Genomic DNA, 72,089 nt, shown 5'->3' with positions numbered 1-72,089 from the left:
TTTCCTTAAAACTTCATTAAAAACATGTTTTTATACATAATTAATCTTTAGAAATACAATAGGAACAAAAGCCTCAAATTAATTGATCATAAGAACCCTAAAATCCCAATTTAAATAAATTGAAACCTAGGTTTTAAAATTTTAAATCTGAAAATTATAACAACAATTATAATTTGAAATTATTAGTTTAAAACATCAAAAACATAATTTTGACACTATAAATATAATCTTTATACTACCAAAAACAAAACCTAAAACAATTTAATAATAAACATGACAATAGAACAAAATAAAAGGAGGAGGAAGGTGACGGTGGGCACGGTGGTTTGCCGGCGAGTAGGGGCGGCGGCAGCGCCGAAATCCGGCGGCAGGGGTGGCAGTTCGAGCAGGGCAGTAGGCGGTAGGGAGGGCTGCCAGCCTTCCTCACGTGAGGAGGAAGAGAAAGGAAAAGAAAGAGAAAAAAAAGAAAGAAAAAAAAGAAGAAAAAGGAAAAAGAAAAATAAGTGGAAAATAAAGATTTTTTTTTTTTTTTGAAAGAAATGGAAAATAAAGAAAGAAAATAAAGAGAAGAGAGTTTACTAACCTTTTAGTGTGGGGAAAAATTTGGGGATTTATGGGGTATTGATAGGAGAGAGAGGGTGGTGTAGGGTAAGTAGTAAGATTGGGCCAATTAAGTAAGTAAAGTGAGGTTGGCTTTGATAGTTTGAAATATGAATTATAGAATGAAGGTACATATAATAATTTATACTGAAATAATTTTCGACCCGAATTATAAATTGAAACTTTTGAAATTAAATTCCTGAAAAATACAAATAAATATTATAAATAAAATATAATTTCATTTATAGTATATTTAAAAATACGGGGGATTACAATTTACCCCTCTTAAAAGAAGTTTCGTCTCGAAACTTAGTACAAAATCCCTTAAAGTGCAAAATATTTGCATAAAATCATTTCTAAATTATGTTCTTGGAATTCCAATTGTGTCATAATATTGACACTAATATCTTATCACCATCCAATTACGTAATTTACTAGATACATAAACAATAAAATTCTTATGAAAAGCATGAAAACACCGTAAAATAGCATAAAATAGGGCAAAAAGCGTGAAATTATACGCATTCTACCCCCAATAAAGAACAAGAGTTACGCCCTCGTAACTCACCTCATTAAATAACTCAGGATATCTCTTTCTCATATAATCCTCGGCCTCCCAAGGGGCTCATGTTTTTCCTCACTATTTGAGTATACTAAAATATCATTAATAAAAACAACCACAAACTTATCTAAATACTCATGGAATTTTCGATTCATCAAGTCCATAAAGATTGCAGGTGCATTGGTCAACCCAAAAGGCATAACTGTACACTCATAGTGCCCATATCTAGTCTTAAAAGTAGTCTTAGGTATATCCTTATCAGCTACTTTTAATTGATGATACCCCAAACGTAAATCAATCTTGGAAAACACACTAGCTCCCTTCAATTAATCAAACAAATCATCGATCATGGGTAGTGGGTACTTATTCTTTACAATAACATTATTCAACTCCCTATAATCAATGCACAACCTCATGCTCCCATCTTTCTTCTTCACAAAATACATCCAAAAACTCAATCACAATTGGCGCATCTTCCACTTTCACCTTTTTGCTCATTTCCAAGTTTTGCACACCAAAAAAAAAAAAAAAAACCAAAAGATACCCCTTACCTACAAGTTTTGACAACTTCATTGCATAAATAATCCCAATACCATTTGTTTTCCCAAAACGTCTGTAAGACACAGTATCCCCCAAAGTACTTTTTAAATAAACCTTCTGTATCTCACAATCAATCTTAGCTTTATAAGTGGCTAACCAATCTACTCCCAAAATGACATCAAGGTCACCCAACTCAAATTCTATAAGATCAGATGGAAAATCAGTCTCTCCAATCCTTAAAGGTTATCCTTTATGTATCTTGGTGCACCTCACAACCTCACCAGTAGGCAAACTAATAAGCAAGTCAATCGAATTTGGTTCAACTAGTCCTAATTGTTTCACTGCAACAGAACTAGAAATAAAAGAATAGGTGGCTCTAGAATCAAACAAAGCGTTAGCAGAAATAATATTAACAGAAAAATTACCAGTGATAATGTCAGAAGACCTTGCAACTTCTGTTTTACTCATTACAAACAAATGACCTAGAGTGACATTCTTTCCTTGATTCTCGGAGTTGTTGTTGCCAACAATTCCGTTCTTTCCATTCCCATTGTGACCATTCGAATTCCCTCCTTGATTGCTTGTTGAAGTCAACTTGTTCCCATTCCCTTGTTGCTTTAATTTGGAGAAACACTCAAACTCCCTATGACCCTTCTTGTTACATAATCTACACACAACCAAGTTCCCATCACAATCCTTTCCAGGATGATCCTTGCCACATCTCTTGCAGTTGTAATGTCTCTCAGCTTGGCCATTAGGTCTAGATGATCCTCCACTATTCTGAACATTCCTATTCTGGAAATTCTCGTTCCTTGGCTTCTTAAAGTTACCTTGGTCACTCGAATTTCCAAAATCCTTACGCTTTTCTCCAACACTTCTACTCTCAGGTGCACTCCTGACATCCAGACCGTACAAGTGCACTGCTTTCCCATAAACCTTATCAAGAGTCTTAAAGGTCTTTCCAGATAAGTCTTTCTGTAACTTCTTTGTTAAACCTTTCTCAAATCTTTGAGCCTTCAACTCCTCAGTAGGAACTACTTTAGGAGAAAACCTCGACGAGTTCATAAACTTGTTATAGTACTCAGTATTCGACATATTGTTCATTTGCAGATTGATGAACTCTTGAGCCTTTTGTTTCCTTTAGAATGATGGATAGAACTTCTCCCTAAGTTTGGTTTTGAAAGTCACCCAACCAAAATTAGCCTCAGCATGAAGCACGTTTCCATTATCCCTCCACCAAATATCTGCCTATTCCTTCAAATACATGGCAGCTTGATCCACTCTCATATTTTTAGGGCAATTCAAAGCAGAAAAGATCTTATCAAACTTTTTAACCCAACTCTTCAGAAAAGTTGGGTCTGCACCTCCCTCAAAGTATGGTGGCTTGACTTGGGAAAGCTTCTTAAACATCTCACCCGCAGGATCAGAATTATCATTGCGGTTTTGGTTCAAATTCTCAGCTAGTAGCCTAATAGTAGCAGCTAAAGCATCATTGTTAGCCATCCTCCTTCTCTGCCTAGAAATGTAACACATCAAATATATATATTAAGGTAGAAAGGTGGACACGGCCATACAATCGCCCCTAATAAGTCACTTTTAAAGGAAATGATTATTTAATTTTAATCATTCCTACGCACACAAAAATTAAATAAAGTAATTCCCTTGATTCAATTCCACCAAAAATTCATGCATCAAGTGCATAGCATCATTAAATAAACACATATTAATAGTCACATAATTACATGCTTCACATAAACAAATCATTTAAATATTTCACATTACACAAAGAATCTCATTCCATTCCATATTACATGCTTTAATCCTTAAACATGATACTAAATGGTCACTGGTCACTCAAGTTTGCAACATTACATAAAACATACACAAATTAAATAATTTGCATGATCACTTCAAAATATGAATAAAAGCATAAAGTAATTAATTACAATACATACAGAAATAAATAATCTATTTTATACGCCCTTCCTAATGCTACCCAAATCTCACTAATAAATAACATAAGCACAAGAGTTAGGAATAAAATAAATAATCAAATTCATTTTATTTCAAAATAACTAAATAATGTGAAAATACATAAAACAAATACACTTTTTATTTTATATAAATTCCGAGATAAATATAATAGAATAGAATAATTTTTAAAACCTAAGTTAACTTTAAATAAGGTAGTTAAATAAAACTCATTAGATTTTAAACGTTAGGCGCCTAATTTAAAATTAACTTTAGTGGTAATTAAATCAAACCTAAGCTATAATACCACTTTGTAACACCCCAATAATTTTCCCTTTTCCAAATCACTTACTTTAAGTAAAATAGTGGAGAATCATTGGCATGCTACCGCCACGTGTTAAAACGTTAAGGCTTTATCAAAGTATCGCAGTGGAAAATCAAACTTAAGTATTTAAAATAACATAGTTTAGAAAAAACGAATAAGTCAAAGCTTACGAATTGGAACCATATAAGGCCCTTATTTTAAACCAAACCAATAATCAAAATAAAAAACATAAATGAATGGCAAAGAATAAATAAGTTTAACACAAGAATCAATACTCTCAATCACACCAATCCCTTAACAACGCGTATGTCAAATCCCGAACTTCACATCATCAAGCTAACCTGTGCAATACCTCTTCCTAATAATACAAGTATAATAATTGGATCATCACAGGGTCATTGAAAGGCGAATGCCATGACCAAAAGAAAACACGCATAAAAGCAAGCAATCAGCAAAGCTGAGTACATACAAGCTACAACGCACAAAACCTAGCATGCTTACCTAATTAAAGTAAATAAACATACAACACGAATTCATTAATCAAGACTCTACATTTTAACAATTCAATTGACTCAACTTACATACTAATCAATTCCAAACACTTGAATCTTTATATTTAATTTAATTAGTTTAATTTAATTAATTTAATTTGGAGTAAGCAACAGATGAGGTTGTCCAACCCACCAAATAATTCTCCCTTTTACAAACAACTTACTTTAAATAAAATAGTGGAGAATCATTGGCATGCTACCGCCACGTGTTAAAACGTTAAGGCTTTATCAAAGTATCGCAGCGGAAAATCAAACTTAAGTATTTAAAATAACATAGTTTAGAAAAAACGAATAAGTCAAAGCTTACAAATTGGAACCATATAAGGCTCTTATTTTAAACCAAACCAATAGTCAAAATCCAAAACATAAATGAATGGCAAAGCATAAATAAGTTCAACACAAGAATCGAATACTCTCAATCGCACCAATCCCTTGACAATGAGTATGTCAAATCTCGAACTTCACATCATCAAGCTAACTTGTGCAATACTACTCCCCAATAATACTAGTGTAATAATTGGATCATCACAGGGTCATTGAAAGGTGAAGGCCATGACCAAAAGAAAACACACATAAAAGCACGCAATCAGCAAAGCTGAATACATACAAGCTACAACGCACAAAACCTAGCATGCTCAACTAATTAAAGTAAATAAACGTACAACACGAATTCATTAATCAAGACTCTACACTTTAACAATTCAATTGACTCAACTTACATACTAATCAATTCCAAACACTTGACTCTTTATATTTAATTTAATTAGTTTAATTTGGAGTGAGAAATATACGAGGCTGTCCAACCCACCAAATCATTTCGTCCCAATTGACCATTTAAAATAAAAGTTTAGCGCGATGCAAGAATGGGCGCGACTCCATTCTCACATAGTTAGTCTAGGATCCCATCTAACTTTTATTATAAAATAAAAATGTAAATACCAAAGAAAAGAGGACATGTTGATCAAACAAGCATTGAAAAGCCACGGGCTAACATTGTGTACCCCAACCCATAATTGTCAATACTCTAGAAGTGCACGCTTTCCAGAGTTTTATTGCTCATCCATATTTCACTTTACGTGATTACAATTTTAATTAATAGCCGACTCATTCAAGAAGACCATACATAACCATCATACATCAATTCACTTTTAATCTTATTTAGGACAATGGTGATCTATCACATAACAAATTGACCTTCAATTCCATTAAACTTCAAAATTATCCAAAATTGTTGAACATAGTCAACTCACCTAGCCATTTCGGCTTAATCCACCATTACTCAACATAATAACAAGTCATGATTGAGTAATAAATATATAAATAATAACCTTGTGGAATAATTAATAAATTCATTCCACTTAAACCATTCAATTCCAATCCTTTAATAATCCAAATGTGGTTAACAAACCAATCCAATAAAAATATGCTTGTATCAACATTCCATACAAACAATTAATCTAAGACAATTCAACTTGCTTGCATCCATAAATCCTAACAAACTTAATCAATTCATCAAAGCATGTCTCATGAACGTAAGCACATAAATTAATTAAATGTTTAACCAAACAATTTTCATCTAAGAGTTCCCTAAATATGAAACTAAGTTCATTCCTTTTGGTACCTGAACATGATACTACTTACAACGAAGTAGACATGCATGTACGTACCTCGTGTAAACAATCCTTTGTGCCACTTTTAATCACTTAAAAGTCTCCTAGGGAATAATCACCTCCTAGAAAATAATCAATAATTACAAATTAATACTTAAACAAATTTCCAACAATATAACTTTGATTAAAATTCCTTAAAACTTAATTAAAAACATGTTTTTATACTTAATTAATCATTAGAAATGCAATAGGAACAAAAGCCCCAAATTAATTGATCATAAGAACCCTAAAATTTCAATTTAAATAAATTGAAACCCTAGGTTTTAAAATTATAAAATCTGAAAATTATAACAACAATTATAATCTTAAATTATTAGTTTAAAACATCAAAAACATAATTTTGATACTATAAATATAATCTTTATACCACCAAAAATAAAACCCAAAACAATTTAATAATAAACATGACAATATAACAAAATAAAAGGAGGAGGAAGATGAGGGTGGCCACGGTGATTCGCCGGCGAGCAGGGGCGGCGGCAGGGGTGGCAATTCGAGCAGGGCAGCAGGTGGCAGGGAGGGCTGCCAGCCTTCTTCACGTAAGGAGGAGGAAAAGAAAAGAAAAGAAAAGAAAGGGGGAAAAAAAAAGAAAGAAAGAAAGGAAAAAAAGAAGAAAAAGGAAAAAGAAAAGAAAAATAAAGGGAAAATAAAGAAATAAAATAAAGAGAAGAGAGTTTACTAACCTTTTAGTGTGGGGAAAAATTTGGGAATTAATGGGGTATTTATAGGAGAGAGAGGGTGGTATAGGGTAAGTAGTAAGATTGGGCCTCATAAAATTAATGGGCCAATTAAGTAAGTAAAGTGAGGTTGATTTTGATAGTTTGGATATGAATTATAGATTAAAGGTACATATAATAATTTGTACCAAAATAATTTTCGACCCGAAATAAAAATTGAAACTTTTGAAATTAAATTCCGGAAAAATACAAATAAATATTATAAATAAAATATAATTTCATTTATAATATATTTAAAAATACGGGGGATTACAGGGACCATGTTCCCCTTGCTCCCCAAGCAAAGCCCCAAAATTGGGCTCCCTCACTCTCAGCCTACCGTACCGCGCCGCCTGCCTTGGGCGCTAAGGATGCCTCACTGGCGCCTGTCCCCTATGTTGGGCCTGCTAGCTGGTCGTTTGTGTTAACTGCCTGCGCTAGCATGCCACGCATCATTGCGGGTGAAGACACCAAATTTTGATCTTATTGTTGTGATTTATTATTATTATTATTATTATTATTATTATTATTATTATTATTATTATTATTATTATTATTATTATTATTATTATTACTATTATTATTATTATCATTATAATATTATTCTTTATTATTTTTATCATTATAATTGTTATTTTTTCAACGATTATCATTATTTTTCCTTTTTTTTTAATTATGTGGTAAAAACACAAGTATATGCTAAATTATTTTAAACTTAATAACAATTTTTTAAACAATTTAAAATAGAAAAAACAAGTAATAATAATGATTTTAAATTTTTTATTTCCAAAATACATGTTACAATTTGTACTTCTGAACTACTAAATTGCAAAACTTTGAAGTACAGCTAACATCACATGTATATTTACCCAACTCCATGTAAGGAGGGTTTTCCTATTGTAGGGGATCTTTCTCCTTAAATGCCCATGACCCTTTAAAAGCCTAGGACTTTACACTTGTTAGGGTATATTAGGATTTGAATTCCTGACTGTTTGGGGGACCTTGAATTAGAATTGATCCTATCATCACGTTTTTTGTTAGAAACAAGTAGGAGTCGCCAATGCGTTTTAGGAAAACTCATAAACCTCGTTCATGTCTTTCTCCCAAGTAGAGTTTAAGGGATAATTAGCACGAATTGTAAGTTTACCCATGCCCAAATTGATCTACATAAACAGGAAATGAGTTCGGGAGCGAGGATACTAAGATAACGTTCCCTTTAGAGGGGAATCGCTATTCTATCCCTAGTACGACCTCTACTAGCTCTTCCTTTTCACATTTTCATCACCAAACAATATATGCAACGTGGTACCTAATTCTAAGTTAGTTGATTTTATTTACACGCGTTAATCACGGAGGAATTACATTGCAAAAGTCATTATTCTTATTTAATCAATATTTGTGAATCAACAAAATAAACAAGATTCTCCTTGGCGGCTTAAGGGATCAATCAACAATTAATTATTCAATTCTAAATTTATTTAACGCAAGATACTATGTGAAATTAATTAATTAGAAGTTCGTTTAAAGTGATCAAACAACACTAATTAATTAATTAAAGTTATTTTAAACAAGAAAAATAAGGTGATTGATCTAAGTGCTCGGGAATTTACCACTTCTCTTTGCTAGATCTTCGTTTAGAACACTTATGGACTCCTTCTTGTTTGTGAACCTCCACCGTAGTAACAAGTATTAAAGGGGGTGAGTGTTTAGGACAAGAAGGTTTGGTAGTTCACAAGTTCCACTACTAAAATTCGGCTAAATTGCGACCGTTTTTCTACGATCGTCTTAAAAACGGTCGCAAAATATGAAATTTGCGACCGTTTGACAAGGTAATAAACGCGTCGTCAATTGTCTATCCCTAGATCAAATACAATTTATACAACCTAAACAAACCTAATATGAGTATAAGGCAAGCATAGGGGTCGAACCACAGAGAACGGATAAACACCACCAAATGTTATCGACAATTAAGCTAGTCCGGAATAGGAGATAAATAAACTAAAGTCTAAAGATGCTAAAAAAAGAAATAAAACATTAAGGGAAATGGTTTAGGTATAGCATTCACTTGAACATAAACAAAGGCATAGAAATTGAATTAATTATGAACTAAACATGCTTGAATATCGATAAGGTTCCAATCTAGCCGCCTTCCAGGGTCAATTGGCTTCTCCTACCATAGCCTCTATGTTTCCACATTTGAACCATATACTAGGAGGTAATATTAAATAACAATCGATAGTAATGAACCTTAACTAAGTCAACTTCCGTTTCTTGTTAGCAAAGATTCACCTTTAATCAACTAACAATGTGCACTTGCAAGAAGATTAAAGAATATCAAGCATATAAAGAATTTAATCACAAATAAATCAATTCTAAACCCTAGAACATGCTCAAGATCCAACTACACCACAACCATCCCCTTAATGGGGAAATTACTCACTAATCATGCTAATAACAAGATTAATTAACAAATAATCAAGAATAAACATGATTAATAAGCAATACCAACAACTAAAACAATAATAAAAATAAAGCAAATAAAAATAGAGGAGAGAGAGTTAGAGATTCTCATTGATGGAATGTGAAAATCTACAAGCAAGATGATCAATCTTCCTCTTCAATATCCATGCTCAACAATGGTGAAACCCTCACTTTCTCTCTCTAAAATATCCTAATCCTAACCTAAACCTAGAGAGAGAAGCTCTCCTAAAACTAATTAGAGAGTAGAATAGATGGGTATTGAATAATCATAATTACCCAAAAAATGGGTATTTATACTAAGCTTAATAAAGTAAAAGAGAAATAGAAAAATAAGGAAAATAAATAAATAAAAAAGAAAATAAAAAGAAAACAAAACCCACTAAACAAATCCTCTAAACCGACCCTTCTCTTTCATCTTTCATTTTGCTGCTTTGTGAACTTCATCACCACCGTATCACACCATCATCAACGGACATCATCATTACAAATCGAAATCAACGGTAATCACCAAGCTCCAATTGTTTGCTCTCATTAATTATCACGTGTGAAGCTCGTGAAGTGGTTCGGTCGAACCACGGGTTGGTGCTGCCAAACTACGGGGTTGGTTCGGTCGAACCATGGGTGTGTTCGACCACACCTCTTCAATTTACAGAAATTTGAAAGTCTCTGACTCGTACTTCGACCGAACCCTCAACGGTTTGCTCGAACCCGATCAATTTGTGATTTGCTCTGACTTTTGGGTGAAAATAGCGGAATCGGGTGAGTAATTGTGGTGGACTGGTGGCAGCAGGGGGTTCTGGTTGTTGGGTGTGTGTGAGTGGAAGTGGCTGCGGTGAATTGGAGTTGCGCTGAGAGCTGGAGTGAAATTGGTGGGTGATGGTGGACGGTGGTGCAGGGGTTGTTGTTGTGGGTTGCGCGGTATTGTGAGGGTGAGTGAGCAGGGGAAAGGCTGGGTTGTTGTTGCGGCTGCGCGTGAAGGTGGTGGTGGTGGTGGTCAGGTGTGTGTGAGTGGAAGTAAAAGGAGCAGGGGATGTTGATTGGTTTTGGTGGGCTGACGTGTGTGCCGATTTGGGTGGCTAAAGGTGGAGATGTGCGTGTGATTGTTACGGCTGCTGTGTGGTGGTGTTGGTTGCGGGGGTGAAATTGGTGGTGTTTGGTGGTAGATTGGAGGCTGGTGGTGGCTGAAATTAAGGGGTTGTTCTGGTGTTGTTGTGCGGTGGTGAAAGGGGAAAGGTGGCATTTGACTCAAATTGAAACCCAAACTCACTTGACACGAAACCCGAACACCTACACACAAAACCAAGAAAGGATTGGGACAAATAAAAAAGAATAAAATAAAATGAAAATAAATAAAGGACGAAATAAAACAAAACCAAGACAAATAAAATAAAATAAATAAAATAGAAATAAATAAAATGAAATAGAAAATAAGAGACATAAAACTAAACTAATAAAAATAAAACAAAAATTATACAAACAAATAAAGTAAAATAAAATACAAAAATAAACTAAAATAATAAAATAAAGAAAATAAACTAAAATGCTCCAAAATTACCAAAATAAACTAGAAACTTTATTAAAGAGAAAACAAGAGAATAAAAGGAAAATAAGGGAAAATAAACACGAAAATAGCTCTAAAACTACTCCCTAAGAGTGACATAAATGTCACTCATCACCGTTTTTTATGCAGTCGCAATATTACGACTGCTTTGATAATGGTCGCAAATTTGCGACCGTTTTTAACCTTTTAGACGGTCGCTAAGATGTTTGAACAATTAACAATAATTCTAAATCAAAATAAATCGTTTGCGACCGTCAAAGACGGTCGTAAATGTCATAATCTGCGACCATCAAAGAGATGGTCGTAAATGTCATAATCTGCGACCGTCAGAGAAACGGTCGTAAATGTCATAATCTGCGACCGTCAGAGAAACGGTCGTAAATGTCATTAATTGCGACCGACTATATACCAGTCGCAGATTTGCGACCGCCTTTAGCCGTCGCAAATTTTAAAAATTGCGTCCGACCATAGACTGGTCGCAGATTTGCGACCGCCTTTAGCCGTTGCAGTAGAGTAATTTTTTTTTTTTTTTTGGAAAATTGGGTATAAAATATACGGACCCTAACCCTAATAACTACACGCCGCATTTCCTCTCTCTTTATCTCTCTCTTCTCTTTCCTTTCTCACGCCTCTCCATCTCCTTCTCTTTCCTTTCTCTTTCTCTTTCTTTTCTCCTTCTTCTTCTCTTTGCTTTCTCATTCTTCTGATTTTCTCCATTTTTTCTCTCATATTCTTCTGCATTCTTGCTTTTTCTTAAGATTTTCATCATCAAACAAATTGTGGCGTGTGGATTTTCGTCATCAAACAAATTGTGGTTTTCATGGTCAAATTCGACCATAAAAATTCGAGATCTGGAGTTTTTATGGTCAAATTTGACAGTATAAACCTAAAGAGGAAGAATTATTGGATAAGGTATGCTGTTTTGTTTGAAAATTTTGTTTATTTTGGTTTATTTTTGATTTTCATGGATTTATTTTGTTATCTTATTGAAATTCCTTGTTTATTTGGTTAAGTTTGATTTTTTTCGATTTTTGTTTGAGTTTTAAGTTTGATTTTTAGTTTCGAATTTCTTTGTTTTTATGAAAATTTTAATTTCTTTGTTATTGGGTTTGATTTCATGAAGATCCGAATTTCTTTGTTTTTGGGTTTGATTTTTATTAGTTTCGAATTTTTATGTCTATATTCATATGAATTGTATGTTTTTTTTTTCGATTTTTGTTTGAATTTTTGTTTGGGTTTCGTTTATTTTCTGTTTGTTTTTAAGTTTTTGTTGATTTTGCTCGAATTTTCGTGAATTTTGTCTTATTTTTTTCGAATTATCATGATATTTGTTCATATTTTGTTGATATTTATTTGTTAACTTAGAATTTTGATTTGGTTTTTGTTAATTTTAGTTTGATTTTGATTAATTTGTTGGTTAATTTTTGGATCTATTTTTTTGGGTTAAGGGTGGTTTGGGTGGGCGACATGGTGGGCTAGGGTTGTTTAGGGTGGGTGCAGCTTTTATTTTTATTTTTTTTATTCTCCTAAAAACTTTTTGCGATTGCCTAAAGCCGTCGCAAATGGCAATTTTTGCGACCGCTGAAATACCTGTCGCAACTAGTTTTATTTTCGACCGTTTTGGTACCGGTCATTGAAAATATAAGAAATGGTCGTAATACAATTGCGACCGTCAACTGGTCGTAATTTTGTTTTTTTGCGACTAAGGGAATAACGACCACCGCTTTATTTTTGTTATTTTTACGACCGTTTGTGGCGGTCGCAAAAACCTTAATTTTTATTAGTGTTCACAAAGTTTTTGCCAGAGTTTTAGGTTAATTTATGTCTATTTAAGCCTCATATTAAGCCTCTATTTATAGGGAATGAGTAGGTTTAGGGTTTTGAACATTTTTCCGCAGCAGGGGTCGTGCGCATCTGAATGGGTTGCGCAAATTGGTTGCACTACTATGGGCAGCGCAACTGATACTCTTGCGCGCAGTATTATGGTAAGATTGGATTTTATATTTTTATGAATTTCTGAATCTTCCGAAAGTGCATCACTAGTAGTTGCGCTGGGTGATGCGCGCAACCTTGTGAGTTGTGCGCGCTATGCCAACGTGACTCATTGAGATGCGCGCGGATTTCTCTACTGCAATATTGATTTTTAACCTAGGCGCCTTTAAATCCGTCATTTTTAGGTTTTAAGCTCGGGCTTAAGCCAAATCATGATCGGGCTTAGTTGATCGGACCTTAATGCATTTGTTTTTGTGTTAGGCTAGTCAATTCTATGTTCTTGTGATTCAATCAGTTATCCATAAGTGTTCTTCACGTTGATCCAACACAAAGATGGTTTTATTTATCGTCATTGCACTTCCTTTTGGGACAGGAGGCCAAAAGTAGATGTCTACATTTAGCCCCCACTTAGATTAAGTTTAGAATAGACGAGGATCAAAGCAGTAAAAAAAAATAAGTCCGAGACTTATTCTGCAAAGTTCTCAAAGAATAGAGAATCTTTCAGAAATGTTTAAGGATGTCGGAACGATCCTTGATTCGCTAAGTGTTCGAGACAAATAGCTATTAAGGTTAGAAAAAAGTATTTTGAAAGCCTTAAAGTGCTAAAGATTCTATATTGATCCTTTGCAATTGTAGAACGCTTTTACAAATAAAGGTGTTCTGGGTGATGTCAAGTCATGAGAAGAAATTGGTTTAAAAAGAAGTAAAGGGGATGATGTCCTCTTATTCATGTCATCGTTGGTCTAAAGTCCCTCAATATGTCATTGAAACTTTAGCCTGTTTTTAACAAGTTATAAAGAAGATAAAAGGTGTGTTTTAGCATTCGTAGCCTAACATGCAAATAAAGTGCTTGACACTTGCTTGTCAAAACGCAGTACTCAATGTCCACAAGATAGAAATACATGTCTTAGGACTGGAGCCATATATCCAAGTCCAATGAGAGAGAAGAAAATTGGCAACTCTCTCAGAAATTTTGTCCACAAGATGAAAACACGTGTCTCAGGACTGGGGGCACGTGCCTAAATGGATGCAACATCATACGTCGCTCTTTATACATGGGGTGGACAGACACCTTAACTGTCCGGCATGTCAGTAAGTGCACTAACTACCATATTTGAAAGTCTCTGACTCGTACTTCGACCGAACCCTCAACGGTTTGCTCGAACCCGATCAATTTGTGATTTGCTCTGACTTTTGGGTGAAAATAGCGGAATCGGGTGAGTAATTGTGGTGGACTGGTGGCAGCAGGGGGTTCTGGTTGTTGGGTGTGTGTGAGTGGAAGTGGCTGCGGTGAATTGGAGTTGCGCTGAGAGCTGGAGTGAAATTGGTGGGTGATGGTGGACGGTGGTGCAGGGGTTGTTGTTGTGGGTTGCGCGGTATTGTGAGGGTGAGTGAGCAGGGGAAAGGCTGGGTTGTTGTTGCGGCTGCGCGTGAAGGTGGTGGTGGTGGTGGTCAGGTGTGTGTGAGTGGAAGTAAAAGGAGCAGGGGATGTTGATTGGTTTTGGTGGGCTGACGTGTGTGCCGATTTGGGTGGCTAAAGGTGGAGATGTGCGTGTGATTGTTACGGCTGCTGTGTGGTGGTGTTGGTTGCGGGGGTGAAATTGGTGGTGTTTGGTGGTAGATTGGAGGCTGGTGGTGGCTGAAATTAAGGGGTTGTTCTGGTGTTGTTGTGCGGTGGTGAAAGGGGAAAGGTGGCATTTGACTCAAATTGAAACCCAAACTCACTTGACACGAAACCCGAACACCTACACACAAAACCAAGAAAGGATTGGGACAAATAAAAAAGAATAAAATAAAATGAAAATAAATAAAGGACGAAATAAAACAAAACCAAGACAAATAAAATAAAATAAATAAAATAGAAATAAATAAAATGAAATAGAAAATAAGAGACATAAAACTAAACTAATAAAAATAAAACAAAAATTATACAAACAAATAAAGTAAAATAAAATACAAAAATAAACTAAAATAATAAAATAAAGAAAATAAACTAAAATGCTCCAAAATTACCAAAATAAACTAGAAACTTTATTAAAGAGAAAACAAGAGAATAAAAGGAAAATAAGGGAAAATAAACACGAAAATAGCTCTAAAACTACTCCCTAAGAGTGACATAAATGTCACTCATCACCGTTTTTTATGCAGTCGCAATATTACGACTGCTTTGATAATGGTCGCAAATTTGCGACCGTTTTTAACCTTTTAGACGGTCGCTAAGATGTTTGAACAATTAACAATAATTCTAAATCAAAATAAATCGTTTGCGACCGTCAAAGACGGTCGTAAATGTCATAATCTGCGACCATCAAAGAGATGGTCGTAAATGTCATAATCTGCGACCGTCAGAGAAACGGTCGTAAATGTCATAATCTGCGACCGTCAGAGAAACGGTCGTAAATGTCATTAATTGCGACCGACTATATACCAGTCGCAGATTTGCGACCGCCTTTAGCCGTCGCAAATTTTAAAAATTGCGTCCGACCATAGACTGGTCGCAGATTTGCGACCGCCTTTAGCCGTTGCAGTAGAGTAATTTTTTTTTTTTTTGGAAAATTGGGTATAAAATATACGGACCCTAACCCTAATAACTACACGCCGCATTTCCTCTCTCTTTATCTCTCTCTTCTCTTTCCTTTCTCACGCCTCTCCATCTCCTTCTCTTTCCTTTCTCTTTCTCTTTCTTTTCTCCTTCTTCTTCTCTTTGCTTTCTCATTCTTCTGATTTTCTCCATTTTTTCTCTCATATTCTTCTGCATTCTTGCTTTTTCTTAAGATTTTCATCATCAAACAAATTGTGGCGTGTGGATTTTCGTCATCAAACAAATTGTGGTTTTCATGGTCAAATTCGACCATAAAAATTCGAGATCTGGAGTTTTTATGGTCAAATTTGACAGTATAAACCTAAAGAGGAAGAATTATTGGATAAGGTATGCTGTTTTGTTTGAAAATTTTGTTTATTTTGGTTTATTTTTGATTTTCATGGATTTATTTTGTTATCTTATTGAAATTCCTTGTTTATTTGGTTAAGTTTGATTTTTTTCGATTTTTGTTTGAGTTTTAAGTTTGATTTTTAGTTTCGAATTTCTTTGTTTTTATGAAAATTTTAATTTCTTTGTTATTGGGTTTGATTTCATGAAGATCCGAATTTCTTTGTTTTTGGGTTTGATTTTTATTAGTTTCGAATTTTTATGTCTATATTCATATGAATTGTATGTTTTTTTTTTCGATTTTTGTTTGAATTTTTGTTTGGGTTTCGTTTATTTTCTGTTTGTTTTTAAGTTTTTGTTGATTTTGCTCGAATTTTCGTGAATTTTGTCTTATTTTTTTCGAATTATCATGATATTTGTTCATATTTTGTTGATATTTATTTGTTAACTTAGAATTTTGATTTGGTTTTTGTTAATTTTAGTTTGATTTTGATTAATTTGTTGGTTAATTTTTGGATCTATTTTTTTGGGTTAAGGGTGGTTTGGGTGGGCGACATGGTGGGCTAGGGTTGTTTAGGGTGGGTGCAGCTTTTATTTTTATTTTTTTTATTCTCCTAAAAACTTTTTGCGATTGCCTAAAGCCGTCGCAAATGGCAATTTTTGCGACCGCTGAAATACCTGTCGCAACTAGTTTTATTTTCGACCGTTTTGGTACCGGTCATTGAAAATATAAGAAATGGTCGTAATACAATTGCGACCGTCAACTGGTCGTAATTTTGTTTTTTTGCGACTAAGGGAATAACGACCACCGCTTTATTTTTGTTATTTTTACGACCGTTTGTGGCGGTCGCAAAAACCTTAATTTTTATTAGTGTTCACAAAGTTTTTGCCAGAGTTTTAGGTTAATTTATGTCTATTTAAGCCTCATATTAAGCCTCTATTTATAGGGAATGAGTAGGTTTAGGGTTTTGAACATTTTTCCGCAGCAGGGGTCGTGCGCATCTGAATGGGTTGCGCAAATTGGTTGCACTACTATGGGCAGCGCAACTGATACTCTTGCGCGCAGTATTATGGTAAGATTGGATTTTATATTTTTATGAATTTCTGAATCTTCCGAAAGTGCATCACTAGTAGTTGCGCTGGGTGATGCGCGCAACCTTGTGAGTTGTGCGCGCTATGCCAACGTGACTCATTGAGATGCGCGCGGATTTCTCTACTGCAATATTGATTTTTAACCTAGGCGCCTTTAAATCCGTCATTTTTAGGTTTTAAGCTCGGGCTTAAGCCAAATCATGATCGGGCTTAGTTGATCGGACCTTAATGCATTTGTTTTTGTGTTAGGCTAGTCAATTCTATGTTCTTGTGATTCAATCAGTTATCCATAAGTGTTCTTCACGTTGATCCAACACAAAGATGGTTTTATTTATCGTCATTGCACTTCCTTTTGGGACAGGAGGCCAAAAGTAGATGTCTACATTTAGCCCCCACTTAGATTAAGTTTAGAATAGACGAGGATCAAAGCAGTAAAAAAAAATAAGTCCGAGACTTATTCTGCAAAGTTCTCAAAGAATAGAGAATCTTTCAGAAATGTTTAAGGATGTCGGAACGATCCTTGATTCGCTAAGTGTTCGAGACAAATAGCTATTAAGGTTAGAAAAAAGTATTTTGAAAGCCTTAAAGTGCTAAAGATTCTATATTGATCCTTTGCAATTGTAGAACGCTTTTACAAATAAAGGTGTTCTGGGTGATGTCAAGTCATGAGAAGAAATTGGTTTAAAAAGAAGTAAAGGGGATGATGTCCTCTTATTCATGTCATCGTTGGTCTAAAGTCCCTCAATATGTCATTGAAACTTTAGCCTGTTTTTAACAAGTTATAAAGAAGATAAAAGGTGTGTTTTAGCATTCGTAGCCTAACATGCAAATAAAGTGCTTGACACTTGCTTGTCAAAACGCAGTACTCAATGTCCACAAGATAGAAATACATGTCTTAGGACTGGAGCCATATATCCAAGTCCAATGAGAGAGAAGAAAATTGGCAACTCTCTCAGAAATTTTGTCCACAAGATGAAAACACGTGTCTCAGGACTGGGGGCACGTGCCTAAATGGATGCAACATCATACGTCGCTCTTTATACATGGGGTGGACAGACACCTTAACTGTCCGGCATGTCAGTAAGTGCACTAACTACCATATTTGCTTTCTTTATACAAGGGGTGGACGGACACCCTAACTGTCCGGTAAGCCAGTAAGCTCACTTACTACCGTATTTGCTTCCAATCGAGAAGTGTCTGTTCTCGAATGGTTCGGCGCGCCAGATGAATCATTTATCTAACGCCTAAAGTAAAGATGTTCTACCTTTTAGTTACGAGAGGTAGATCACGTTAAGTAGGGAAAAGGTGAAATTTTGCGCAACACTTACGCCATACAATTTTAAGCTGTACGCTACGCCTTCCTTTTTGCTGTGGACGCCAAAAAGAAAGAAAAGAACGTGGCATTTGTAAAGTCAGTACAATAAAATGACAATCCTGTCTATGGGAGCTTTTACGTAAAGCATGGTAAAGAATCGATTGTAATAGGGATTCCTTCAACAATAGCCTTCACTTGTTGATGAAGGGATGAAGGGAAGACCATTAGGTCATGAGGCCAAGGGCGTCCCAATAATAAGTTAAAGGATGCTTTAATGTCTACCACTTGAAAAGTAGTAGCATGTTTTATGACTCTCGCCGTTACATTCATGGTGATGGTTCTAAGAGCTTGGAGGCAAGTGTTGTCATAGGCTCTTATTCCCTGTGTAGATGGAGACAAGTCTTCATCCCTTATTCCCAACATCCTCGCAGTTTGAAGTGGACAAACATTAATTGCTGATCCATTATCTACAAGAGTCATTGGGACATTCATCCTCTTGTATATTACTGTGAGATTTAAGGCTTTGTTGTGTGTTGTGTTTGCCACCCTTTAGAGGTACATCCTTTTCAGAAAAGGTGATCAAATTGATTGGATTAGGAAGATCACTCGTGAGAAAGTTAGCCAACCCCTCAGGAGTGGTTTCAGAATCTATTCGTATTTTATCTAAAGCATTCATCACTGCCACCCTATGTTGATGGGATGTAGCTAAAAGTTTCTATACATTCATCTCAAATTTAGTCTTCTTTAGTTGTTTGACAACATCGTTGTCTTCTATGATGGGTATGGGAACTTGCTGAGTAGCAGGAATAGGTTGTTGCACGGTAATGGGAGTGTAGACACCAAAAAATGTCTCCCCAAAAACAAAACCCAATGATGAACAACCTTTCACCGCCATTATTGATCGGGTTGAGTATTTAATCTTTGGAGTGATTAATCCATATTTCCATTCAATACATTTCATAAATCAATCCATTTCCTAGCTCATTTCCCTAAACAGTAACTTGTTTTCCTCTTTTCGTGTCCACATCACAAAACCGAGAGAAACTGATTTTGTGGCCTAATAGTTTTGATCCAATTATTAATTGGTTAGATAGGCCTTGAAATAAGCTTTCCAACCATATATCATAAGCCCAATTCCGATTTCAAACGAAGAAGATATGAGCAAAATACTAAACTCGGCCCAAAACCGACACCCTTCTACTAAAATGGCCATATAATAAAATATAAAAATTATTTTGAACTGACTATAATTGGGTTAAAAATTAGACTTGATAATCTTTCCAATGATATATTATATGCCTTATTTCAATTTGCGGATCAAAAGTTATCATGATTTAAAAAACGCATAAAAAAACTAGAATTACCGCACATAATGTAAAAGCACCATGTCACGACAAAATCTGACGTGGCACGGTGCCTGGTGCCGTGACACGGTAATTTACAATGTGTCACGGTGATATTATCATGTTTTTTCCGTGTGAAAATTGACAGGGTAAAGTCGTATCCCCTAATAAAAAATAATTCCTAAGTCCTCTAACTAAAGTAGATAGGGAAGTAGGGTCGAACTCCACAGGGAAACAAGTCTTTTTACTCCTAATTATTTATTATAATCTAAACTATCTAAGTAACCAATATTTTTCGGAATAAATTCTATACTACAAAGAATAAGTTTAGGGAGAAGAGAAACAATAATAAGGAAGCCTAGGGTCACAGGTTCACCAATAATTAATATTCCGGGATAAAATGAAGTAATTGATAACTAGCGTTGCACGAATAACATGATTAACAGGCTCTCGCAATTTATTAATCAACATAGATCTAACAGGCTCTCGCAATTTACTAGATCTAAGTTCCTATTGAAAATAGCCTTTAATATTAAATTAACATCTGCTCGATTCATCAATTCAATATTGCTAAACATTCACAATCAAATTACATCTGCTCGATTCATAATCTAATTGCAAAGAATTAAAACAATTCAATAAGAAATTATCATGCAATACCAATAATCAATAATAACAAATTATCCCTTCATATTAATTATGGATCCCCATAAACCCTAGAATGAAACTACTCACACATAATCATAGCTAAACTAATCAAATAAATAAAACAAAGCATAATCAAAGAAGTAAGTAAAATAGCTGAAATTAAAAGAGAAGAAATTGTTACCAAAAGGAAACTGGATTAATGGAAGTAATTAAGAACAAAAGTTGAGAGAAAATTTAAGAGAGAGAAAATATTCTAAGTAGAGAGAGAAAGTCTAAGAAAGAAGGTAATAAAAAATTACGTACAAAATTCGTACTTAAACGTTCCCTAAAACGAAAATTAAAACTAACTAATCAGGTCTTGAGAAAACACGTGCCCGATCGGGCGGGGGCCCGCCTTTTTCCTTGCGCTCCCTCTCAGCAGCGTCGCCCGATCGTGCTAGACGCTCGCACGATCGGGCGCGCTATAGGCCACGCACCAGCACCAAGCATGCCGCGCCCGATCGTGCTAATCCTTGCCCGATCGGGCCCTTGCTTCACTTTGAGGCTCGGACTTCGATCGGGCTTGATTTCTCGGCCCAATCCGGATTTCCTCTTCGGGTCTTGAATACTCGGTCCAAATACCTCGGAATCACGATTACCGAGCCCTTAATCACCGGTTCGATGACTCTAACCGGCCTTGGGCTTCAAAGATGGTCGTGCTCTTCTAATTCCCGTAGTCGCTCCATGAAAAACCCGAGAAAATGCTCCAAAGGCGCAATTTCCTACAAAACTCAACAAAGACTACGAAAACACTAGAAAACACAAATTAGTAATAAAAGTGGCTCGAAAGAGCCAAAAACACTACTAATTATGACCAAGGGACGGGGGTAAATTACTATATAAAATGGACATATCAAAAATCCACCATGGCACGGTACCTGTTGCTGTGACACGGTATTTCTCACCGTGTCACGGTGCCTTTTCAGTGTATTTTCCGCGTTTTCTCACACACTTTTTACCGTGACACCATGTACTGTACCGTGCCGCGGTGGATACTGCCGTGTCATGGTACATGTGCCGTGTCAACAAATTTTCTCGTATTTTCTCCGCGTAAATCCTTCACGTGTTTTATCTTTCGTAGCCTATTTTCTGTCCCGCGTCACTCCAATTTTTTCCCGCGTCACACTAATTTCCCCCGTGTCACAACAATCTTTGCCGTGTTGCGGCATGTTTTGCCGTGTCGCTACATTATTTTTTAGGGTTTTTTTTTATCTTTTTAGGGTTCCGTGTGTTCCCTCTGCTCATTTTCCCTATAAATACCCCCCTCCTTTCTACAGTTCGGGGCATCAAATCATTCTCTCTTCCTCTTTTTTACACCAAAAATCATTCTCTTCTCTCTATCTCTTATATTCTAAGCCTTAAACCTATATTTCTAATTACATCATTCTTCCCTTAAGCACTCCAAGGAGTCTATACGACACTCGAGATTCCGTCCTTGAACCAAGGTGTGAAAGGTACAAATAACTGAGGCTTTGGACCAAATCAACTCTACATTTATTTAATTTAATTTTCATTTGATTTATATTTTTTTTATTGAAATTACTAACAATTTATTCACGATGTAGCAATTTTAAGGAACACGCGGAATGTGAGTAATTAATTAATTTAATTACTCTTATTTTATTTTAATATTGCTAGTATCATGATTAGGTTATTTTATATTTGATTTGACTAACGTTATTATTGTTGAATTGCTTCTAATATTAATGTTTATTTTATTATATTTATTGATCACCATACTGCATGTTTAAAGGGAATATGTAACTGAAAATCACGCCTAATAAGATAATTTGGACGACTGGTTTAGGTTCCTTTTTAATCTTGTTATTAAATTGAAGTGATCACAATGTTTTAGAATTATAGGTTGCATTAATATTCAACCAATTTAGCTTAATTTGGAGCAAATTTAATCTTTGTTTGCATGCCTTTGAGATTGCATGAATCACTTTTCACATTAAGAATCGAGTAGAGGCCAATACGGGCGAATGTGACTCCATGACTCACTTCATACCATCATCCCCGATCCTCCTTTCGTGGTTCCGAACCATATGGAGTTAGTAATCTCATGGATTATGAATGAGGTGTAACCTTCACGGGCCAATCGTTGTTGCCTAAAGTTGTCCCTTTCTCGTGGTTGCTTTATAATGATCCGTGAACGATTTACAAGTTCTTTAAAAACTTGTTGGCGGCTCCCTACTTTCCTTGTCCCTAATCGTGTAATGTCAATTCCCACTTCCTATGAGTGCCAAGCATATTCACACATGCTTTAACGTAGGCGCACTTCGAACGACGCCTATAGGGAGGTTGCATTCTCTCGGATCTTGTGAGAACGTCTATGGGTGAATCTTTTCCATTCTAAATGTCGTCCACTAGATATATTGTGGAGAGTGGGGTTTCCTCCATATCCTTGAGGTAGACGTCCTCATCATCACTATCCCAAACTCTATTGATGGTAGCATCTTTCTCTTGTGGAATTTGGACTAATTTTTTTATTATCAATCAGTTTCTGAATTAAATCCTTGAATTTAATACAATGTTCTATAGTGTGTCCCCCTGATTGATGATATGGACATTAGAATTTATCTATCCTTTTTAGTGATTCAAATGGTCTCGGTTCGAGAGGTTTGATCTTGCCACTCTTGGAGAGTATTTTGAACATATTTGCATATGTGGTCCCAATTAGAGTATAGGATTTAGTGCTAGAAAATGGCTTCCTCTTAGTAGTATCCATAGGTGTCACCTCTTTATTGACATGTTTATTTTATTTTAACTTCGTGCTTCAAGAACTCTTCTACACATGTCTATTGTTTTCCCCATTGTATATATGAAGAGCAAAACGTCTTCTTTAGTGGCCGGTTGTTGAATTGGGGCCCAATTACTCATGGAATCGAAAAAGATTTCCTCTTCTTCTTTAATGGCATTAATTTCTTCGACTGGTTTGATTAAAGATGAGGGGTCAACACAATTTTTCTCATCAGAAATAGCCAAGGAGTTAGAAAGTGGTGCATTGTTGATACTTGGCTTCTTGCTTGCAAGAGGCACTGGGAGTTTATTGCTATCAATTAAGTCTTGGATAACTTCCTTTAGATTTTAGCAATTCTCAGTAAGATGCCCCCTACCTTGATGGTATTTGCAGTGAGCATTGGGATTCCAATTAGCCGTTCTCCTTTCGACTGGTGGATCGCCGTATGGTCCAATAGGAGTTATAAGACCTTTTTTATGAAAACAGTCAAATGTGGTGTCATAACTCATACCAATAGGAGTAAAGTTTCTCCTAAATGGTTTTTTTTGTCCTTGATTATTCATGGCGAGGACTTCATTCAGATTAATGGTGCTAACATTTTTTGAGTGGGTGGTTTTGGAAGAAGAAGGATTGTTGTTCTTCTTTCCTTTTCAGCCACTGTTGGAGTTAGTGTTAGCAGTTTTTTGCTTTGCAAGGTCATCTTCAATATTAATTCCAATGTCATAAACGGCCTTGATAGTATTCAAGTTGCTTTGGTACTTGAGATGTTTCGAATACTTTTGCTGGAGATTTTTTATGAACAATCTCACAGACTCTTTTTCAGTAGCACCTCAATCATCTTAGCAGAGGTTTCCTTCCACTTATTAAAGAAAGAAGTAAAACCTTCATTCTTTTTGTTTAAGTATCTCAAGTTCCCTATGATTGGTTTCAACTTGAATATTACATTTATACCTATCAATGAAACGTTTACAATAGCATCCCAAGTAGAGGTTTTCTCTTTGTTAAGGGAAAAGAACCATTGTTGACAAACGGTTTCAAGAGATAGAGAAAATAATGAATGAAAGACTTTCCTATCTATCCCCTTGATATTCATTATGGTCTCGAAAGCCATTAGGTGGAAATAAGGATTGTCGGTTAATTTCTCTTGAACCTAGGGATGTCATTGGCGTTGAACTTCTGCGGAAGAAGCTCCTTGTCCACTGGACCCCTTGTAAGCTAATGCCCTGGAATCTATAGTCATTAGAGAGTTTGCTCAAGTTTTCTTGCATGGGCTCCATTTGTTGTTGCTTCACAGGGTTATTAATTTGAAGAGCCATAGTCTTCATCAATTCAGTTAAGTTGGCCACATCCTTCCTAAGTTTGTTGACTTCTTCTTGAGACGCCATTATCTTCTTAGCTTTTCTTTTCCGACTAATTGGTTTGTCAAAAAGTAATACTTGACCAAAGATGTTGTCCTTGATTAATCGTCCTTCCTTTCTTGACCAAGCGCTGTAAAGTAAATCATTTACTTATTTTAATGACTTGACTCAAATTGACTTCAACTTTATTGGTTTTTAAAAAAACAAAAAAGCAAAAATAAGGTGTGTTTTTTGGATCAAATAAGGGTTCAAACGAGTTTCAAACAAGTATGGTTTAATTGGAGGATTAATATTTTACTTACCCCCCTAAAAAATGATGGAAAACACGCGCATACAAGACTCTCTAGACATGGTCAAAGTGTGACATACATACTGGGTGTGTGCTTTAATAGTGAGTGTGAGTGACATGCTTTGACTCTTGTGTGAGACCATGGGACTATGTGCCTAGACTTAATTAAAAACATGACTACTGTCATTAATAAACTGATTAAACTGATTAAGCAAACTGATTAATTAGACTCGTCGTGAGGACTTGAGAAAAAACATGGACTGTCGCCAAACGCTAATGACCAGCACCAGACGACAACATTGTCGCCTGGCGCTATCACTAGCGCGTGGCGCTACAGTCCAAACCTCTGCGCCATTGCTGGAACATTGGTCTGGGACTATTTCCAGTATTTTACTCTAAAGGGACAAGCCTAAAGTTGTACTAAGTCAAGTTCGATCAATTTAATTATTTAGACTTTAATCATTTAAATTAATTAATTAATTAATTAATCAAAGTCCTTTATTCATTAATTAGTTTATTTAGACTCATTCACTAGTCAAACAAAAGGTAAGTGGAAACACATATAGGTTATGCACTAACAAATAATGCACAAGTAGTCAAATAGTCACAATATGATGCAATGAGTTTGCAACCTAACCATGGATCTAGTTCTCTAAAGTTCAGGATATGGGCTAGTCAAGGAGGGTCCATGGTTATGAGTCTGGATGCACCGCGCGGAAGCCTTACCTTTGGAAGGGTTGGCGCGAGTAGATGGGACCCCGCGAGCTAAACTCACTTCCATGGTTTGGTGAATTCAACAAACTCGGATGGACCTTTCATTGCCAGGATCGTTCGATTGGGTAGATGGAGCGTGAATTCCAAGAGGGTTATGGACATATGTAGAACACATATGGGTTGCAGAAAAAAAGGAAAAACTCAATCAGAAAGTAAAACCGAGTAAACAGTACTAGAAATTAGTCGAAACAAGAAGGTAGATTTCTGGCTCGGTATTGGAAGAGTCTAGCGCGAGACAACAACGCCTGTCGCCAAACGATGGCATTGTCGCCATACGAAAATTATTATCACCAGGCGACAGTGTCATCGCTTGGTGATGGCGCTGTTTTCTCAGCGCTAATTTCTACATGCCTCGGTAACTTTATGTTCTTGAATTTTCCAGTTTTTCGCATCATTATTTCGACTTTAGTTGTGAAAGATATTTCCCTAATTTCCTACGTGTAAAAATCCTATGTTTTTGACGCATTACAGATGGTCTTTCCAATGTAGACCTTTTTATGCTTATGCCAATAATGTTAATCAAAATTACGCACATGAAATACTTAGAACTTTTCGAGTCTCATCCACTCATTCTAAATTATTGCAAAAATAAATTTCAGGAATTAAAATAGAAATCCTCCCCAGTGGAGTCACCAAAAAACTGTAGGGAATATTTCAAGCATCCCACACTTGAGCCCTATTGTGATTATACACTTAAGCATAGTGGTGTCAAAGGGAAGGAAGCTAAAGCAAAAGAGTCACCAACAAGTTTTAGGAACTTGTAAACCGTTCACAAGGTGAAGGTTACACCCCTTCACGATCCATGAGGTTGCTAACTCCATAGTGGTCTGGAACCATGACTGGATATTCGGGGATGAAGGTACAAATCCAACCTAAAAGAGATTGAACCTACCCTAATAATAGGCCTCTACTTTATTCTTCTTGTATTCATGTGCGCTTTCTGACTAACATGCAATAATAGATTAACCCTAAACCTATTTAATCTATGTTGGTTGAATATTAATGCACAAACAAATCTATTATTGGCGATCACTTGAATTATAATCATATTAGCCCAAACTAGATTATTAATTTTCTTATTAAGTGTGATTACAAGTACAAATTCCCTTTAAACATGCAAGAGAGGCGTGATCAAGCAATAACAATAATAAATATCAAGCATTATAATAACAATCATCATAATAATCATGTTAACAATATTCTCAATAAAGCAAAATGATATTAGCAAGATCCTAGCCATGATTCTAACAAGATTAATAACAAATCCTATCATGTCACTAAACATTAAAGATTAAAGCTTTATCGCTAACATAATACTAACATGATATTAGAAATAAATAGGAAGCATCCTAAACATGATACTAGAAACATACATGACATTAGAAATATTAGTTATTACCCTAAACATGATATTAGGAAGCAATAAAAGCATCCTAACATGATACCATGAATTAAAATAATCAAGGCATGCTTTCTATATCAAAATAATAATTAAATTACTTACTTAAATGCCTCGTATCTCTTTCTAATAACAAAATACACGAGTTAGTAACTTCAAGGAAAATAATAATTAAACAATTAAATTAAATAATTGAAATAGAGATTTGGACCAAACCCTCAGAAATTATAAACCTTTCACGTCTAGGTCGAAGGCAACTTCGAACTTGGCTAGGTGTGTCTAGAACTAATGAATGTGGAATTTAAGAGGGTTTAGAAAAACAATAGAGAGAGAGAATAGAGAGAGAAGGTTGTGAATATTGATTGTGAATGAATGAAAACGGGGAGATACGACCCCTATTTATAGAAAAAAATATCGTCAAACATAATTTTAATCTCTCAACACACCCTTATACCTAGCATAGGAGTAAGTCGAGGGTCGAACCACTAGGAATGGGAGGTGAATGCTAATGCTAAGTTATCCTATTTCGAAGTGATGAAGTAAGGTGTGTCTATTCTAAACAATCAAACAATTGAAATGAAATCAAATTTATCAAGCACTAGGGTATGTATCCACATAAACTCGCAATGAATTCAACTAATTGGGATTGGAGATAACAAAGTCGAGTGTTGCGAGGGAAAATCTATTAAGCAATCAAGAGAGTATGGTAGGCTAATCTCCTAGAGGTCAAACTAGCGCCAACTACGAGAGACTCTAGCTAGGAAACTTGCAAACCTACTCAATCAACAAATGTAAGCCCCAAATCAATTTTCCCTATCAATGTGAACTTACAATGCAATATAGTGCGAGTAACTAGGTTGATCACTCCTAAATTAAACACACACATGCACATAATCAATCAACCAATTTAATCACAACATCAACTCCATCAATTTCCCCCAAATAGCATATATCCATTACTCATATATGCTTCACCATCCCCTTAGCAAGAAAACTACTTAGTATTCATGGAAATCAATATCATAACTAAGCTAACCAATAAATTCATCATCATCATCATATTAATCAAGATAAAACCAATTCAAAAATCAATCAATTTAAACAACTAACAAAGAAATTGAGACCAAAACTAAGATTGCATTAAAATAAAGAAATCCTTACAAACTTGCTTTAATTCAATGGAGAAAACACTTGGAATCATCAATCTTCAATCATCAATCAAGAACTCCTCTCTCCACAAACTAGAGTTTCTCTCTAAAAAAAATCTAACCTAATTCTAAACTAATTTCTAAAAATTGAACTCTCCTCTAAGAATAGAGGGAAAATCTAAATATAGAAAAACTAACAAAGAGACTCGTACAGGCGCCCTGACTATAAGGGGGGATCGCGGCCGCGCAAATCTGGGTACGGAAAAGAGACCCAGACAGGCGCGCCCGCGCTTGGGAACAGGGTAGCCCTCTTCACCATCATGTTGATGTTCCTCGTGCGTTCCACTCAATGATCTTGATAAACACGGGACCTTGTAATTTCAAAACTCCATGTTTGTGGGTTTAACACTAGAAATTGTGCACCCACGGCTTGAGGTCTTTGGGAACTTGCACTTCTCCATGCTTGAGCTTCAAATGGAGAACATTGGGCATCCTAATCAATGCCAAACTTGGAAATGGGCCTCATGAATCTTTGGATGACGACCTTAACCTGAAAAATGAAAGAAAACAAGCAAATAAAAGGAAAAATAACAAAATAAACCAAGAAATGCATAAAAAAGGAAAATCAACTAAGTAAAAAGTAAATTGAAGAAATAAAGAGCAAAACTAAAGAGAAAGGAACGGAAAGAGCTACCAAAGCAATCTAAAATTATCCTAAAAGAGAACAAATGAGTGCCATAAATGACACTCATCAATGTATTAAAGAAACTTTACAGTGGTAATGCCAAGTATAAAAAACAACACATTGGGGAATTAACACCAAAATTTCTCGAGAAAATTGTTGACCCCACTCCAAATATCAGTATTAAGGGTCCTATTTATCCACTTACTGTTAGGATGGTTAAATCAGAATTTGCATGCTACTCTGAAGGATTTCAGATTTTTATTTAAACAAGAAGATTAGTGAGCTTAATATAATTGTATGTGTTTGAAGGTTTCGTTTTGATCCTTTCATAATAAGGTACACTGACGTTCATCTTGAGTCAAAGTATGAAGTAGGTGAAAATGCCTGTAAGGAGGGTCTTCCCATCGTAGGGGACCTTTCTCCTTAAATGCCCCTAGCCCTTTAAAAGCCTAGGACTTTAAACTTATTAGGGTGTATTAGGATTTGAATTCCTTAATATTAAGAGGACATTGAATTAGAATTGATTCTTTCATTACGTTTTTTTATAAGAAACAAGTAGGAGTCGCCAATGAGTTTTAAAAAAACTCATAAACCTCGTTCATGCCTTTCTCCCAAGTAGAGTTCAAGGGATATTTAGCACGAATTGTAAGTTTACCCATGCCCAATTTGGTCTACATGAACCAAAAATGAGTTCGGGAGCGAGGGTACCAAGATAACGTTCCCTATAGGGGGGAATCGATATCCTAGCCCTAGTATGGCCTCTATTAGCTCTTCAATTTTCACAATTTCATCCCCAAACAATATATGCAACATGATACCTAAAAACTAAGTTAGTTGATTTTATTTATACGCATCAATCATGTAGGAATTACATTGCGAAAGTCGTTATTCTTTATTAATTAATATTCATGTAAAGAACATAATAAACAAGATTCGCCTTGGCTTAAGTGGTCAATCAACAATTAATTATTCAATTATTTTCTTTATTTAACACAATATACTATGTGGAATTGATTAATTAAAGGTTCGTTTAAAGTGATCAAACAACACTAATTAATTAATTAAAGTTATTTTAAACAAGAAAATAATGGTTATTGATCTAAGTGCTCGGGATTGTACCACTTCTCTTTGCTAGATCTGCGTTTAGAACACCTATGGATTCCTTCCTGTTCGATAACCTCCACTGTAGTAATAAGTATTAAAGGGGTGAGTGTTTAGGATAAGAGGGTTTGGTAGCATACAAGTTCACAAAGTTTCCGACAGAGTTTTAGGTTAATTTTTGTCTGTTTGAGCCTCGCATTAAGCCTCTATTTGTAAAGAATGGGCGCGCTTAGGATTTTAAGCATTCGGCCGCAGCAGGTGTCGCGTGCATCATAATGGGTTACGTGCGACAGCCCAGCGCAAGTGATTAAGATGCGCTGCTATGGGCAACACAGATGATGATCTTGTGCGCGCTATTATTGTTTTTATATTTTTATGAAATTCTGAATCTTCCCAAAGCGCATCACTAGCAGTTACGCTACGTGTTGCGCGCATCTGCTTAAGTCGCGCGGATTCTTCTGCGGAAGCATTGATTTTTAACCTAGGCGCCTCTAAATTAGTCATAATTATGATCTGGCTTAGTTAATTGGACCTTATGTTTTTTGGGTTAGGCTAGTCATTTTTGTGTTCTTGTGATTTAATCACTTATCCATAAGTATTCTTCACGTTGATCCAACACGAAAATGGTTTTATTTATCGTCATAGCACTTCCTGTAGGGACGCGAGGCCAAAAGTAGATGACTATAGTTAGCCCCCAATTTAATCGAGTCTAGAAAGACGAGGATCAAAGTATTCAAGCTAATAAATATGAGACTAATTTTGCGAAGTTCCCTAAGAATAGAGAATCTTTCAGAAATATTAAGATGTTGAAACAATCCTTGATTCGCTATGTTTTTGAGACAAGTAGCTATTAAGGCTAGAAAATGCACTTTACAGTCTAAACATGCTAAAGAACCTAAATTGATCCTTTGCAAAGGTAGAACGCTTTTACAAGCAAAGGCGGTTCTAGGTGATGTCAAGTCATGAAAAGAAATCGGTAAAAAAGGATTAAAGGGGATGATATCCTCTCAATTATGGCATCATTGGTCTAAAGTCCCTTAATATGTCATTGAAACTTTAGCCTGATTTTAACAAGTTAAAAAAGATGATAAATGGGGAGGTGTTTCGGCATTCATAGCCTAACACATGAATAAAGTCGTTGACACTCGCTTGTCAAAACGCAGTATTCAGTGTTCACAAGATAAAAATACATGTCTTAGGACTAGAGGCATATATCAAAATCCAGTAAGAGAGAAGAAAATCGGCAACTCTCTCAGCAGTTTTGTCCATAAGATGAAAACACGTGTCTTAGGACTAAGGGCACGTGCCTAAATACATGCGATATTGCACGTCACTCTTTATACATGGAGTGGACGAACACTCTAACTATCCGGCAAACCAGTAAGCTCACTAACTATCGTATTTGCTTCAAATCAAGAAATGTCTATTCTCAATTGGTTCGGCGCTCCAGTTAACTCGTTTTAGCTAACGCATAAAGATTAAAAGCAAGTAAAGAAATTCTACCGTTTTAGGTATGCGAGGTATGTTAGGGTTTGGTGAGTCCGACTCACCGCGGAAAAAACCCGAGCCAAGGATCACGCTCGCAATAATTAATATCACTAATGCATAAAATAATCGCAAAGGGTAAAATAGGAAATATACCTTTGTCGCGTGCTTCGCCCAACCGATTGGGCTCTTACTTGAAAGCTAGCCCCAAAAACACGAAGGCCTCCAACGGAGATCCACCCGCAAAACGACTACCGACTTTAAGGTCTGTTGCCTCGGGGTTAGCAAGGCCCGACCAAAGTTCGAGTATTATATGAGTTCAAGGGTTTTTGCAATGGCATTGCCCTATTAAACTCCTATTCAAGTGTCATTCCCAAAATCCCAACTTAGGTATTTATAGAGAATGATGAGAGTATGAATTCTCTCCCATCAATGTGGGACTATGAGAATTCCACATTTTATTTTAAAGCTAAAATAAAATAAATAAGCAAACTACTAATAAATCAACAAGTATCATCAATACATGTGAAAGGAAGTGAAAACCACTTGGAGAGGGTTGGACCAAACTTGCTCCCCACTCTCTTCCTCTCCTTGTGCCACATGTCGCTCACACTTAAAGTTCCTTACATGCTTCTGATGGTGTCATAAATAGCACCCATTTGATGAGCATTTAAATCTGTTTTACCTTCTTTTCATAGCTTTCTTTCTCAATAAATGTTTAGTTTTATGCCTTTTCTCTCTATTTTACCTTTCCTCTCTTGTTTTATGACTTTTGTGCATTTTGATGGTTTTCTAGTATTTTCTCCTTTATTTGTTCTATTTTCGTTATTTTAGTTGCTTTTCATTTATTTTAGATTATATATATTTAGTTTTCATTTTATTTTAGTTTTCATTTTATTTTATTTTCATTTCATTTTCTTTCCTTTATTTTCTTTTCATTTTATATAGTTTTCTTTCTTTTATTCTTTTCATTTTCATTTTATTTCTCTTAGTTTTGTTTTTTAATTTTGAGTTTATTTTATTTCATTTTATCTTTGGTTTCATTTCTATTTTGTAGGTGGATTTTCCAAGTTTAACTTCTTGCGCTTGCATAGCCGCGCTCTCAAGCCGGGTAGTGTTGAACCAACAATCATGGTGTTTAGAGACCGCCTACTTTTGTGTTCATCATGAGCATGCTGTGAGGATGATGCTCGTGCCCACCAACCTCACCACTCACCTAATCTCCCTTGCTTTCCCTGTTCCCCTATTCCACCACGCAACAGCAGTAACAATTCCAACAACAACCGCAATTATCACCCAAAAATCAGCCACCAACGCCAGCTCACTGCCAACTCACACCAAGCAGCAGCGCAACAACCCGAGCAGCCCACTCGCAACACCCCTCCAACACCACCAGCCGCAATCAGTTGCTGCCTCACTGCAGCCACCCTTCGCACCACCCAACAGCTACAATAACAATAACTTCACGCAACTTCAGCCCGCCATAACTGCAGCTGCTCCCCCCTACTCCAGCCGTAATTAACACCACCAGCAAACTGCACCTTCCCCTGTTTTCCTTGCGGCCGCATCTCCTCCAAACCAGCCTCCAATTTCCCTCAACCACCACCGCACAAACCAGCCACCTTCACCACCTTATCCGGCAATAATTGCGCCACCAAACAAGCAACCAATTTCAACCACCAAAGCAGCTCCCCTGTTCCGGCAACCGCACTCAGAGTCACGCAAACAAGCTCGATTCGAACCTCACTTAACGCGGTCGTGCTCGCATTCACCGCGGCGCGTAACCTTACATCAAGGCCGCACACAGTTGGGTATGAATTAGGGCCGTTGATTTCGATGATCGAACGGTTGTGATGGTTTATGATTTGGGTGATGGCTGTGCTAAGCATGGGATTAATTCCCACTTGTTGGAGCAGCAAAATTCGAAGTCCACTGACTTCGTTATTTTTGGGGATTATTTCTTTTCTTTTTATTCCTTTTTACTTTTCTTTTCTTATTTACTTTTATTTTTATTTCATTTTCTTTTCTTTTTATTCCTTTTTACTTTTCTTTTCTTATTTACTTTTATTTTTATTTCATTTTCTTTTCTTTTATTTTTCTTTTACTCTTTTATTTTTTGGGTTAGAGAGAAAAAACAATTAGAATTAGATTAAAATCCAATTTTATATCATATTCTTAGCTTAGTTGAGAGCTTATCTCTCTAGTTTTAGGGTTAGTTTAGGAGTAGATTTTAGAGAGAGAAAGTGAGGAATTTCAATGGTGATTGAGAGATTGAAGATTCAATGGTGACAATTGTGTTGAAGATCTTCTCTACTATCAATGAGCATTCTTAACTCTATCTCATTTTATTGCTTTGTTGATTTCATATTTGTTGGTTTGATTTTGATGTTTGATTGTTGATTAGTGTAATTGTTCTTCATAGATTGTTGATTGTTGATTTCTTTAGTTGTTTGTTGATTAGATGATGATGTTAGTGTAGTTGTTTTCTAAGAATTGGGTGAAACTTGTATGATTGATTAATTGTGCTTAATTTGGGGATTGTGTTGATTAGTTGTTGAGATTAAAGTGATTAATGGAAGTTTGCATGTTTGTAATTCGATTAGGCCTTGAGAATTATGCTAGATTGCATTGTAGTTTCTAATGATACGGACCATTGATTTAGGAATTGCAATTGTTGATTGAGTTTGATTAGTGATGCTCCTAGTTAGAGTCTCTCGTATTTGGGGCTAGTTTGACCTCTAGGAGATAGCTTGTTGACTCTTTTGATGAGCTTTCCATTTGTCTTCACAACCATTGATTTGCATATTGTTTCCGAGTTGCTACAATTGTCATGATTATTTGTTGATCCCCGTTCCTAGTGCTTTATTTGTTTTGTTTCTTTGTTTGTTAGTTGTTATTTCTCTCTCTTTATCTTTGTCTTTGACCTAGCTTAGGCACATAATTGAGAGCACTTGAACATTACCGTTCCTTTGGGTTCGATCCTTGACTTGCCTCTATACTAGTATATAGGTTTTTTAAGTGTTTATAAATTTAGTTTGACCGAGGGAGGATTAGTTTCAACGACTTAGTTCCACCTCTCGTCAGCTTCCCCATTTCTCTCGGCCATCCCGTTCACGCACATGTGTGCGGGCTGCTGCTGCCGAGGGCTGCTGCTATCGCCCCATGCACCTAGTGCGGGCTGCTAGCTGCAGCGCGCCAGCACGCCACACACTAAGTGTAGGCTGATAGCAGCAGCTTGCTAGCAAGCCTCGCACTTGGTGCGGGCTGCTAGCTTCGGTAACCCCTTTGCATTCGGGGTTCCAATGCTAGGGGTATTTTGGTCATTGTTGATTTATTACGTTATTGCCGTCTCATCTTTTATTATTTTTTACTCGACTTTCGACGCTCGGTTTCTGTCAAATTAGGCACCAATTCTCTGTCTTCTCATTCAACGTAACAAATATTTATACAAGTGTATGCCTTTGGGAATAATTTTCCTCACAAGATAATATTAACAAGATCACAATATATATCTACTTTCCTATAATATATTAAGATATATTCTATCTTAACTATACTTATCATATATTAAGATATATTCTATCTTAACATCCCCCCTCAAGTTGGAGCATGGAGATCTCGAATGCCCAACTTGCCAAGTAGAAACTCGAACTGAGCTTTTCCCAATGCCTTCGTAAATATGTCTGCCAATTGTACCTTAGTAGGTACATACGAAGGAGAAATCATTCCATCTTTGATCGCATCTCTCACAATATGCATATCAACTTCAATATGTTTTGTTCTCTCATGGAATACGGGATTTTGAGCAATGTACAAAGCTGACTGACTATCACAAAATAAATCCATACCCCGCGAATGTTGCACACCCAAATCCCGTAAAATTTGTTTCAACCATTTTAATTCACAAGTCACAGCAGCCATTGCCCTATACTCTGCTTCCGAAGATGATTTTGACACCGTTGGTTGCTTTTTAGTTTTCCAAGACACTGGGGAAAACCCAAGTAACACAAACCACCCTGTCAATGACCTTCTAGTCAAAGGACAACTCGCCCAATTAGAGTCACACCACCCTTCCAGCTTCAATGCACTATCAGAACGAAGAAGTATCCCTTGACTCGGATTCTTCTTCAAATATCGAACTACACGAAGGGCAGCCTCCCAGTGTTCTTCTCTCGGACTCTGCATAAACTGAGACAAAATATGAACAGAGTACACAAGATCTGGCCGAGTCACCGATAAATAAATTAGGCGACCAACTAGCCTCCTATACTTCTCGACATCTTCTAACAACTTCCCTTCCGCGAGGGCCAACTTGTGATTTTGTTCCATCGGAAAGTCAGCAGGTTTAGCACCCAATAATCCAGTTTCTGAAATAATGTCAAGGGAATATTTCCGCTGACAAACATAAAATCCCTGTTTGCTTCGGGCTACCTCAAGACCTAGGAAGTACTTCAACACTCCCAAATCTTTCATTTAAAAACAATTCCCTAAATATGCCTTGAATTTTGACAAAGCATTTGTATCATTTCCTGCAACAATCAAATCATAAACATAGATCAATACGTTCAACTGTAAGTTATCTTTGTGCAAAGTGAACAAAGAATAATCTCCATAGGATTGTTTAAATCCATATGTCTTCAAAGCTGCAGTCAATTTAGCAAACCAACAACGAGGAGCCTGATTCAGACCATACAACGATTTCTTCATTCTGCACACATAATCAGAATTATTTTTATTGAAACCAGGAGGAATTTTCATGTATATTTCTTCATCTAGATCTCCATGTTAGAATGCATTGTGTACATCCATCTGATGTACCTCCCAATTTTTCACAGCTGCAACTGCCAGAAAATTTCTAACCGTCGCCATCTTTGCTACGGGAGCAAAAGTTTCATTATAATCTATACCTTCAACTTGATGATTGCCCAGAATCACCAATCTCGCCTTCAAACGCTGCAGATTTCCATGTTCATCTCTCTTCTCTGTATACACCCACTTGCTCCCTAGAGCTTTCTTCCCGGGAGGAAGCTTTTCAAGGACCCACGTGCCTTGCTCTTCTAGAGCTTTAATCTCAGCAGCCATGGCATCTCTCCACCCTGCATGCTTCATAGCCTCTTTTAAATTTTTAGGCTCATGTCCTGCTGTAATAGCTGCAATGTACTTTTTATGTTTTTCAGAAAATCGTGAGCAATCAACAAAATATGTGAGGGGATAAGGAGTACCTGAGGAAGGTGATGTAGATGTAGCCGTGTTAGATGGACTGTTTTTTCGTATTGTGTGAGTAACATAATCACGCAATTTTATCGATGGTATTTTCGGTCTCTTTCCTTTTCCCAACTCCTCACCCTCACTGCCTTTTTCACGTCCCCTAGCTTCACCATGGGTTTGCTATGGCTGCTGTCCACACGTAGCCTCCGTACCCGCACCGAGTTGGTGCGCCTCACCCAGCTGCTGCTGGCTGCCCAGACCAGCCCCCTGCTGTTCCTGCTCTTCTGCGTGGTGCTGGACTGCAGGAGCAGGGGTGGCAGCAGACCCCTCCGCAGGTGGGCTGCGGTCTCCCCCATCGAGCCGCGGCCTAGCTGTGGAGTTCTCTGTGTGTTGCTCCTCTCTACCAATCACACCTCTCTCCCTATACACCCACTCATCATCATTGCCATAACCATCCACCAAATGAGTTTCCTGAGTCGTACACTCACCCATAGGAGTAATAAAAGGGAAAATATTCTCAAAAAACCTCACATCTCTAGAAACAAAAATTTCGTCGGTTTCTAAATCAAACACCCTCCAACATTTCTTTCCAAATGGATACCCCAAAAACACACATTTTCGACTACGACTCGCAAACTTATCACCCTTACTCTTTTGATTATGCGCATAACACAAACAACCAAAAACACGGAGATAATCATATGATGGTGGTTTATTAAACAAAACCTCAAACGGGGTTTTATTTCCAAGCAAAGGTGTTGGAGTTCTATTAATCAAATGACAAGCCGATAAAACACACTCTCCCCAAAATTTTATTGGCAAATTACCTTGAAATCTCAAAGCTCTAGCCACATTTAAAATATGTTGATGTTTTCTCTCAACTCTCCCATTTTGTTGTGGTGTTCCCACACACGATGTCTCAAATATTATGCCACTTGTACAAAAATAATCACGCAAGGAGTTAAACTCCGTTCCATTATCACTCCTAACAATTTTAACCTCTTGATTAAATTGTCGTTTAATCATAGCCATAAAATTGAAGAACATTTTTTCAACATCGGTTTTGTTTTTCAATAAATAAATCCAAACTCCTCTAGAAAAATCATCAACTATGGTTAAAAAATAATGTGCACCACAAGTAGAAGGTGTTTTATACGGACCCCACAAATCTATATGAATAAGTTCAAAAATACGACTTGCATTATTCTCACTAACGGGAAAACTACATCTAGATTGTTTAGCACGAGGACAAACATCACATGCTTTATTATTATTTCTCCTAGAAGAACTACTCACAATTGGAATCATCTTCAACACTGTCTCTGAAGGGTGACCCATCCGTTGATGCCATAAATCAAACAAAGACTCGCCATCCACTGCTAGCACCTTCACTTGAGGAACACCACGGAAAAGGTACAGTCCATCTTCACGTTCAGCCACACCAATCACCCTCCTCGTCTGTAGGTCCTGTATCACACAAATTTTGTTAGTAAATTGCATCACACATTTAGACTCATCACTCAATTGAGTTACAGATATTAAATTGCAAGTTAATTGAGGCACGTATAAAACATTATCAAGGCGTAATCCTCCCGGCATTATCACTGTTCCCAATTGATCCGCATTTGCCGACTTTCCATCTGGCAAGCCTACGGGACAATTTTGAACTCGCTTCACATCTCTAAGCATCGAAAACTCACATGTCACGTGATTTGATGCCCCTGTGTCTACAATCCAGGGTATAGTATTGGTCTTACCATGCAATTGTCTATTTTTTGGATTTAATATATCCAAAATTTGTTGAATTTGTGTTGCATTCACGCCCACCAAACTTGCTGCATCATCACCCGTAGCATTCTTCGATTGTTGTCCACCATTAGATCCTCCAACAACTTTATTTGCACGAACAGAGGACTGCGAAGCCGAGGGAGTAGCATTTGCCGATCCACTGCTGTTGCTGCGTGACCCACGGCCACTACTGCCACGTCCCCCACCACGACCGCCACCACGCCCAGGGCCACGTCCACCACGACCCCTATCACCCCACCATTCGGGATAACCATGAATTTGAAAACACCCCTCCTCATCATGTCCTTCTCTATTGCAGTGAGTACAAAATTTATCACTTTTATTAGCATATTTTTGCTTTGACTTTGCATCCAACCTAAACGCACTCACAGTGTCCTTATTTTCTTTGGACGCACCATCACGGAGTCATTCAGTCATCACAACATTTTGATAAGCCATGTCCACTGAAGGAAGAGGTGTTTGCGCAAGAAGATGAGCCCGGATTGATGCATAATGATCATCTAACCCGATTAGAAAATAGTGAAGATAATCTTCGTCTCTAATCTCCTCAACCTGTGCCACAATATTACAGGAGCACTTCCCACACGCACACTTAGGTACATGCATAAAAGTGAGAAGCTCCTTCCACACCTTTGAGAGTCTGCCAAAATAATCGGCCACCGACTCGGTCGAACTCTGCTTGCATTCACCAAGAGATGTCTTCAATTGGCACACACGAGTACCACTGACTACACAGAACCTGTTCTTTAAATTCATCCAAAGAACACTCGCATCATCATAAACACCAATAGTCGATCTCACCTTCGGATCAAGGGTATTAGTGATCCATGAGACCAACATAGATTGCACAACAATCCAATCTTCCACCTTTGAATTCGGCTCAGCCGGTTTGGTAATGGTTCCATCTACGAAACCAAATTTCCGCTTGGCCATCAAAGCTCTTCGAATAGCTTGTGACCATTCTTCATAATTCTCACCACACAATTGAATTGGCGTGATCACATTACCGGGACTATCACTCGACCCTAGGTAATACAGTAAGTCAATCGGAGGTTTTTCACTCATATTTCACAAATTGATCTCACAGAAAAAAAATTTATTTAGGGGTTTTTAGAATTGGCTCTTGATACCATGTCAAATTAGGCACCAATTCTCTGTCTTCTCATTCAACGTAACAAATATTTATACAAGTGTATGCCTTGGGGAATAATTTTCCTCACAAGATAATATTAACAAGATCACAATATATATCTACTTTCCTATCATATATTAAGATATATTCTATCTTAACTATACTTATCATATATTAAGATATATTCTATCTTAACAGTTTCGTTGCTCTAAGCTCGAATTTCCGACGTCTAAATATTTATTACTCGGGCGACTCATTAATTTCATTCAAAGTAATTCGTCATGTCGGTTCGTTCATTGCTTGGGTGTGACCCGAAGGGTTCAGTCAAGATTAAGTTGTAATATTAATTATGCATTAATATTACTGATCGGAAGCGGCCTCCACCCAGGCATTCCGATCACTTGACCTTACTGAATATATTAGCTTTCTAATAATTCTGAACCCACTATCAGAATAATACACTTGTTCAAAGGACACCATTCCTTTAAATCTCCTACTTGTCCTTCCGGACAAGTGAGCTTTCAATGTATAGCCCCTTTCCTATGTCTCGCCATGTCTCTTCATGAACTATAGGATAAGATTATTTGTCATCCCTATTACGTCTAGAAGTGTTTCTCGAAATTCGAGTTTGACTGTCAATAGGTAGATGATTTCTAAAATCTATCTGAGCACGACCAAGCATTTTCACAGTCTCGCTCTTCGAGAGGCCTTGTAAACAACAAGACATGTTCCCCATTGTTAGTAGGGGGACATTCCTAGTCTTGTAATGTAGCTTCTCTTACTAAGAGGACCTAGCCGCCTGATAGTCGTCGTTATAACCCCCAATTATGGCAAACGTTTGACCGACATAAAAAAGGACTAGTACTCAAACAAGAGATCTCACAAAACTCATGGTCAAGGAAAAGAGTTCCGATAGCAATAATGAGAAATATACTTATGACGATTTTGAATTTCTTAAAGTATTCTCATAGGTCGATTCAGTATGGTTCTAAACCAATACCTGTGCAAATGATTTATGTCCTCATAGCAGAAGAAACAGTGCTATAAATCATACTACACAATAATCTCTAATGGTCATTAATCGTCCACAAAATAAATGACCTTAAATAGGGATAATTTTCGATTAAAATATTCAATGTTCACTTAATAGGTGTTTCTTTATCCAAGACATTGTCTTGATACCTGTAGGGAATATTTCAAGCATTACCCCAAACTTGAACCCCAAACTTGAACCCCACTGTGATCTTATACTTATGCATGGTGGCGTCCAAAGGGAAAGAAGCTAAATCAAAAGAGTCGCCAACAAGTTCTAGGAACTTGTAAAGCGTTCACGAGGTGAAGGTTACACCCCTTAACGATCCAAAAGATCATTAACTCCAATAGGTCTGGAACCATAACTGGTGTTCTGGGATGAAGGTACAAATCCAATCTAAAAGAGAAAGAACCTGTCCTAATAATAGGCCTCTACTTTATTCTTCTCGTATTCATGTGAACTTTCTAACTAACATGCAACCAATAGGTTAACCCAAAACCCGTTTATCTATGTTGGATGAATTTAATGCACAAATAAATCTATTGTTGGCAATCACTTGAATTATAATCACATTAACCCTAAACAAGATTATTAATTATCTTATTAAGCGTGATTACAAGTACCAATTCCCTTTTTAAACATGCATAAAAGGCGTGATCAAGCAAAACCAATAAATATAATCAAGCAACATAATAATCATAACAACAACAACAACAACAACAACAACAACAACAACAACAACAACAACAACAACAACAACAACAACAACAACAACAAAAACAACAAAAACAACAACAACAACAACAACAACAACAACAACAACAACAAAAACAACAACAACAACAACAACAACAACAACAACAACAATAATAATAATCATTATGATCATAATTAAAATTATCATGAATCATAAAAATAATCATCATCATGTTAAAGCATAATAATAGCAAGATCCTAGGCATGATACTAACAAGATTAATAACAAACCCTAGCATATCACTAAACATTAAGGCCCTGTTTGGTTTGATGTAAAAGGTTATCATGGAAAATGAGTTTTCCATTTTTTTTTCCTATTTTCCTTTGTTTGGTTTGTTAAGGGGTGGAAAACAATTTTTCCAAGGGTGGAAAATTCCATCCTTAATGATGAAAAACATTTTCCTTCCCAAAACAAGGGAAGCCACATTTTCCTCTCTCTTCCTTACCTTCTTTTTCTTCCCTCTCATTCATCCTTACATTTCCACTCTTATTTTTTTATTTTTCTTGGACTTTTCTTGTATGCAACCAAACAAAGGAAAACTAATTTGCAATTGTGTTTTTCCTTGAAAATATGTTTTCCATGAAAACTAATTTTCCATTGAAAATGTTTTACATTAAACAAAACGGGGCCTAAAAATCAAAGCTTTAGCCCTAACATGATACTAACATGATATTAGGAAAGAAAATAAAAGGCATCATAGAAATCATAATTAATGTAAGCAAATCACCCTAAATATCATACTAAGGAAAGCATCCTAACATGATACTAGGAATCCAAATAGCAACCTAAACATGATTTCTACATCATAATATCAATTAAACAATTAAAGTACTTACTTGGATGCCTCGTACCTCTTTCTAATAAAAAAATACACACGTTAGTAACTTCAAGGAAAATAATAAAACCAAACAATTAAACTAAATAATTAAAATAAAGAATTACGAAAGTTTAGACTAGATTTGGGACCAAACCCTCAGAAATATCAAACCTTTCACGTCTAGGGCAAAGACAACTTCGAACTTAGTTAGGCGTGTCTAGATCTTGTGAATGCGGAATTTTGTTTGTAAAAAGGATGGTTTAGAAAGAGAGAGAGAGAGTATCAAGAATTTCTTGATGAGAGTTGGTGATTAAAAACGGAGGTTTAAGGAGGCTATTTATAATGAAAATCAGCAGGAATATGATAAAATGGAACTAGAGTTTCAAGAAGAATAGAACACGACGCTGTCGCCACTCAGGCCTCTATTGCCGAGTGACAGACGTGTTGCCGCAGCCTATGGTGCGGCGCTGCTAACAGTTTTTTCATACGTTTTCATATTTTGATAAAAATTAAGCGTACGAGGGGTAAAACTATAACTTCCTTTAAAACACTTCTTTTATTCTAAATAAAACTCTTAAAACTCAATTATCAATGCTAATCACATTAGGATTCAAAAGAACCTTCTAGAAGATTCTAGAAGCCCATAATTAATCCTAATTGCATTAGGAATGATAAATCATAATATGCCCTCCTCTAGATCATTGGGCCGCATATAAAGATCAAACCGGGCCCAGTTTAGTATTTAGGCCATAACTTCCTCATTATTCATCAGAATTGAGCTTATAATATATCGTTAGAAAGCTCTTTTCGAGCCCAATCCAACTACACTATTATTGGACCCTTTATATGGACCAAACTAAACTAGATTGGCTATTTTCATAAAATAGGTTTTTGAAAACAGAGAGAAAGGACAGAATTAAAAATAACCGCAACACTAGACTTTCCACACTTTCACTTCATTCGATTATGATTCGACGTGAAAGGTATTCATCACTGGGTTTGGTTTTGGGGAGACACTAATGGGTGTCTACAGAAGCCCCCACTTTAACCGAGTTTGGAGAAGCAGGAGTTTCAAAAACAAAAGTCGAAGTAGCAATAGGAACGGAGAATGATTTAGAATGTTCTGCAATCCCAAATCATCCTTTTAACACCAATACAAGCAAACTAGCGTTAGTTAAAGCATATAAGAGAGTTAAGAAACGCGTATCTTGTACCGTGGAGCACACGTCTCTGAAGTAACCAATTTGTTGATGCATTCGTTGTTGTGACAACCTTCCACAATCTAGAGAACACCATCTTGCTGTTTTGATGTTCACTCGTGTTTGAAAAATGGAGCTTTTTGATATGTTCACGCGTCTCTTAACAAAGAGCTTTGACGATCTTCCTCATCCTAGGGGATACCGCCTGAAGACTGCTACGCCTGTAACTGCCTCCAATTCTACAGTGATAGTCTTCTACAAGCTAGAGAACCCTATCAAAGATTGCTTTGCCTGAAACGATCTCCTACCGCTTTGTAACCATCTTTCGCAAGACAGGGAACATGATCGAAGATTGCTTCGCCTAAAGGCATCCTCATTTGTTGCGATAATACTCTGAAGAGTATCACCTAAGACCAACGCCTGTCGATCCTTTAAAGTTTGCTTGAACTTTGCTTTTGATATGCCAATGCGTCGGCGCTTTTGTTGCTTGTGAACTAGTATGTCGGTGCTTATGTTTTTTGTGAACCAGTATATCTGTGCCTTTGCTGTTTATGAACCATTATATCGGTGCCTTTGTGATGAGCCAATGTTTAGGCGCTTTAAGCTAAGTGAGACGATCATTTATCAGGTCGGTCACTTAATGCGATTGTAACCGAGCTGATTACTGAATCATGTCAAATTTCTTAGAGGGGCTAACTGGTGTACCAAGGAACCCAAAATCGCTGTATGATGTCGAAATAATCGTTCTGAGAGACTTAGAGATCTGTCGCCGCTGCAACGTAGCCGTCGCCGCGGTTTTTCCCTATCGCTCGGCGCTGCACTCTGTCGTGCGGCGATAGAGCTGTCGTGCGACACTGCTAATGGGATTTCTGCATAAATCCCCTTTCTTCCTCATTTCGCTGCTACAACTTATTTTTCCTCCGAGTTCACCACGAAAACTACGAATTGCTCATTCTTGCTCGTTTCTCAACCGAATTCGCTCAAATTCGTTGCAAATTGAAGCTTTGTTCATCTATTTTTTGATCTATGTATGTTTTTTCCAAACTCACTCGAATTTTACTGAATTTCGTTCATTTTTATTCACGAATTTCTTGAAAATTCGAAACTTATATTGCTCAATTTGCTTTATTTGTCAAATTTGACGCCATGAAATTGCTTGATTATGATTATACATTGCCTTGGGAGTATTTTGAGACTTGTTTGACTCAATTTGGTGAAGAAACGAGCGATTCACCATTGTCGAACCTTTAAGGTCGAGAGAACAATGTGACTTGTTATTGATGTTTTTGCTAGCAATTCTTGTCCAATTTGTCACAATAATTATCATATTATTGCAATAAATTGTTTGATTGCTTGAAAAATTCCATATATGCTTGAATTGAAATTGTTTTAGTGCTTGAAAAATTTCAAATTTGCACAATGTAGTATGGCTAGACACTGAGGTTTTGGTTCCCGGTTCCGAGACACACGACGGGAGCACAAGCCCGTTTAGGAGGACGCTGACCAGTCCACCTCTCTCGGTCCCTTCCCTGAGTGGGACCAGCGGACGTTGTTCTTTGCCCCCGAGCACCATATTTCTGAGAGGGTGCGTCGCGGGATTGTAAGTGGTAGGACGCGCAGCCATGGCTCGGGCAATAACACCCTGGGCAAGCTGTACAATAGGTATTTCAGCGGCGATGAGGGGCTACTACTTCTTTGAAAGTCTTGTGGGCTGACTGCCTTGTTTCGGGCCAGGCAGGCCATGTACTCGTTCGACGCGGGCCACTACGTGGTTCGCGCTTTGGTGGAGTTCTCTTCTGGGACACCACCAACACTTTTCACTTTCCTTGGGGTGAGATAATTGTGACCCCAGCTAACTTCAGTCTCATCTCGGGACTTGAGTTTCACTCGAATGCACTGCCGTTTGACAGCTCCAATAGTGTCTTCTCTCCTGTGGTCGACGAGCTGTTGGGTCTGATTGATATTCGAGCCCGTGCTGAGGTAGAGCCATCACGATTTAGCTCCAGGTGTATTTGCGGTTGATTCCGGCGATGGCTTTTGAGGACGATGCGAGCACCCGAGAGCAGCGGGTGCACATCTTTGCACTTATTTTGTTGTTAGGGACCTTTTCCCCTGACAAGGGTAGTCGGGTGCTGCTTTACTACATTCCTACTCTCCGCGATCTTCAGTTGATCGGGACTTACGATTGGGCCAGCTTGGCCTATGCTGACTGTCTGTGAGGATTACGAGACTCTTGTCGACATCGTTCTTACACAGGAAACATCGTTCTCTAGCTTCTGGAGAGTCGTAGAGGTAAACTTTATCTCTTAAAAGTTAGCTCTAAACTCTTATTAGCATCTTCTAATATCTTTCTTTATCTCTGTAGATCTTGTTCTACGAGTACATTCCTTCGCTCGCGCTGGCGAGACAATCTCCATGCGAGTTCCCTATTGGCGCCTGTTGGGGAGGTCGCTTCAGTAACCAGGCGACTATTTCCCGGGTCCGAGAGCTGATCCTCTCGGTATGTTCTCTTTGCATAGTTAACCCATTTTTATCGCTGTTAATAGAGCTTTATCTTATAGACATTCTTTGCAGGAGCCTGATTTATTATACCGGCCATGGGACAGTGTGGTTATTCCAGCGTTAGCTGCGCAGTACACTGTTGAGCGTTGCTACTTCCAGGGGACGTATGAGGCGGCAGTGTACCTAGGGGATCGAGTTGCTATTCAGTACTCCTTAGAGATTTTCTTCGTCCCTGCTACTCCGCCACACCACATGTTCCATGACGCGATGCTGCTCAACTTATCGGAGAGGTCGCCTGCTGGTACTACTTGGCGATCTCATGCTAGCTCAGGGCGATGCTACGAGGAGGTTTGTTACCGTTGTTTGCTCCGGCCCTTGTTTTGTCTGAGGAGGCGGTGGTATGATTTTTGTCTTTTATCTCTTTGCTAAGTAGCCCCCAAGTGGTATTTTATTCACTTTGGTTTGCTTTTTTCCAGACCGAGCCTACTATGTTCGTTACCCCTCATATGTCCATCCACCATCAGGGGACATACGGGCCTATTAAGGAGTTGATCCCTCCGGCTCCCGAGGATTAGCGTTTTGTTGAGCGATCTATCCCTCTTCACCAGACTCGGGTGAGTTATTTATTTGCTATTTGTTTATATCTGTCTTGTATTGTTACTATCTTTATTTCTTTGACAGTTCTCGCGGGAGGTGGTTACGGCGATAGCGAGGTGTATAGACGCCTTTCGGAGCCAACTAGTACGGATGAGGAACGTGGCTTCCTGTCGTCGCGATGACATTGTTCGGGAGGTAGCTTTTCCTCTTTATTTATGCATTGTTTATTTTTCTATTTTCTTTGCATTTGACTTGATTTCTTTTTACAAGGACACCCTATTCGTTCCTGTACTCGTACGAGACCTGAGGTTCAGAGAGAGCTGGCTAGGTCTAGCTCGAGGCGTCACCGCACTACTTTTGGTGGTCGAGGTGGCCAATCTGATGCTGCCCGAACATAGGCGGTGAAGGGATCGGGCTCTTCATCTGATAGTGCACAGGATGGGCCCATGGGCCGGTGAGAGGCGACATCGGCTCCAGTAGGTGGTGGGACGTACGAGGTTGGCTCGTCGTCGCAGCACCCTCCGCAGCCTCAGCTTTTGCTGATTCATCACCAGGGCGACCTTGGGTGGACTGGTCTTGAGTTGAGTTTCCCTCATCCCGGTGAGACAGGAGCTGGTGGGGAGCATACTCCTCGATCTGCGCAGTTCTTTTATATGATTAACATTCCTCATCATCTGCGTCCTCCAGCGCCGTAGTTGTACCTGTGTTTATTTATTCTAACTTTTATAAGACTTTGTCTGACCGACTCATTTGTTAGACACATGGGTTAGACATATTTTGTATATACAGACTATGATTTATTATGAATTTTTATCTTTGCATTTATTTTTCATTTTTATGTGCATATGTGTGTGTGCAAAAATTGTGATTAATTTTGCGCAAAAATTTCCATCATTTTTATTACTAATAGAGGGTATCCAACTTTCTCCCCCAAAAAGAAAAAATGAAAAATAAATCGGATTTAAAACAAACCTAAATTTAATTAAGTTTGAAAAAATCCAAAATGAAAAGAGAAGGAAAATATATTAAATTAATATATATGGGGTATTTGAACAAAGGGAGAAGTTGTAAAGTCATTGTACGAATTTGAATCATAGCCAGAAAACGAGGTTTTCATAGCACGTTGAGGAAGCGCTGCAGCGCCACGTGTCGCCACGCGTTTTGCATTGTCGCCAGGCGAGAGGCTTGTAGTTCGGCGCTGCAGTGCGCTGCTTCCGAATCCTTTCCAGAGTCAAACTGCATCAATTTTGTAAATAAATATCCCCCTAATCTACCGATTTTCTGTATAATTTGAATAAATTAATTATAATTTTAGGTTCACAACAAGTAATCATGTGTTTAGTCACTAAGAGATTTAGCAATTTTCACTCGTGAATGGTGTCGGTCTTTAATTGCTAAAGAGAGAAAAGAACTTGACTTTTTTCACATGGAAGGTATTTATGGTATTAAGGGGGTAGATCTTATCATAGATTTTATTCATACCGCCTAAGAATATTGGGACACATACACATTGCTTTAGACTAGGGTGTGATGAAATCATCCCTTTACCGGAAGAATTTGGTGCCATCTTAGGCATCCCTTCATTAGATCTTGCGGTAATCCCTAGAATAAATGAATATTATTATAAAGATTTTGAGCGCTTCTTTAATTTAAGAGACAGAGATCTAACAAATATTGTAGATTGTATTGTAGTTAATCTAAAAGAATTTGCACGCCACTACTTTGATAGACCTTATTCTGAATCTTTGCATGTTTATAAAAGAAGGGCTTTTCTCTTTTGCATGCTTAGCCAATATCTTCTCACTAGTGGTGGAACTGATTAGGGTCAAGCATTTATATTAACTGTTTTGGAGCAAATTGAATCTGGAAGAAATCCAATGCCATTAAATGTTTGAGAGACTATGCTTAGTCTTGATGAATTAAAGAAAAATCCAAAAGCACCTTTTCGGGGCTCTCCAATTTTATTACAGGTAGAAAAATAATATTTTTAATTACAGAAATCAAAAACATATCGTTGTATAGTAATACTAATTTTTTGGCATTAATTTTTTTTTGCAGATATGGCTAATGGAGAGACGAGAATTAATTAGTCCTCCCGACAAAATTGAAAAATATACTCCAAATTGTTTTGTGAGGCGAAAGAAACGCTTCTCTAAGATGGGTCGCCATGAGTGGAATAAAGTCTTTGCTTCTTGCAACTTTGCTATAAAGTGGGTCGTCCCGTGGTGGAAAATAGAGAAGATGGTTGGTGTCAACAAGCAACCCTTCTGCCGTCTTCCAAGCTTAACCAAGATGGCTTTTTATTATCCCTACAGGGTAAAAAGGCAGTACGGTCTTCTTCAAACAATTCCTTCTGGGGATCTCCGTTGTCCCTATGAATTCCTTGTTTCACAAGAAGTAGAGAAATTTGACACATATTGGAGTGCTAGGCCTTTATTGGGAGTGATTACCCAAAAGGTTCCTCCTTACTTGCCCAATGATGTGAAGAGATGGCATGAAAAAAAATCAGAGTAGAACCAATGTGAAGAATCGTCTAGGTGACAAAGTGATTCCTGTTAAAGAACGCTTGCGTGAAAGAATTGAATTTAAAACACCTGTGATGCCTAAGAAGAAAGACTCTACAAAGGATAAACGGAAAAGAAAAGTTTACACTTCAGAAAAGACGGTTTGGGTAGAAAAGAAACACGGTGTCCTAGCTAAGGGAGAAACCATTTACTGTAAAATTGAATATAGGTCCTCTAAAGGATGCCTACTAGCTAAAGTCATGGACGATGAAGAAGATGCAGATAAAAATTAGAAAAGGGCAAAAAAAGAGAAGAAAGATTGAAGCATTGCTTAACTTCCAACTTATTAGACTAGTTTAAATTTAAAGTTAAATTTTTTTATTAAGCTTTCATTTAAATTCCATCAATAATGTAATTTTTATCCTATTTTGAAATTTAAGCTTTTTATAAAATCAACTTCTTTAAATTTAATTTACTAAACAATGAAAACAAATTAAATTATTTTATTTTCCTGAAATTTTCTCGAGTACGGAAGTAAAAAATTTTCCGAAAAACACCGAAATTTTCCCAAATATTCCCAGAAAAAGCAGCGACGAGCGACAGGATCTATTGCTTTGCGCTGCAGTCTGTTGGCCGATGACATACCTCTTTCTGTGGCGCTGTTGTTCCGTCGAATTTCTTTTTATTTCTGGGATGCGAAGTTTGCGAAAATTAAAGTGGCCGCACCCTGTAAAGGGTTACCTACGTATTCTTTCCTAAGGAATCAAGCCAAACGTAGCTCTCTTGAGTGTCCTACTCAAGTAATTATGGGTAGTTTTGTGTAGACACCCGAATGTGTCTCCCCAAAACCAAACCCAGTGATGAGTACCTTTCACGTCGAATCATAATCGAATGAAGTGAAAGTGTGGAAAGTTTAGTGTTGCGGATAGTTTTAATTTCTTTTCTTTTCTTTTCTCTCTGTTTTTGAAAACCTATTTTAAGAAAACATCCAATCCAGTTTGGGTGGTCCATGATATGGGTCCAATAGTAGTGTAGTTGGATAGGGCTTGAAAAGAGATTTCCAACGATATATTATAAGCCCAATTTCGATGAATATTGAGGAAGTTATGGCCAAATTATTGAACTGGGCCTGGTTTGAGCCTTGTATACGGCCCAATGATCTAGGGGAGGGCCTAATATGGATTTATCATTCCTAATGAAATTAGGAATGGTTTTAGTCTTCTAGATTATTCTAAAAGGTTCTTTTCATTCCTAATTCAATTAGCATTTATAATTTGACTTTTATTGACTTTTTAGAGTTTTAATCAAAATAAAAGAATGTTTTTTGAGGAAAATACGATTTTATCCTCCTGTACGGTCAATTTCTATTTGATTTTAAGAAAAACGCGTCAATAATTAAGTTAGCGCCAAACGCCATCATTAGCGCCTAACGCTAAGCTTGGCGCTAGCGTTAGCGCCTGGCGCTAATGTCAGCGTCTGGCGCCAGCTTCGTTTTGCGCGTCAGAATTTTGTTTCGATTTTCTATCTTTTTGGCTGATTTTCTCTATAAATAGCCTTCTAAAAACTCCGTTTTGATTCATCAATTCTCATCAATTCTTATTCTTTCTAATTCTCACCAACTCTCATCAAGAATTTCTTGATTCTCTCCCTCTTTCTAGCCTAGCTTTTTACAAACACAATTCCTCATACATTAGCGCTAGACATACCTAGCATATTTTGAAGTTGCCATCGCCCTAGACGTGAAAGGTTTTAATTTCTGAGGGTTTGGTCCCAAATCTTTATTTCAATTATCTAATTTAATTGTTGATTTTATATTTTCCTTGAAGTTACTAACGCGTGTATTTTGTTATTAGAAAGAGATACGAGGCATTCAAGTAAGTGCTTTAATGGTTTTAATTAATATTATGATATAGAAATCATGCTTAGATTGTTATTTTGATTCCTAGTATCATGGTAGGGCGTTTTAATCTTCCTATTATCATGCCTAGGGTAAAGAATAAGTTCCTTAAATCAAGTACTATTGTTATGATGCTTCTTATATTATTTCTAATATTCATGTTAGTATCATGTTAGGGCTATATATTTGATATTTGATGTTTAGTGACATGCTAGGGTTTGTTATTAACCTTGTTAGTATCATGCCTAGGATCTTGCTATTATTATGCTTTATTTTTAACATGAACATGATTATGATTATTATTATTATGATGATTGTTATTATGATTATTATAATGTTGCTTGATATTGATATTTATTGTTATTGCTTGATCACACCTTTTATGCATGTTTAAAGGAAATTTGTACTTGTAATCACGCTTAATAAGATAATTAATAATCTTGTTTAGGGTTAATTTGATTATAATTCAAGTGATCGCCAATAATAGTTTATTTGTGCATTAAAATTCAACCAACATAGATAAAAAGGTTTAAGGTAAACCTATTGATTGCATGTTAGTCAGAAAGCGCACATGAATACGATTAGAATAAAGTAGAGGCCTATTATTAGGGCAGGTTCTATCTCTTTTAGGTTGGATTTGTATCTTCATCCCCGAACTACCAGTCATGGTTCCAGACCTATTGGAGTTAACGATCTCTTGGATCGTTAAGGGGTGTAACCTTCACCTCGTGAACGGTTTACAAGTTCCTAAAACTTGTTGGCGACTCTTTTGCTCTATCTTCTTTCCCTTTGGACGCCACCGTACTTTAGTGTATGATCACAGTGGGGTTCAAGCTAGGGGTAATGCTTGAAATATTCCCTACATTTTGCCATCCATGTCAGTTAGTTTTGCTGCACCTCCTGATAGGATGGTTTCGACGATATATGGTCCAGACCTAATAGGCCTAAATTTGGCTCTTGGATCCGAAACATTTTTCCTTAATGCTTTTAACACCAAGTCTCCTACTTTCATGTTTATTGTCTTGACCTTCTTATTAAAGTGCCTAGCCATACGTGTTTGATAGCATTGGGTATGATTTAGAGCTTCTAGTCGCTTTTCATCAAGTAGAATTAGCTCTTCATACCTTGCTCTAGTCCATTCGACTTCATCGAGTTTACTTTCTAATGCAATGCATAGAGATGGTATTTCTAGCTCTAGGGGTTGTACGACATCCATTTCATAAACTAAGGAGAATGGCGTATTTCCTATGCGATAACCCTAAAGTGCGAAATGGAATTTGTTAGGCCAATCCTTGTATTTTTCTGTCATTTTCTGGATAATAGTGTTTAGGTTATTATTAGCTGCCTCAACTGCTCCATTTTCTTGAGGTCTATAGGGGGAGGAATGATGATGTTGAATACCATATTTATGTAACAATTTTTCACATTCAGCTTGAAAGTGAGTTCCATTGTCACTTATCATCTCATGTGGGACTCCGTATCGACAAATAATATTCCTTTCGATAAAGAGTGCTACATGTTTTTAGTGAGTTTAGCATATGATTGTGCTTCAACCCACTTTTTGAAGTAATCAATTGCTACTAAGATGTATTCGTGACCTCCTATCCCAGGAGGGATAATTTTACCGATAATATCAATTCCCCATGTAGAGAATGGCTTTGGTGAAGTGTAGGTGTAAAGTAGAGACGGAGGAACATGTTGTAAGTAGGCATAAATTTGGCACTTAGGGCATGTTTTTACATATTGATCACATCCCTATTAATGGTAGTCCAATAGTACCCTTCTCGCATTATCTTTTGGACTAGCATTTTGCCATTAACATGGGTTCCACAAATGCCTTCGTGGACTATCCTTATAACACTTTGGGCATCCTTTTTTCCTACACATAAGAGAGCACGACCCTTAGATACCCTTTTATGTAACTCGTCTATGAGTACGTATTGGGAAGCCAAGAGTCTTAATGCTCGTTTTTCTCATTTGTAGCATGAGGAGGATATTCTCCTTTGGTTACGTAATTAGGCATATCCATATACCACGGTTCTTCTTTTTCTTCATCATCTTGGATCACTTCATCATCTTCTATAGCTTGAATGTAAGCCAGTTTATGCCTTTTCTCTATGGTTAGAGGCATTTGCTCCATTTCCGTAAGGAATCCTAACCATTGAGGCTAGTCTTGCCAAGGCATCAGCAAATTGGTTTTCCTCTCTAGGTAGATAGGTGTATTCTACCTTTTCCAGCTTGTTGGTGAGAGTTTCTAGATAAGTTTGGTAAGGGACTAGACTTTCACTCCTTACTTTCCATCTTTTGGAAATTTTTTGATGGTCAACGAAGAGTCTCCGAATATTTGTAATTTCTGTACGCCCAATGCGAAAGTTGTTTGAAGGCCTACCACGCACGCCTCGTATTCGGCAGCGTTGTTGGTAATGTCGAAATCTAGCTTTATAGAGATTGAAACGTGCTCTTCTTTAGGTGATACCAGTAGTACTCCAGCTCCGCATCCCTTTTGGTTTGAGGCTCCATCAAAGTATAAGGTCGAAGTATCATCTTTTGTGACCATCAAGTCTTCGTCTGGAAATTCGTTGTCATGTATTGGCGTCGAATCTTTTATTGGGAAATCTGCTAGAAAGTCCGAGACCACAGATCCTTTGATAGCCTTTTGAGGCATGAATCGTACATCAAACCTGGATAAATTGACTATCCATCTTGATATGCGCCCATTGAGTGTAGACTTTTTAATAGATACTTAAGTGGATCCATTCGAGAAACTACAAAGACTGTGTGCACGAGCATGTAATGTCTTAGCTTGTTTGTGGCCCACACCAATGCGAGGCCCAATTTTTCAAGCGTTGTGTAGCGCACTTCATACTCGAGCATCTTTTTTCTTAGATAGTATATTGCATTTTCTTTACCTTCTACTTCTTGTGCAAGCATAGCCCCCATTATCTCCTTGGTGACTGCTAAGTACAACCTAAGAGGAATCCCTGGAAGTGCTGGTGCTAATACGGGAGGATTTGCGAGATAGGCTTTGATCTTTTCAAAGGCTTTTTGACACTCATCATCCCATAAAAATAGCACAATATTTTTGAGCTTCTTGAATATTGGTTTGCATATCGTTGTTAAATTTGATATGAACCTACATATAATTTGCAACCGGCCAATAAATCTTCGAATTAGTTTCTCGCTTTTTGGCGGTGGCATTGACATGATCTCTTTGATCTTGGTTGGGTCTATCACTATTCCTCTAGAGCTTAAGACATATCCCAAGAGCTTGCCTGAGGTGAGTCAAAAAGCACACTTAGATGGATTTAACCTCATGTTGTATTTTCATAGCCATTCGAAGAATTTTCTTAAGGCTACTTGATGTCCTGGGCAATCTTTTGATTTCACAATCATGTCACGTACATAGACTTCAACCTCTTTGTGCATCATATCATGGAATAGGGCAGTTGCTGCTCGTTGGTAAGTAGCACCCGCGTTTTTCAACCCGAATGGCATTACCGTGTAACAGTAAGTACCCCAAGGTCTTATGAACGTTGTTATCACCATTTCTTCTTCTGCCATGAGAATCTGGTTGTACCCTGCGTATCCATCTATAAATGAGAGAAGTGCCTGATTTTCTGTATTATCTACTAAAATATCGATGTGTGGTAAAGGGAAGTCGTCCTTTGGACTTGCCTTATTTAAGTCTCGATAGTCGACACACATTCTTACCCTTCCATCCTTCTTTGGAACTAGAACCACATCGGCTACCCATTCAAGGTATTTAGATACCCTGATAAAACTTGCAGTTATTTGTTTATGAACTTCTTCTTTTATTTTAAGAGCTACATCTGGTTTCATTCGACGCAATTTTTATTTTACAGGTTTCATTCCTAGAATTAGTGGTATAGTTTGTTGAGTTATTTCTCTATTAATGCCTGGCATATCTTCATATAACCAAGCGAATACATCAATAAACTCTTTGAGTAGATTAATTTAATCCGATTTTAACTTCTCTTTTAATGATTGAATCATTTGAGATATCAACCGTTTCAGTATCCTCAATTATCGATGTTTTCTTTTTAAGTGTTTCCATTGCTTTAATAATTTCTTTGTCATTTTCATTGTTAGTTAAGAAATGCTCGTCATCTTGGGTTAATGAAAAGCACGAAGAGTAAGAGGAATAAAACATATTATTGAATTCTGAAATCATTACGTCGAAAAGAGAAATGTCCTCAGGGACTTGATTGCTAACTATCCTAGGAGTAGAAATAAAAGAATTAGAAACAGAGGATGCTATAGCAAAAGACTTGGAAGACTCTACAGGAAAAGACTCTGACTCTGACTCTGACGACTCTTCAAACATTGGTCCTTGCCCTGTTGTTATGGAGATTTTTCTTCCACTCGGAGTAGTCACCTTGACCGTCTTGCGCCATTCTTACACTAAACCCTCCGCTGGAATGATGAGCTTCGAAGGGTCAAAGTTCTCGCTTTGTAGGACCGTTTGGATGAGCGAGGAATTATCCTCTACATATTTCGGCTAATCTTTTTCATGGCCAAAGATTAGTCCCATGACATTAAAGTTAAAGCATGGGGGTGCTTTCTCCTTGTGAATAGGAGTTGGGATCTCATCTAGAAAGTAGCAATCTAAAAAGATTTTGAACCCTTGATCAGTGCCATTTATGGCACCTTTAGGCTATGTTTTCTTTATATTTCTATGCTCGTTTTTAGTTGTTTATGTCGTATTTTTAGAGAATAATGCTCAATTTGCGTGTTTTTGTGTTAGTTTAGAGAAACGCGTGCTTTTAATGGTTTTCTTATTATTTTATTCATTTCTCGGCTATTTCTCTCGCTTCTCCGTTTCTTTGTCGTGTTTTGTAGGTACTTCGAGTTCCCACAGATTTAATAATCAAGGAGGGAGCTCAAGTGCATTCAAGGAATTTAACGGAGCCAAGTTAGGGAAGCCAAGCACACAAGTGAAGCCAATCCAAGAAACAAAGGAAAATGAGGGCTTGCAAAATATCAAAAAGGACCTTTGTGCATTGTTTCAGCCATATCTCGAGTTTTACAGATCGGATTGTTGAAAACTAGACTTGAAGAGATTTCCAATGATAAGTGGCACGCCATCATACAATTCCTAGATTGTGAGTTACAGCCATCTAAAGTTGGCCCTACAAATCTGCCGCGGGCTCGGGGCTTCTACAACCTATATCTGCCCATTTTTTACCAGGAACTTAGAGAAGGCTGGCAGCAAGCACCACGCGGGCGCGGTCGTTTTCTATGCGGGCACGACTTTCTGGGCTTTACTCACGATTTCTTTTATTTCCTCCTTTTTTATAAATAGTGTATGGCCTTCTTTATTCTTCATACATGAAATACTTTAGTTTAGGATACTTTCTCTCTCCTCTAAGGAGGATTATCTTACATTTGGATACTCACTCTCTAGAATTAGGTTAGATTAGGAGGTTCTCTCTCTAGATTAGGAGTAGATTTTAGAGAGAGAAAGTGATAGATTTCAATGGTGATTGAGAGATTGAAGATACAAGGGTGACAATTGTGTTGAAGATCATCTTTATTATCAATGAGAATTCTTAACTCTATATCACCTTATTGCTTCGTTTAATTTCATGTTTGTTTGGTTTAATTTTGATGTTTGGTGCTTGATTAGTGTAATTGTTCTTGATATATTGTTGATTCTTGATTTCCATAGTTGTTAGTTGATAGATGATGATATTTGAGTAGTTGTTGGCTAGGAATTGGGTGAAACTTATATGATTGATTGATTATGATTAATTTGGGAATTTTGTTGATTGATTGTTGAGATTAAAGTGATTAATGAAGGTTTGCATGTGTGTAATTCGATTAGGCCTTGAGAATTATGCTAGATTGCATTGTAATTGCTAATGACACGAACAATTGATTTAGGAATTGCAATTATCAATTGGTTTTTTGTGATTCTCTTGGTTTGTTATTCATAGTGAACCCTAGCTTAACAATTAGGAAATAGCTCTTTGATTCCAATTGATTGCTCTTATCATTAGTCTTCATACCCTTTGATTGGCATGCTCTTCCCAAGTTGTTGTAATAGACATGATTACTTGTTGATCCCCGTTCCTACTTTTTTATTTTCTTGGTTACTTGTTTTGTTAGTTGTTAGTATTCTCTCTTACCTTCGTCTTCGACCTAGCTTAGGCGCATAATTGAAAGTGCTTGAACATTACCGTTCATTTGGGTTCAACCCTTGACTTGCCTCTATACTCGTATTTAGGTTTGTTAAGTGTTTATAAATTTAGTTTTACAAAGGGAAGATTAGATAACGACCTAGTTTTCCCCTCGTCAAAATGGCGCCAATGCCGGGGAACGATGTCTATGTTTGAGTGTTTTTGATTGCTTAAGTCTAGGTCTTTGTATATACTTTTCTTTTATTTGATTTGTATTTTCTTTGTAAAAATATGACATGTCTCTCATTTCCTCAATATGATGATGAGCCTTTTTGTGAATATTTCAATAGACTTAAGGGATTTCTTGACTATAATCGTTGTAGTCTTTGGGAGGCTTGTAAGATTTGTTATTTTGGTTTGAATGAGCAAAATAGGGATATAGTTGAAGGAATGCATAATAGTAGATTTAGAGCATTTTCTATCGAAGATGCTTGGTTTTTTTATGTTTGGTTTTCTTGGGAAGTCTATAATAGGGGTAATCGTGCTTCAATTTTTGTTGTGCAATGTGTTAATTCTTCTAATGCTAGCATGATGATCGAGGGTGGAAGTAGGTCGTTGGGACTACTAACCCTAACCAAATTAGAAATTTATAATACCTAAACCTACACTAAACTAGTTAGTGGCAAGTAAAGGGTCGAACCCAAAAGGACAAAGTGTATTAATTTGTGCCAACTAGACTATTAGGAAAGGTTGTGAGATATAGAGAGATTAAACCAAATACTACTAAGAGCAAATAACTAAAACTAGGGAAAGTGGAATCCAATCACATCAATGTATTAAACAACATCATACAAATAGATGAAAATGACCTCAATTAGGAACATCAACACATTTAACTCACTCTCGCACAATTAAGCATGTTAATTATCCTCTTAAACTAATTCACTCTCGTGCAACTAGCCTAGCAAAGGTATGGAAGAATTTAGGGCTCTCAACCAACTCACTCTCGCACAATTGATTGAAAACACAATTAAGAGCATAGAGTCGATTAGCTAGAAAGATTCTAATCCATAAAAGCATCACCCATACACAATAATCAAGAAACAATTTCATACCAATCACAATCAATCATTCAATTCATTAATATAACCTTCATCCAATTCCCTAGAACAAGACCTAAGCTAACATAATGAAGAAAGACATAGGAAACAAGGTAAAATAAGAATAAAAATAAGATTAAACAAACAAACTAATTAATCTACTCAAATCAACAAGCAAAAAGCAAAAACTAAGAATTAAGCAAAGAAATAAAGATGAGAGAAAGTTAGAAAATGCTCATTGAATAGATGAGAAGAAGTTCCACAATGTTGCTTCTTCAACCTCTCAAAATCTCCATGGAAATCCAAGCTTTCTCTCTCTAAACTACTCCTAAACTAACCCTAAGAGAGAGAAAATAAAGGCTAAACTAATCTAATCTATCTAAAATAAAATGTTGATTGAAAGTTGTTAGAAAATAACCCCAAAGGGGGTATTTATAATACAAGCTAAATTAAAATAAAATTAAAGAAATTAAAAAGAAAATAAAACTAAATAAAACAATTAAAATAACTAAACTAAAAAGCAAAAAAAGCAAAAAAGATAAAATAAAATAAAAAGGAAAAGAAAAAAAAAAATAAATAAAGAGGGGAAAAACAAGTATAAACCCCACGAAAATAAAAACAATCAGACTAATACTTTTGCCCCTCTTCATTTCGTGGCTCTCTAATTCAAACACCATCACCACGCATCATCACCACTATCAACCATCAACAACAATCATCAACGGTAATCATCAAGCATCACCCTTCACCTTCAATATCAACCGTTCGATCTCAATAATTATCATGTGCGAGGCTCGTAAAATGGTTCGGTCGAACCATGGGTTGGTGCGGCCGAACTACGGGGTTGGTTCGGTCGAACCATGGGTGTGTTCGACCACACCTCTTCAATTTACCAAACTTTGAAAGTTTCTGACTCGTACTTCGACCGAACTCTCAACGGTTTGCTCGAACCCAATTGGAATTGCATTTTGCTCGTGTGAATTGGTGATTGGAGCTGCGGGAATTTTCGATTTGTTGCTGGTTGTTGACGGTGGTGCAGGGATTTGGTGAATTGCGTGAAGGTGAGAAGAGGAGAGGGAAATCATGGGAGTGTGGTGGTTGCTGGCGGTTTTGCGTGGCTGATTGGAGGTGGTGCGAGTAGGGTGAGGTGGCTAGTGGAGTCGGATTGATGGGTGGTTGATGGTGGAGGCTCGTAGGTGGTTGATGTTGATGTGCTTGGTTGCTGGAGGTGGCTGTGGGCTGGTGTGAGTTGCGGGTTGCGTGGTGGTTGATTGGAGTTGCGGGTCAGTGAGAAGAGGAGAGGGAAAACAGGGGAGAATTGGTGGTGATTGCTGGCGGATTGGTGGTGTTGGTGTTGGTTGATATGGGTTTTGGTAGACGGTGGTTTGGGTGGCTGCAATTGTTGTTTTGGTGGCTGACGGTGGTTTTGGGTGGTGGTGATTGGAGGTGTTTTGGTGGTGTATTGGTTGTTGGATATGCATGGGTGAGTTGGTCGATGTGGGCTGGTAACGGGGCTGATTGGAGTTGCGTGGTGGAGTAGGTGAGTTGTTAGGTGGGTGCGTGGCTGGAGATTGGTGTGATTGGAGGTGGTTTGGTGGTGTTGGGTGGTAAGGGAGTTGCGTGGGTGCAGGGGAACAGCAGGGGAGAAGCTGGGTGGTGGAGGTTAAGGAATGGTGTGGTGTATGATAAGCTGGCAGCAGCAAGAGGTTAGGGGCAGTAGCTTGTAAGAATTTTGTTGAACTTGATTGACTCGGGTCCCGAACTTCCAATGCAAACCATTTGACTTTGAAATCCGTGCTTCAACCCGAAAACATACCTACACAACCAAAAAAACCAAGAGAAATAGGGACAAAAACTAAAATAATAAAATAAAACGAAGTAAAATAAAATAAAATACGAAAATAAAATAAATAAGAAATCGAGATAAAAAGAGAAATTATTAAAAATAAAAACTAAGAACTTAAACTACAAACATTAAAAGTAAGAAAAATAAAATAAAACACGAAAATAAACTAAAAACTATTAAAAATTACAAAAATACTCAAAATAAAGATAAAAGGCGAGAATAAGCAAATAATAGAAATAAAGGATAAAAAAGGGTTAAATTATTGGAAAATAAGCCGGAAAACGACTCAATAAACACCCTAAAAGTGACATAAAAGTCACTTATCACATGTTTTCCCATGATGTGTCACATGATCCCATTAGTGAACCTAGAACAAATGTTTCCAATTCTATTTCCTCTTTTGTTCATGATAATGAGGTGCATGCTCAAGTTGACAAATCTCATATGATTGATTTTTCCTCCACTCCCCTATTTAATGAAAATTCTCATGTTTGTAATGATGATGATCCTACCTTTGGTAATGACTCTTCTTCTACTCTTGATCCTCAAACCTCTTCACCTTTTCATTCTCCAAACTCTTATGATGAGTCTTTGGTACCCTATAGCCAAATTGATGAATCTTTGAGGGAGTTAGAAATGAATCCTAATCTTAGGCCCTTGACGAGAAAAATGATAGAAATTTTAAGGAGCCAAATGGAGAAGATTAGAGAGCATGAGGGTGTTTTAAATGATGAGTTGAAAAGAAGAGAAGAGTTGGAAAGTCAATTGTCATCTTTGATGCTTGTGTGTGAAAATTTCAAATCCAATGTGTGTGTTGAGGATGATAATGATATTTTAGAGCAACCAAGAGAGTGTGAGGATACCTTTGATGAGAATATGAGTGATGGTGAAAGAGTTGAGAATGAAGAGAGAGTTGAATTTGAAAATCCTAACCCTCTTTCCCATCTTGATGAACCTCAAGTGTATATTTGTGAGCCTTTAATCTATGAATACATAGACTCTTTTGAGGTAATATCCCATTTGTTTTGTGAGAGTCATATGAAAATTTATAGATTTTTGGATGAGTTCAACGAGAAAGCTTATTGGGATTTAGATGAGTTTACGATGACTCTACCTCCTCTCATGCACGGTTTTGAGGACTTAGGTTTTGAGTTAGTTGAAGAAAAGGTTGTTTATTGTGGTGCAAAGGAGGATGAGGTTGATTCCTTTGGTGTATTTGAGCTTGAGGGAGATGTAGATTGTGAGAGATCTTCATTTGAGGACTCTATGATTGATTTTCATACCCTCATTGGCGATGTGAGACCTTGTGTTGAGGGAGTAGCTACCCCTTTGCCTATTTCTCATACCCCTTTTTCTCAAAGGTTTGACCACATCCCTTCTTGCCCTATTTTTCTCCCTTCCTATCTCAAAGAGCCTATTAGGGACTGATGAGTGTCATTTATGGCACTCATAGGGTAGTCTTTTAGGGTTATTTCTTTCCCCTTTTCATGCTTTCTTCTCTTATTTTTGGTCCTTTTTCCTTTAGTTTCTCTTTTTCCTCTTTTCTTTATGATTCTCGTGTTTTTATCGTGTTTTCCTTTATTTGTCTCTTTTTCCCTTTTATTTCCTTTCTTTGTGTACTTGTGTAGGTTTTGTGAGAATCACTTTGGCAAAGGATTCAATTTGGGACTTTAATGATCAAGCAAGGAAGAAGCATTTGGCTAGAGAGGGCTTGGAGAGGCCTCGGAGAGGTTTCCAAGGCAAATCCAGCAGGTCGCGGGCGCGGGTCATCTTGCCGCGGGCGCGGGCCCATGTTACTCAAAATTGCCAAAACTTGGCAGGAACTTGCCGCGGTTGCCCCGCGGGCTCTCTGCGGGCGCAGGTAAAATGGAGAGGCCGCTCCATTCAGAGAGACCGCGGCCCCCTGATCAGGCTTTGGGAGCAGGGGATTAGCCGCGGGCGCGGGTTTCACTGCCGCGGGCGAGGATCTCTGTTGCCGCGGGCGCGGGGTCTGCCCAGATAGCCCGCGGAGGGTTCCGTACCCATTTTTCCGCGGGCGCGGGTCTATCGAGAGAGGGCGCGGGAGCTGCCAATTTCTTCTTTGCTTATAAATAGAATTGTTTTTCCTTTTTGAAGGGGGGACTTTTGATAATTTTCATTAGCTTAGTTTTAGAGAGAGAATCTAGAGAGAAGTTAGAGAAAAGTTCTTGGTTTTTGATTTGTAACTCAACATTTGATCAATCAAGTTTGGATTTTTCATTTTCAATCATCAATATTAGTGAGAATCTCTTCCTTCTTTCATCTTTTACTTACTTGCTATTTGATTTTTGCTTGTTACTTGTTCTTCTTTGGATTTGAATTTGATATTGTTGATTATTTTTGATTTCTCTTAGATTTTGATATAGAAATGAAGATTAAAGCACTTTCTAGTTATTTGTTCTTGAATTTCACCATGATTAGTGAGTAGATTAGTTGCTAGGGAAAGGGGGAAGCATGTTTGATTAATGAAATTGCTAGTTGATGCTCTTTGATTGATTGATTTCTTGCAATTAAATTGGTTGACATAGTTTTGCATGTGATTGATTAGACTAGGAGTGATCAACCTATAAGATTAATCTAGATTGCATTGCAACTCTTAATGACATGAACAATCGAATTGAAAGTTGCTCTAATTGATTGGGTTTGCTTGTGATTCTTCTTGATTTGCCTTTCATAGTGACACCTAGATTGGCCTATAGGAGATAGCATTTGAACTCTCTTGATTGCTACTATTGTTTGTCCATTGCAATACTTTAATTAATTGATTGAGCTCTAAACTAGCATTATCATTGAACTTGCATGTGGAACCCATATCCCTAGTGTTTAGACCTTTGTTTTACTTGATTAGACTTGCTTTATTTTACCATAGTGCCAACCATAATATCAACTCCATCTTCGAGGTAGCTTGACTTAGACTCTAGTTTTCATCATTGCATTCCCTAGGGATCGACCCTTAACTTGCCCTATATTCATATAAGGTTGGTTAGGTGTTTACAAATTTTGTTTGACTTCGGGAAAGGGTAGATAACGACATACATTTTCCCCCTCGTCAGGGACCCCCTTGTCTATGATGATTTGTATGTGGCTCATTTATCCCAAATTGAGGAAAAGGGTAATGTTGCCACCCAATAATATTGTGAGGAGAGTTTGCCTTCTTCTTCTTTTTCTTTTTCCTTTTCTTATTTTGTTGAGTTTTATTTTGATTCTTCTTCCTTCTCTTGGCATCTCTCTCCTCATAGGTGTGAACTAAGCTTGTTGCATGCCTTATTTTTGTCATGTGCACACTTGCTTTCATATGAAATGTGTAGTAGTGCATTTGACAAGCTCTTGCGTGCGTTGAATTATTATTTTCTAGAGCGGTCAAGCTTGGACCTTAAGCAAGCCTTTCTCGGGAAGTAACCCGTGTTTTATTGCTTTCATTTACTTTTCTTTTTAGAATTGATTTTCTCTCATGGAAATGTTTGTGTGCCTTTTGCTAGGTACATGACTTGATATACTTTGGTGCTTCGATTTGGGTCAAGAGTCAAGGAAGTTTGACTCCTATTTTTGCTAGTATATGGAAGGCAAGGTTCAATCCTTGAGTAAATTAGCTTTGAAAGGTTTAATTGGGTCATTTGTGGGTATTTACACCCACCTAATATCCGGTAATATCCTTCCTTGCTCTTTCTCAAGTGGATGATGAATTGTTGGATATATGTTGGTTTGTTGGATTGCTCTCCTTGTTTTCCCCTCCCATGGTTTCTATGATTTATGATTGAGTGTGTTGTCTCATTTAAGCTTGGGGGAGGGTATTCTATCATGTTTGGTGGGATATTGATTCATATATTCTATGCACCTTTGTATATTCTTTTCCATGTTCTTTATTTTGAAAAATCCCAAAAAGATTTTTGTTTATATCAAGACAAATTGCATTGTGTTTTATTTTTGGTTCTTGCTTTGGACATAATACTTTTGGACTTGTATAGTTGAATGTTTTTCTTCTTAAATGGTAATGGTGTCCACAGTTTGAGAGTACGCTTGGTAGATTCTAGGATAAAGCATGCTAAGGTAGTTGGTTAGAACTAGTGGGACCATGAAACTAGATTCTACTTGTTTGTGGCATGTTGGTAGTTCCTTCCTATATTCGAATTGACACCAATAGTGAGTTTTTGCTACATCCATGTGAGGTTCAATATTTTTCAAGCCTTCAACATATATTTGCATAAGCGGCATGGATCCTTGACTATTGCGGACCTAATCTAGAATCTTGACTCATAATTCTCAAATTCGAGACCGAGCCATCTAGGGAGGACAAAGGCATTTTTTCGGGGTGGTAATTTTTCTTTTCTAGGTTAATTTTCTTTCTTTTTAGTTCATTGGGTTTACATTTGCCTTCTTGCTAACCATTTGAGCCTTTTCCCTTCTTTTCAACCACATCTTTAGATCTTGAGCCTTCTGTTTCATTTTTCATTTCTATTCTTGGTTTTTGTGAAGCAATTGATCATTATTGTTGGAGTCTGTGGTTGAGGAGTTTGGATATTTGATTCTCTTAAAAGCAAGTTTATGTTGTGATATTTGTGTGAATAATGGCAAGTGAATAAATAAAAAGCCGTCCAAAGCAAAACAAAAGTCAAGGACAATGCAAATGCAAGTTTGTAAAAGCCATCCTAAGTTAAAGAGGCATGGATAATTGCTTTGAATGAATGAAAATTAAAAAAAAAAAGAAATGAAAATAAGAAAAATCAAAAATATTTTGTTGTGATTCTTTTCCCCTTTTCATGCATTGAGGACAATGCTTCCTTTAAGCTTGAGGGTGAAGCGTTTACGCTTTTTGTATATATGATTTTGGTTATAGGTTTGAATAAGCTTGGAGGTGTTAGTTTGTTTTTGTTTGGTGACTTCTTGATTATGGTGTTGAGGATTGATCACCCTTTGCTTCACTAATTAGGAGTACTGCCAAATTCTAAATTTAAGCCTACCCTCAACCTTTTGTCCTTGCATTACAACCTTTGGGAAAGTCCTTTTGACCTAAAGGTTGAGTCACATATCGGGGGAGGGCATTATGAGTTAAAGTCTAAGGAGAGGGGATGCATTGTCAAGATGTCGAGTAGCCCAAAATTATCTCTTATTCCGGTTCCTTCGTGGAACTTTTGAGATGCTCACTAAGGGAAGATATGAGACTAGTAGGGAGAACGTGGTAAGACTGTTTGGGATGAAAGTGAATTACGTTTCTCTAGTTCCTATGCTCATCATATTTATGTTTCAATCAACCTCGGGTATCTTGGAACGTGCACTGCCTTACTTGTTTAGAAAGATTTGCATTCATTTGTGCTTGTACATTTGGAAAAGTCCTTTCATGAACATGTGTTTGCTCTTCTTTTCTTTTGATTTTCTTCTCATTCTTTGCCTTGTTTATATATTATGAGAGCTATACGTTAATCTCCTAGGAAACCTTTACGAGAGCATCACTCGTCCTCTAAGGCGATCTAGCTGTTTAAATGGCTTGTCTTTAGTTTCTAAAATTGACCGTGATTCCTATGAAAGTGAGTTAGTGTATATTCCCATCTTCTCTAGTTTTCTTTTTTTTTTCATTCTTTGCTTGAATAATGTCTTCATTTTCCCCTTGGGTTGGATTTTGTTTTTCTCTAGGACGGAGAGAAGTTTAGCTTGGGGGAATTTGATCTGTGCCATTTATGGCACATTTAGGCTATGTTTTCTTTATATTTCTATGCTCGTTTTTAGTCGTTTATGTCGTGTTTTTAGAGAATAGTGCTCGATTTGCGTGTTTTTGTGTTAGTTTAGAGAAATGCGTGCTTTTAATGGTTTTCTTATCATTTTATTCATTTGTCGGCTATTTCTCTCGCTTCTTTGTTTCTTTGTCTTGTATTGTAGGTACGTCGAGTTCCCGCAGATTTAATAATCAAGGAGGGAGCTTTAGTGCATTCAAGGAATTTAACGGAGCCAAGTTAGGGAAGCCAAGCACGCAAGTCAAGCCAATCCAAGAAACTAAGGAAAATGAGGGCTTGCAAAGTATCAAAAAGGACTTTTCCGCATTGTTTCAGCCATATCTCGAGTTCTACAGATCGGATTGAGGTTATTCAGTGTTGGAAACTACACTTGATAAAATTTCCAATGATAGGTCGCACACCGTCATATAATTCCTAGATTGTGAGTTACAGCCTTCCAAAGTTGGCCCTGCAAATTTGCCGCGGGCGCGGGCTACAGTACCCGCGGGCGCGGGGATGCTGCAACCTATATCTGCCCATTTTCAACCAGGAACTTGGATAGGGATGGCCGCGAGAACCCCGCGGGCGCAGGCCTAGCCCCGCGGGGGCGAACGATTTCTCCGCGGGCGCAGCTTTCTGGGTTTTACTCGCGATTTCTTTAATTTACTCTTTTTGTATATATAGTGTATGGCCTTCTTTATTCTTCATACATGAAATACTTTAGTTTAGGAAAGTTTCTCTCTCCTCTAAGGAGGATTAGCTTATATTAGGATACTCTCTCTCTAGAATTAGGTTAGATTAGGAGGTTCTCTCACTATATTAGGAGTAGATTTTAGAGAGAGAAAGTGAAGGATTTCAATGGTGAATGAGAGATTGAAGATACAAGGGTGAAAATTGTGTTGAAGATCATCTCTATTATCAATGAGCATCCTTAACCCTATCTCACCTTATTGCTTTGTTTAATTTCATGTTTTTTTGGTTTAATTTTGATGTTTGATGCTTGATTAGTGTAATTGTTCTTGATATATTGTTGATTCTTGATTTCCATAGTTGTTAGTTGATAGATGATGATATTTGAGTAGTTGTTTGCTAGGAATTGGGTGAAACTTGTATGATTGATTGATTGTGATTAATTTGGGAATTGTGTTGATTGATTGGTGAGATTAAAGTGATTAATGAAGGTTTGCATGTGTGTAATTCGATTAGGCCTTGAGAATTATGCTAGATTGCATTGTAATTGCTAATGACACGTACAATTGATTTAGGAATTGCAATTATCAATTGGTTTTGATTGTGATTCTCTAGGTTTGTTATTCATAGTGAACCCTAGCTTAACAATTAGATGATAGCTCTTTGATTCCAATTGATTGCTCCTATCATTAGTTTTCACAACCTTTGATTGGCATGCTCTTCTCAAGTTGTTGCAATTGACATTATTAATAGTTGATCCCCTTTCCTAGTGTTTTATTTCCTTGGTTACTTGTTTTGTTAGTTGTTAGTATTCTCTCTTACCTTCTTCTTCGACCTAGCTTAGGCGCATAATTGAAAGTGCTTGAACATTACCGTTCCTTTGGGTTCGACCCTTGACTTGCCTCTATACTCGTATTTCGGTTTGTTAAGTGTTTATAAATTTAGTTTGACCAAGGGAATATTAGATAATGACCTAGTTTTCCCCTCGTCAACCCTGGTTGCCTTATGCCTTTTACAACAAAAGGTTCGGGAAATTCATGTGATGGATAGTCCTCTCCTTCCCTTATGAACTGTCCGTTGAGAGTAAGAGGGTACTGGTCCATTGGGATTGCTTTCTTTTGGGTGCGAGCATTCCTACGCGCCTGAGACCTTTCCTGGGCTCACATAAGATCTTCTCGTGTCGGTTTGAAACCAAGTCCGAAAGTATCTAACTTAGGAAGGCCAGGTAATTCCATTTGTTTTTCTGTCTCCTTTTTCTTTTCTAAAGTCATTCTGGGAAAGTTTCCCTGTCTCTTAAGAATAGCATTTACCGTCATATTAGAGTGGGGGTCGTGACAAAGAGGTGTCCTTTCATCCTCCTCGATTAAGGAGACCACTTCATTAAAGCCCCACGAGACTTCATCATCCTCGTCGTGCTCCACATTAATGATCGGATTTTCGACAGCTTTAATCCTCATATGTGAAGCATCGATTGTGATGGGGATTCCTCCAACTATGGCTTTTACCTGTTGGTGAAGAGAGGAATGGACGGCCTTGAGGTCATGAAGCCAAGGGCGTCCCAATAATAAGTAGAAGGAAGCCTTTATTTCTACCACTTGGAAGGTAGTGGCATGTTCTATCGCTCCCGCCGTTACATTCATAGTGATTTTTCCAAGAGCTTGGCGACGAGTATTGTCGTAGGCTCTTATTCCTTGTGTTGACGGGGTTAAGTCTTCATCTCTTATGCCTAACATCCTCGCAGTTCTGAGTGGACAGACATTAATTGCCGATCCGTTTTTCTACAAGAGTCATTGGGACCTTCATCCTCTTGTAGACTACCGTGAGGTTTAGAGCCTTGTAATGCTTGTCACCTTCTAGAGGTAAATCTTTGTCCAAAAAGGTGATCAATTTGATTGGACTAGGGAGATCACTCATAAGTAAGTTAGCCAACCCCTCAGGAGTGGTATTGGAATCTATCTCTTTCTTATCCAAGGCATTCATTACCGCCAACCTATGTTCTTGAGATGTAGCTAGAAGTTTCCATACGTTCATTTCGACTTTGGTCTTCTTGAATTGTTTGACATTATCATTGTCCTCTATAATATGTATGGGAACTTGTTGCACGGTAGGAATAGGTTGTGTAGATATGGGAGGTTGCATTCTCCCAGATCTTATGAGGACGTCTATGGGTGAATCTTCTTCATCCCAAAAATCACCTATTGAATATGACATTGAAAGTGGAGGTTCTTCCATGTCCTTAAGGTAGACGTCTTCATCATCGCAGTCCCAAACCCCATTAATGCTTTTATCTTGTTCTTGTGGGAATTGAACTAGCTTCTTATCATATATTATCTTCTGAATTAAATCTTTGAATTTAAAACAGTTTTCAATGGTATGTCCCCCTGATTGATGGTATGGACAGTAGAACCTATATGTCCCCTTTAATGATTCAAATGGTTGGTTCGAGAGGTTTGACCTTACCATTCTCGGAGAGCATTTTGAACATTTAAGTATAGGGACTCGGAATTGGAGTATAGAGTTTATTACTCTTCTTGGGTGTATCAATTACTTGAAGAGGGAATGATTTCTTCTTCATAGGTGGAACTTTAGCACGCTTGCTTTGAAGTTCCTCTCCTTGTTTCTTTACTAATTCAATAGCTTCACGTAACAAGTCTATTCTCTCCCACATTAGCAATATAAGAATCCGTACTTCTTCCTTGATTGCAGGTTCTTGTTCAGAAGGAAAGTCATCCATGGCATCGAAAAAGGTTTCCTTCTCTTCTTCGATAACATGAATTTCTTCAACAGGTTTGATGAGAGATGAGGGATCAACATGGTTTTCCTCATCAGAGATAGCCAAGGAATCGGAGAGTGGTGCATTGTTGATGCTTGGCTTCTTGCTTGCAGAGGGCAATGGTTGTTTATTGTTCTCAATCAAATCTTTGATAGCTTCCTTAAGCTCACAATAATTCTCAGTGAGATGACCCCTACCTTGGTGATATTTGAAGTGAGCATTGGGGTTGTAATGAGCTGTTCTCTTATCAACTGGTGGGTCCCCAAATGGTCCAATAGGAGTTATAAGACCTTTTGCATTCAGTCGATCAAATGCGGTGTCATAACTCATACCAATAGGAGTAAAGTTCCTCCTAACTGGTTTCATTTGTCCTTGGTTGTTCATAGTAAGGACTTCACTCAAATTAAAGGTGCTAACATTATTTGAGTGGGTGGTTTTGGAAGAAGAAGGATTGTCGTTCTTTTTGCCTTTCCAGCCACTGTTGGAGTTATTGTTAGCAGCTTTTTGTTTGGCAAGGTCATCTTCAATGTTAATCCCAATATCATAGATGACCTTGAAAGTGTGTAGATTGTTTAGATATTTAAGACGTTTGGAATACATTTCTTGGAGGTTCTTGATAAACAACCTCACGGATTCCTTTTTACTTGGTACTTCAATCATCCTAGCAGAGGTTTCTCTCCATTTATTAAAGAAGGAAGTGAAACCTTCATTCTCTTTCTGTTTAAGTATTTCTAGTTCCCTATGATCAGTTTCAACTTGAATATTGCATTTATACCTATCAATGAAAGTGTTTACAATTGATTCCCAAGTAGAGGTTTTCTCTTTGTCAAGGGAGAAGAACAACTGTTGGCAAACAGTTTCAAGAGATAAGGAAAATAAAGAATGAAATACTTTTCTATCAATACCCTTAATATTCATTATTATTTCAAAAGATCTTAAATGAAAGTAAGGGTTATCAGTTGCCTTGAATTTTGGGATGTCTTTTGCATTGAACTTCTCCGGAATAAGCTCCCTGTCCACCGAGACCCCTTGTGAGCTAATAACCTGGAACCTGTAATCATTAGATATTTGGCTCAAGCTATCTTGCATGAGCTCCATTTAGTGTTGCTTCACAGGGTCATTAATTTGGAGGGTTAAGGTTTTTAGCAACTCAGTAACACCAGCCATTTGCTTCTTGAGCTCATTAACTTCTTCTTGACTCGCCATTATCTTCTTGGCTTTGCTTTTCCGACCGATTGGTTTGTCAAAAAGTTGTACATGAACGAAAAGGTTGTCTCTGATCAAACGCCCTTCCTTTCTTGACCACGCTTTGTAAATTAAACCATTATTTATTTTATTCACTTGACTCAAACTGACTTTGACTTTACGAGTTTATAAAGAAAAAGGAAAAAATCAAAAATAGGGTGTATATTTTTGGAAATCAAGTATCGGGGTTCAAACAAGTGGTTTAATTGGAGGATTAATATCTGACTTACCCCCTCTAAATAAATGACGGAAAACACATGCATATAAGACTCTCTAAACATGATCAAAGTGTACATACATATTAGTGTGTGCTTTATTTGTGAGTGCAAGTGACATGCTTTGAATCTTGTGTAAGACCATTGGACTTAGTGCCTAGACTCAATTAAGAACTAAACAAGGGTACTGTCATTAACAAAATATTCGAACTGATTAGCAAACTGTTGAATTAGACTTGTCGTGATAACACGAGCCAAATCCTGAACTATCGCCAAAGCAACAGGATTGTCGCCGCACACTGCAATGCAGCGCCAAACGACAGTGTTGTCGCTCGGCTTTGCACAGCAGCGTGTGGCGCTGTAGCCCAAACTTTTGCGCCATTACTGGAGCATTAATCTAGGACTGCTTTCAGTATTTTTGCTCTACGGGACAGGCCTAAAGTCTTACTAAGTCAATTCAAATTAAATTATTAGACTTTAATTACTCAAATTAATTAATTAATTAGGCAAAGTCCTTTTATTCAAACAAACGGTTAGGAAAAACACATAGAGTATGCACATAAAATAATGCACAAATAGTCAAGTAGGCACAATATGATGCAATGAGTTTGCGACCTAACCATGGCTCTAGTTCTCTAAAGTTTGGCATATGGGTTAGTCAAAGAGGGTCTGGGTTATGAGTCAGGATGCACCGCGCGGAAGCCTTACCTTTGGAAGGGTTGGCGCGAGTGGATAGGACCCCGCGAGTTAAACTCGCTTCCATGGTTTGGTGAATTCAACATTCTCGGATGTACCCTTTGTTGCTCAGAGCGTTCAATCAGGTAGATGGAGCATGAATTCCCATAGGGTTATGTCCATATGTAGAGCACATATGGGTTTCAAAAAAGTGAGAAAAACTCAATCAGGAAGCCAACAGTGCTAGAAATGGTCGAAATTAGAACTCATATTTCTTGCTCGGTATTAGAAAAACGCAGCGCCAGCCAACAGATCTATCGCCGCGATATTGCCCTATCGCCTGGCGACAGCATTGTCACTCAGCGACAAAGCCATATCTTCGGCGACATGCTCTGTTTTCTAGACGCCAGTTCCTACATGCCTCAGCAGCTTTCCGTGTTCTTAAAATTTTCCAGTTTTTTGCAGCATTATTTCAGTTCTAGTTGTGAAAGATATTTCTCAAATTTCCTACGTGTGAAAATCCTATGTTTTTAACTCATTACGGATGGTCTTTCCAATGAGATCATTTTTTATGCATATGACAATAATGTTAATCAAAATTACGCACATGAAATACTTAGAACTTTTTAAGTCTCATCCACTCATTCTAAATCATTGCCGAAATAAATTTCAGGAATTAAAATAGAAATCTTCCCCAGGGGAGTCACCAAAAACTGTAGGGAATATTTCAAGTATTACCCCAAACTTGAACCCCACTATGATCATACACTTAAGCGTGGTGGCGTCCAAAGGGAAAGAAGCTAGAGGAAAAGAGTCTCCAACAAGTTTTAGGAACTTGTAAACTGTTCACGAGGTGAAGGTTACACCCCTTAACGATCCAACAGATCGTTAACTCCAATAGGTCTGGAAG

The 72,089-nt window shown here is 37.3% G+C and overlaps 1 protein-coding gene across 1 annotated transcript; it reads right to left on the bottom strand.

The window, feature by feature from the left end:
• Positions 1–35,790: 35,790 nt before the first annotated feature.
• LOC145571690 (uncharacterized) lies at positions 35,791–39,399 on the bottom strand. Its single transcript, XM_081630719.1, has 5 exons — positions 38,840–39,399; positions 37,741–38,623; positions 36,762–36,996; positions 36,136–36,539; positions 35,791–35,994 (listed from the first exon to the last, which is right to left on the bottom strand). The coding sequence occupies exons 1-5, from the start codon at positions 39,397–39,399 to the stop codon at positions 35,791–35,793; spliced, it is 2,286 nt and encodes a 761-aa protein (XP_081486845.1).
• Positions 39,400–72,089: the final 32,690 nt, after the last annotated feature.

The sequence above is a fragment of the Chenopodium album genome, chromosome 2 (assembly GCF_948465745.1).
Source record: "Chenopodium album chromosome 2, dcCheAlbu1.1, whole genome shotgun sequence".
Taxonomy (NCBI): Eukaryota; Viridiplantae; Streptophyta; class Magnoliopsida; order Caryophyllales; family Amaranthaceae; genus Chenopodium; species Chenopodium album.
This window is presented reverse-complemented; position numbering and strand designations above follow the sequence as displayed.

Bases quoted from the DNA above. Each gene is read 5' to 3' on its own strand.
- LOC145571690 (XM_081630719.1), bottom strand. From the start codon at position 39,399: ATGAGTGAAAAACCTCCGATTGACTTACTGTATTACCTAGGGTCGAGT. The intron at 38,624-38,839 runs GTTAGATGATCA...TCACTGCAATAG, and splicing joins CTTCACTATTTTCTAATCGG to AGAAGGACATGATGAGGAGG. The intron at 36,540-36,761 runs GTGAGGCGCACC...CACCTTCCTCAG, and splicing joins GGGCAGCCAGCAGCAGCTGG to GTACTCCTTATCCCCTCACA.